This window comes from Pseudophryne corroboree, chromosome 10, assembly GCF_028390025.1.
Source record: "Pseudophryne corroboree isolate aPseCor3 chromosome 10, aPseCor3.hap2, whole genome shotgun sequence".
In the NCBI taxonomy this organism is placed as follows: Eukaryota; Metazoa; Chordata; class Amphibia; order Anura; family Myobatrachidae; genus Pseudophryne; species Pseudophryne corroboree.
The window spans coordinates 321,135,806-321,207,894 of record NC_086453.1 but is presented as its reverse complement, the minus strand read 5'-3'; the positions used below and the strand labels follow the sequence as shown (position 1 = coordinate 321,207,894).

General features: G+C 42.2%; 1 protein-coding gene across 1 annotated transcript; it reads right to left on the bottom strand.

Annotated features, from left to right (window-relative positions):
- Window positions 1-30,921: 30,921 nt before the first annotated feature.
- On the bottom strand, window positions 30,922-69,566 carry LOC134965586 (indolethylamine N-methyltransferase-like). Its single transcript, XM_063941941.1, has 3 exons — window positions 69,366-69,566; window positions 50,270-50,308; window positions 30,922-31,433 (listed from the first exon to the last, which is right to left on the bottom strand). Exons 1-3 carry the CDS (start codon window positions 69,452-69,454, stop codon window positions 30,923-30,925), a joined length of 639 nt encoding a protein of 212 aa, XP_063798011.1. The 5' UTR covers window positions 69,455-69,566; the 3' UTR covers window position 30,922.
- Between the last annotated feature and the right edge of the window lie 2,523 nt (window positions 69,567-72,089).

The following is a 72,089-nucleotide window of genomic DNA, read 5'->3' as shown; positions in this document are numbered from 1 at the left end:
TTTGAAATTTTCATTTTTGACCAAAATCAATGGGTCTGGAGCTTATGGATTTTGTCATATGCCACAAAACGGTTGAAGCTCCTGTAAAAAAATCATGCTCCGAAATCAACTTCTGTCACCTCAGTGATAAATTTTGGGATGGTACCTAAAGTTTAAAGCAGAAATTGGGGCACTTTTGAAATTTTCATCTTTGACCAAAATAGATGGGTCTGGGGCTTTTGGTATTTGTCATATGCCATAAAACGGTTGAAGCTCCTGTTCAAAAATTGTGCTCTGAAGTCAACTTCTGTTACCTCAATGATATATTTTGGGATGGTACCTAAAGTTTAAAGCAGAAATTGTGGAACTTTCGGAATTTAAATTTTTGAGCAATACGATGGGTTTGGGGCTTAGGGATTTTCTCATATGCCTAAAAACTGTTGAAGTTCCTGTTCAAAAATCATGCTCTGAAATCAACTTTTGTCACCTCATTGAGACATTTTGAGATGGTACCTAAAGTTTAAAGCAGAAACTATGGCAGTTTTTTGAATTTTAATTTATGATCAAATTGATGTGTCCAGGACTTTCTCATATGCTACAAAATCTTTGAAGCTCCTGTTAAAAAATCATGCTCAGAAATCAACTTCTGTCACCTCAGTGATACATTTTGGGATGGTACCTAAAGTTTAAAGCAAAAATTGGGGCACTTTTGAAATGTTCATTTTTGACTAAAAATTGATGGGTCCGGGGCTTAGGGAATTTGTAATATGCCACAAAATGGTTGAAGCTCCAGTTCAAAAATCATGCTCCGAAATTAACTTCTGTCACTTCAGTGATACATTTTGGGATGGTACCTAAAGTTTAAAGCTGAAATTGGGGCACATTTGGAATTTTACTTTTTGATTAAAATCGATGGGTCCAAGTTTTATAGATCTTCTCATATTCATCAAAATGGTTGAAGCTCCTGTTCAAAAATTGTGCTCTGAAGTCAACTTCTGTTACATAAGTTATATATTTTGGGATGGTACTTAAACTTTAAAGCAGAAATTGTGGCACTTTTGGAATTTTAATTTTTAACCAAAATTGATGGGTCTGGGTCTTATGGATCATATGCAACAATACCGTTGAAGCTCCTGTTCAAAAATCTTGCCACGAAAACAACTTCTGTCACCTCAGTGATACATTTTGGGATGGTACCTCTAGTTTAAAGCAGATATTTGGGCACTTTTGAAATTTAAATTTTTTACCAAATCGATGGGTCCAGGGCTTAGTGAATTTGCCATAAAACGGTTGAAGCTCCTGTTCAAAAATCATTCTCCGAAATCAACTTCTGTCACCTCAGTGATACATTTTGTGATGGTACCTAAAGTTTAAAGCAGAAATTGGGGCACTTTTGAAATTTTCATTTTTGACCAAAATCGATGGGTCCGGGGCCTAGTGAATTTGACATAAAACGGTTGAAGCTCCTGTTCAAAAATCATGCTCCGAAATCAACTTCTGTCACCTCAGTGATACATTTTGTGATGGTACCTAAAGTTTAAAGCAGAAATTGGGGCACTTTTGAAATTTTCATTTTTGATTAAAATCGATGGGTCCGAGGTTTATAAATCTTCTCATTCGCCTCAAAATGGTTGAAGTTCCTGTTCAAAAATTGTGCTCTGAAGTCAACTTCTGTCACCTCAGTGATACATTTTGGAATGGTGCCTAAAGTTTAAAGCAGAAATTGGAGCACTATTTGAATTTTCACTTTTTACCAAAATCAATGGGTCCAGTGCTAAGGGATTTATCAAAGGCCACAAAATAGTTTAAGCTCCTGTTTAATAATTATGCACCGAAATCAACTACTATCACCTCAGTGATGCATATTGCAATGGTGCCTAAAGTTTAAAGCACAAAATAAGATACTAATGTAATTTTTATTTTTGCCGAAAATCAATGGGTCTGGTGCTTAGGAAATTTCTCAAAGGTCATAAAAAGGTTTAATCTACTGTTTAAAAATCATGCACCGAATCAACATCAATCACCACAGTGATACTTTTTTAAATGGTACCTAAAGTTTAAAGCAGAAATTGGGGTACTTTTGGAATTTTCGTTTTGACCAAAATCAATGGATCCAGGGTTAAGGTAATTTCTCAGAGGACACAAAATGGTTTAAGCTCCGTTTTAAAAATCATGCACCAAAATTAACTTCTAACACGTCAGTAATACATTTTGGAATGGTGTCTAAAGTTTAAAACAGACATTGGGGCACTTTTTGAATTTTCATTATTGACCAAAATCTATGGGTCCAGGGTTTAGGTAATTTCTCAAAGGCCATAAAATGGTTTAAGCTACTGTTTACAAATCAAGCACCGAAATCAACTTCTAACACCTCAGTGATACATTTTGGAATGGTACCTAAAGTTTAAAGCAGAAATTTGGGTACTTTTGGAATTTTCATTTTTGACCAAAATCATTGGGTCCGGGGCTTAGGTAATTTCTCAAAGGTCATAAAAAGGTTTAATCTACTGTTTAAAAATCATGTACCGAAATCAACATCTATCACCACAGTGATACGTTTTTAAATGGTACCTAAAGTTTAAAGTGGAAATTGGGGTACTTTTGGAATTTTAATTTTGACCAAAATCTATAGGTCCAGGGCATAGGGAATTTCTCAAAGGCCATAAAATAGTTTAAGCTCCTGTTTAAAAATCATGCACCGAAATCAACTTCTAACATCTTAGTGATACATTTTGTAATGGTGCCTAAAGTTTAAATCAGAAATTGGGGTACTTTTGGAGTTTTTACTTTTTCCAAAATCAATGGGTCCAGTGCAATTGGATTTCTCAAAGGCCGCAAAATGGTTTCTACTCCTGTTTTAAAATTATGCACCAAAATCAATGTCTATCACCTCAGTGATACATTTTGGAATGGTGCCTATAGTTTAAAGCAGAAAATAGGGTACTTTTGGAATTTTAATTTTTTACCAAAATCTATGGGTCCGGGGCTTAGGTAATTTCTCAAAGGCCACAAAATGGGTTAAGCTACTGTTTAATAATCATGCAACAAAATGAAATTCTAACACCTCAGTGATACATTTTGGAATGGTGCATAAAGTTTAAAGCAAAAATTAAGGCACTTTTGGAATTTTAATTATTGACCAAAATCAATGGGTCAGGGGCTTAGGGAATTTCTCAAAGTGCTCAACATGGATTAAGCTTCTGTTTAAATATCAAGCACCGAAATCAACGTCTATCACCTCAGTGATACTTTATTAAATGGTACCTAAAGTTTAAAGCAGAAATTGGGGCACTTTTGAAATTTTCATTTTTGACCAAAATCGTTGGGTCTGGGTCTTAGGGAATTTGTCATATGCCACAAAATGTTTGAAGCTCCTGTTCAAAAATCATGCTCCGAAATCAACTTCTGTCACTTTAGTGATACATTTTGGGATGGTACAGTACCTAAAGTTTAAGGCAGAAATTGGGGCACTTTTGAAATTTTCATCTTTGACCATGATCGATGGGTCCAGGGCTTTTGGAATTTGTAATATGCCACAAAACGGTTGAAGCTCCTGTGCCAAAATCATGCTCCGAAATCAACTTCTGTCACCTCCGTGATACATTTTGGGATGGTACCTAAAGTTTAAAGCAGAAATTGGAGTACTTTTGAAATTTTCATTTTTGACCAAAATCGATGGGCCCGGGGCCTAGTGAATTTGCCATAAAATGGTTGAAGCTCCTGTTCAAAAATCATTCTCCGAAATCAACTTCTATCACCTCAGTGATACATTTTGGGATGGTACCTAAAGTTTAAAGCAGAAATTGGGGCACTTTTGAAATTGTAATTTTTGATTAAAATCGATGGGTCCGAGGTTTACAAATCTTCTCAAACTGGTTGAAGCTCCTGTTCAAAAGTTGTGCTCTGAAGTCAACTTCTGTCACCTCAGTGATACATTTTGGAATGGTGCCTAAAGTTTAAAACAGAAATTGGAGCACTTTTTGAATTTTCACTTTTTACCAAAATCAATTGGTCCAGTGCTAAGGGATTTATCAAAGGCCACAAAATAGTTTAAGCTCCTGTTTAATAATTATGCACCGAAATCAACTACTATCACCTCAGTGATGCATATTGCAATGGTGCCTAAAGTTTAAAGCACAAAATAAGATACTAATGTAATTTTTATTTTTGCCGAAAATCAATGGGTCTGGTGCTTAGGAAATTTCTCAAAGGTCATAAAAAGGTTTAATCTACTGTTTAAAAATCATGCACCGAATCAACTTCAATCACCACAGTGATACTTTTTTAAATGGTACCTAAAGTTTAAAGCAGAAATTGGGGTACTTTTGGAATTTTCGTTTTGACCAAAATCAATGGATCCAGGGTTAAGGTAATTTCTCAGAGGACACAAAATGGTTTAAGCTCCGTTTTAAAAATCATGCACCAAAATTAACTTCTAACACGTCAGTAATACATTTTGGAATGGTGTCTAAAGTTTAAAACAGACATTGGGGCACTTTTTGAATTTTCATTATTGACCAAAATCTATGGGTCCAGGGTTTAGGTAATTTCTCAAAGGCCATAAAATGGTTTAAGCTACTGTTTACAAATCAAGCACCGAAATCAACTTCTAACACCTCAGTGATACATTTTGGAATGGTACCTAAAGTTTAAAGCAGAAATTTGGGTACTTTTGGAATTTTCATTTTTGACCAAAATCATTGGGTCCGGGGCTTAGGTAATTTCTCAAAGGTCATAAAAAGGTTTAATCTACTGTTTAAAAATCATGTACCGAAATCAACATCTATCACCACAGTGATACGTTTTTAAATGGTACCTAAAGTTTAAAGTGGAAATTGGGGTACTTTTGGAATTTTAATTTTGACCAAAATCTATAGGTCCAGGGCATAGGGAATTTCTCAAAGGCCATAAAATAGTTTAAGCTCCTGTTTAAAAATCATGCACCGAAATCAACTTCTAACATCTTAGTGATACATTTTGTAATGGTGCCTAAAGTTTAAATCAGAAATTGGGGAACTTTTGGAGTTTTCACTTTTTCCAAAATCAATGGGTCCAGTGCAAATGGATTTCTCAAAGGCAGCAAAATGGTTTCTACTCCTGTTTTAAAATTATGCACCAAAATCAATGTCTATCACCTCAGTGATAACTTTTGGAATGGTGCCTACAGTTTAAAGCAGAAATTGGTTGAATTTTAGGAACAAAGGACATTTCAGTGTTAAGGAGAACACCTAGACAGTGAGATTATGTGGTAGGATCGATTGTCCAGTTCTCAGCAGTGATAGAGACATAAGGTTGGTATCTACTTCTGGTAGGTGGAAATATAATTATTTCTGTTTTCATGCACCGAAATCAACTTCTATCACCTCAGTGAACATTCTGGAATGATAACTAAAGTGTAAAGCAGAAATTATTGTTCAAATTGGTTTAAGCTCATGTTTAAAAATCATGCACCGAAATCAACTTCTAACAACTCAGTGATACATTTTGGAATGGTACCTTAAGTTTAAAACAGAAATTGGGTTACTTTTGGAATTAACCAAAATCAATAGGTCCAGTGCTTAGTTATTTCTCAAATGCCATAAAATGGTTTAAGCTCCTGTTTAAAAATCATGCAGCAAAATAAACGTCTATCACCTCAGTGATACTTTTTGGAATGGTACCTTAAGTTTAAAACAGAAATTGGGGTACTTTTGGAATTTGGAAAGGTCATAAAAAGGTTTAATCTACTGTTTAAAAATCATGCACCAAAATTAACATCTATCACCACAGTGATACTTTTTTAAATGGTACCTAAAGTTTAAAGTGGAAATTGGGGTACTTTTGGAATTTTCATTTTGACCAAAATCTATAGGTCCAGGGCATAGGGAATTTCTCAAAGGCCATAAAATAGTTTAAGCTCCTGTTTAAAAAATCATGCACCGAAATCAACTTCTAACATCTTAGTGATACATTTTGTAATGGTGCCTAAAGTTTAAATCAGAAATTGGGGTACTTTTGGAGTTTTTACTTTTTCCAAAATCAATGGGTCCAGTGCAATTGGATTTCTCAAAGGCCGCAAAATGGTTTCTACTCCTGTTTTAAAATTATGCACCAAAATCAATGTCTATCACCTCAGTGATACATTTTGGAATGGTGCCTATAGTTTAAAGCAGAAAATAGGGTACTTTTGGAATTTTAATTTTTTACCAAAATCTATGGGTCCGGGGCTTAGGTAATTTCTCAAAGGCCACAAAATGGGTTAAGCTACTGTTTAATAATCATGCAACAAAATGAAATTCTAACACCTCAGTGATACATTTTGGAATGGTGCATAAAGTTTAAAGCAAAAATTAAGGCACTTTTGGAATTTTAATTATTGACCAAAATCAATGGGTCAGGGGCTTAGGGAATTTCTCAAAGTGCTCAACATGGATTAAGCTTCTGTTTAAATATCAAGCACCGAAATCAACGTTTATCACCTCAGTGATACTTTATTAAATGGTACCTAAAGTTTAAAGCAGAAATTGGGGCACTTTTGAAATTTTCATTTTTGACCAAAATCGTTGGGTCCGGGTCTTAGGGAATTTGTCATATGCCACAAAATGTTTGAAGCTCCTGTTCAAAAATCATGCTCCGAAATCAACTTCTGTCACTTTAGTGATACATTTTGGGATGGTACAGTACCTAAAGTTTAAGGCAGAAATTGGGGCACTTTTGAAATTTTCATCTTTGACCATGATCGATGGGTCCAGGGCTTTTGGAATTTGTAATATGCCACAAAACGGTTGAAGCTCCTGTGCCAAAATCATGCTCCGAAATCAACTTCTGTCACCTCCGTGATACATTTTGGGATGGTACCTAAAGTTTAAAGCAGAAATTGGAGTACTTTTGAAATTTTCATTTTTGACCAAAATCGATGGGCCCGGGGCCTAGTGAATTTGCCATAAAATGGTTGAAGCTCCTGTTCAAAAATCATTCTCCGAAATCAACTTCTGTCACCTCAGTGATACATTTTGGGATGGTACCTAAAGTTTAAAGCAGAAATTGGGGCACTTTTGAAATTGTAATTTTTGATTAAAATCGATGGGTCCGAGGTTTACAAATCTTCTCAAACTGGTTGAAGCTCCTGTTCAAAAGTTGTGCTCTGAAGTCAACTTCTGTCACCTCAGTGATACATTTTGGAATGGTGCCTAAAGTTTAAAACAGAAATTGGAGCACTTTTTGAATTTTCACTTTTTACCAAAATCAATGGGTCCAGTGCTAAGGGATTTATCAAAGGCCACAAAATAGTTTAAGCTCCTGTTTAATAATCATGCACCGAAATCAACTACTATCACCTCAGTGATGCATATTGCAATGGTGCCTAAAGTTTAAAGCACAAAATAAGATACTTTTGGAATTTTTATTTTTGCCAATTTTATGTTTGTAAGACAAACATCGAAAAGAATAAAGATATGGATCTATTATTCATCACAAACTTTTCATGACAGAGAAGATTGCTAGAAGCAAGTGTGAAAAGACATTGGCATATACTTATGAATGATGAAGAACTGAAGAAACTACTGCCCTTACAACCAAGAATGGTATATAGACGAGCACCCACAATCCAGAAGAGCCTAGTGAAAAGCTATCCCAGAACAGAAGATAAGAAGAATAAGTCTACATCTAATAACAAGGAATCAGGCTTTTATAAATGCAATAACTGCACAGCGTGTAAGAAAACAAAGAACAAAACTACCAAACCTATTAGGAGCATCATATCAAGTACTACAAATAAAGAATTCAGAATAAAAGAAAACATCATGTGCAATTCAGTAGGAGTCATCTATCTCCTATCTTGTCCCCGTGACTTACAATATATAGGGAAAACCATATGCAAACTTGGTATAAGGATAAATGAACATCTACTCAATATTAAAAACAAGAAAGAGAACCACAGTGTTCCCAGACACTTCAATCTCGTCCACAAAAGTGATCCATCTGTTGTGGAATTTGTAGGCCTGAAACACATTAAAAAACCATGGAGAGGAGGAGATTGGGATTCAGATCTCCTGAGGGAAGAAACGAGGCTCATATATGAATTGGGTACCCTTACCCCAAAGGGCCTCAATGTAGATTTTGAACTGCATCCATTCCTCAAGAAATAGTTGGAATATACAATTAAAAAACCTCAGATCCACTCCGTATTGAAATATCCATTCCTTATTAAAAAACTTCTAACCCACTCCCCCCCCCCCCTTTTTCCCCCAACTCCTCTCCTTTCCCATTGCATCTGATACCCCTCCCTGTTCTTCTCCCTTTTTTTCCTTTTTCTTTCTTCTTTTTCTTTCTTTTTTCTTCTTTCTTCTCTTCTCTTTCTTCTTTTTTTCCTTTCTTCTTTTCTTCTTCTTTTCTTTTTCTTTTAGATTAAGTTACAATCATCATCTTTTACCAGATATATATATATGGGGGAAAACACCTAGAATTTATGAAGTGGGAACTCCAATTAAATATCTTTATTCAAGTTTACTTTACCTAGGAATGTATGGTTATGCATATTAGAGATGCAATAATCCATCCATATATATATACTCTCTCTCACCTATAACTATCACTCTAATTTTTGAAAGACTGCGCAACCATGTTCTATGTAACCTTACCCCACGGATTTTCCACCTATCCCGACGCACATGTGTGCAACACACATGTGTATACACTTATATATGGGTGGAACAATGTACCACCTATAAAATGTATTATGGTCCCGGGATGTTTACAAATACTCCCTTGTTAAGAAAATTATACGTGAAGCTTTGATTTCTGCTTATATACAAATATGGACAGTTATGGTCCCTCTATATGAAGGGGTTCATATTTACATTTATATTTCTATATTTTAATTGTATGCATTATATGTGTTGCTCTGTGTCTTACGATTTCTTGTCTGTCTCTTCCACATATCCCTTGTTCTATATATACCTTTTTTGCATATATGTTTTTTTATATATACTGACTTGCTTAACTACTACATAAATGTCCGCATAGAGAAAATCCCTTCTCTTTTCATAATTTCTTAAAATGCAATTTAAGGCATCGCTCTATACACAAAATGCGGAGATAATAGTGCTCGCCAAGTGCATAATCTGATACAAGGAAATCCGGACATCAATTTCCATAGATACAAATAGACTAAGCTGTGAGAAACATGGCCCGCAGGGAATTTCCCTAGGATCGCTAAGACATAGCGCACAGTGAGGGTGGAAATGATGTACAGTGCTGACCACAAGTAAGGGCATGAAGAGGATTAAAAAGACGGGTCTGTGGATCATCTGGCATCCTGACGAAGCCTGTGCTATACAGGTGAAACGCGTCGATCGCCGAGTGACAGATTGGATACACGCTTCAATACGCTGACCACCGTCGCTGATCACCCTGTCTGCCGGCAGACACCCGCTCTGGTTCATTCACACACCCTTACAGGACCCCTACAGCGGCATATAAAGATACCAGTGGGATCTGCAAGTAGCGGTGAGTGTACTTTGGACTATTATTCCATATCTACTACTACTGCCTTACCACCGCCCAAAGCATCAGGCTGGAAGGACTTTAACTTTGTATCAGGAATCCGATACACACTAAGCACTTTTTGGATACAAAAATCTTCTATTACTAAGCACTTTATATGCATTCTGCTAGTAGAGTAATCCGCACAAGCGTGTCTACTACACCATAAATACCAATATCTATATTCTTTTTATTCATTCTATATGTTTTGTCCAGTGTCATTTATGTATGTATACCGGTATTAGGAATACACTTGCCTTTGTATAAAAATATCTTGTCTTTTCTCGTTATACACCTGATTATTTTATGCATTCATTATATATTCATCGTCAATCATATACTGTGAGTAAAATTGTTATTTAAGAATTCATCTTAATTTATGAATTTATCTTAACTTTTGATATTTTGTTGAATATTTTTAAACTATAGAAATTCTTATATTTTATAAAGGAATAAATACTTATATATTTTATTATTGCTATCAGTATACTGTCATTTTGTTTAAATAGCGCTGGGAGTTACCTATCTTCTCACATACACAACAGGGTTGGTGGAAACCCATACTCCATAGCTGCTTTTTAAACATAAGGTATTAGCGCAGCCCTCACTATACAATTCTAGCATTTACTTTTGGAATTTACCAAAATCAATAGGTCCAGTGCTTAGTGATTTCTCAAATGCCACAAAATGGTTTAAGCTCCTGTTTAAAAATCATGCACCAAAATAAATATCTATCACCTCAGAGATACATTTTGGAATGGTACCTTAAGTTTAAAACAGAAATTGGGATACTTTTGGAATTTACATTTTTGACCAAAATCATTTGGTCCGGGACTTAGGAAATATCTCAAAGGTCATAAAAATGTTTAATCGACTGTTTAAAAATCATGCACCAAATCAACATCTATCACCACAGTGATACTTTTTTAAATGGTACCTAAAGTTTAAAGTGGAAATTGGGGTACTTTTGGAATTTTCATTTTGACCAAAATCAATGGATCCAGGGTTAGGTAATTTCTAAGATGGGGAAAAGAAGGGAAAGGATCTGTTTTTGGTGCACAGGGTAATGAATTGATGAAATAAAATATAACCTTTATTTCAGCTCTTAAAAATTAGTGAATGTACTGACATGTTATATTTCATGTCTGAAGGTCTGACTACTGCAAAATATAAAAAAAAACCATATACAGTTACTGTGTAAACATAACAACACTGTGAGTAAAGAAAGACAAATACAATAAACATATATAAAAAAACTGCTGAGCGTCTCTTTCGTATCTGTCCTCTATAATTAATGTCTCTGTGCAAATTCCTTATGTTATATTTCTGCTTCAAAGAATATTATAAATATTCATGAATTATAATATCCTTGTGCCTTTATAGGGATTATAGTATATTGCCTGAGAAGAAAATAGGATACAATTGTATTTCTTGTGGTCATGGGTTTGTAACAAAGTATCACTTCTGTGCTCTTGTAGAAAACCTTGGCTCATTGCCCAGAAATGATGTTAGATGGAATTCTATAGCATAGTAATTATCTATATTCTGCAACTGGATGTTATATCCTTTCATATCAAATCCATTTAATAGAAGGTCATCATGATATATACATCCTCCTAATCCAAATGGAAATAGATAGGGCTAGTGTGCTAGATATTTATGTATAGAAGAATCTGTCCTGATGCACAAAAAAGTGGGAAGAGATATGATGAAATATAATTTATATCTCTCACATAAGATGTCAGATTTCAAAAATAGAGAAGTTCTTTACATATAGGTTAGGTCAAATAGTCACCTCTCACATATAGTGTCAGGTGTCGCTCACATATATTTCCACATTGAAAATTGGTGGATCATCTCTCACTTAAAGTGTCAGATGTAAAATCCCTCTACCTCTCACTCGCAATATCCAGTATTATGCATTCAAGGTAGAGAGTGCATTTTAAAATAGTTTGTATATTAATGTCACCTGTGGATCTCTCATTTAATAATGTCAGGTCCTCATTGTGACTCAAAACCATACGTGACCCCCTATCTGTTATAATTCAGTCTCCCAAGATCTCTCTGTTATGCACACCAGTGCCAGCAGGAAAGTACAGGTGTCAGAACTGTTATGCACTCCAGTGTCTGCAGGAATGTACTGGTGTTTGAACTGTTATGCAAAACAGATGGACTCACAGACAAACTGGGGGATATGACATAACGTACACAGAAGGTGATAGGGTAACAAAATACACACAAAGTGAACAGAGAAGCCCAGAGGCTAAGGAACTGGGTATCTCCCTTGTATTAGAACTGCTAAGATGGAAAAAGCAAGATGTTGTGTTTTAATACGTAGAGTACCCGAAATGCTGTTGCTAAGGGCAACAGCAAAACCCTAAAGGGTTACCAACGGGTGTGGCAGTAAACTCCTTGGTCAGAGATGGAATGATAGACACAAGGAGAATCTCCACAATCCAAATTCTCACTTGCAGTGCACAGGTTTTAGCTTACTGCCACTAAACTGACCCCTGACACCTAGCACAGTGAGACAGGATTAGACAGGCAAGTCTTAGAATACAGCCGCAAACTTGCTAAGTTCACAGAGTAGTAACAGAACCCCAGCAAGCTAAACGACTGACTCCAGTCTTACTGCTAGGTCTGGATTGGCAGAGTGTAATACCAAATTCCCAGGCCTATTTGCAGTAAGCAACAAACAAATACAAAGCTACACAGTACTGGCTAACGTTCATGAACTGACTAACCAACAAAGATTCAGCAGCATCTGCTTACCCTGAAAAGAGGCCTTATAAAGCAGGTGCTGTCCACGCCCCACTCACACCTCACAGACTGTGAGCACAAAAACCAGCACCGGATCCCCTGCCGTGCACAGAGCCTATAACCACTGCACAGCAAAAGACCCGAACCGGAGTATCAGCTGCGCTCAGGTTACTCCACTAGCACTTGTCTCCCGGTTGCCATGACGACGTGGCAGCACAGGGCAGGAGACCCTAACAGTACCCCCCCTCTGACGAGGGGTCAAAGAACCCCTACCACCGGGTTTATCGGGGAACTGCGAGAAGAAAGAGCGTATCAGTCTGGGGGCATGAAGATCACAACTGCGCACCCACGACCGCTCCTCCGGGCCATACCCCTTCCAGTGCACCAAAAATGACAGCCGACCCCGAACCACCTTGGAGTCAAGAATCCTTTCAACAACAAACTCCCTCTGGCCACGTATCAGAAGAGGGGAAGGTCTTCCACTGGTAGAAGGATTACTAATCGCCCGTTTTAAAAGGGAACAATGAAATGTTTTATTGATACCCAAAGAACGGGGCAGATCTAACTGAAATGCCACCGGATTGATAACCCTGGTGATCTTATAAGGGCCGATGAACCGGGGCCCTAACTTATGAGATGGCTGTCTCAACTTCAAATTCTTGGTAGACAACCAGACGAAGTCTCCTAATTTGAAGCTGCAGGGTCTTTTCCGCTTATCAAAAACCCTTTTGGTCACTAATGACACAGACACAAGGGCTTTCTTCACTTTCCGCCAAATACCTCTAAGGACCGAAACCACAGAGGAACCACCAGGCGTGGAGTCCACGGGGTCAAAAGAATTGGCCTTAGGATGATGCCCATACACACAAAGGAAGGGAGAGATCCCTGTAGCAGAGTGAGCCGCGTTGTTATAGGCAAACTCCGCCATGGACAGATGAGCAACCCAGTCAGTCTGACACTTGGAGACATAACACCTGAGGAACTGCTCCAAGGACTGGTTCACCCTTTCAGTCTGCCCATTAGACTGCGGATGGTAGCCTGACGACAAGCTGACAGAAATCTGGAGATCGGAACAAAATGCCCTCCAGAATTTGGCCACAAACTGGGATCCGCGGTCAGAGACCACATCAAGTGGCAACCCGTGGAGACGCACAACATGCAGCATAAATAATTCAGACAGGCGTCTGGCTGATGGCAGCCCAACCAGTGGAACGAAGTGCGCCATCTTCGAAAACCTGTCAACGACAACCCAGATGGCTGTCATCCCCGAGGATTTGGGCAAGTCCACCACAAAATCCATTGAAATGTGGGTCCATGGCTTAGATGGGATAGAGAGTGGATGTAATGGGCCAACAGGAACCCCTCTAGGAGTCTTATTTCGGGCACAGATGTCACATGCCCGAACCCACTGATCCACATCCTTAGCCACCGAGGGCCACCACACCGCCCTAGATAGCAACTCCCGAGTTCTGGCAATACCCAGGTGACCTGCCGACTTCTTGGCATGGAATTCCAGGAACACTCGCTGTCTTAACCTAGGAGGCACAAACAAAAGACCTACCGGAAGGTCTGGAGGAGCCTGCTCCTGTGCTCTAAGGACTAATGATAAGAGGTCCTGGGTAATGCCCACTTTAATACATGATGGGGAAACAATGGGCAACGGCTCCTCGGTGGTCTCCTGGATTGGAGCAAAACTCAGCGAGAGCGCATCAGCCTTGATGTTTTTTGACCCAGGGCGATATGTTATCAAAAAATTAAAGCGAGCAAAAAACAAAGCCCATCGTGCCTGCCTGGCATTGAGACGCTTCGCTGACTCTAAATATGCCAGATTCTTATGGTCAGTGAGAATTGAGACCACAAACTTAGCCCCCTCAAGCCAGTGTCTCCACTCCTCGAGTGCATCCTTAATAGCCAACAATTCCCGGTTACCCACGTCATAATTCATCTCGGCAGGCGAAAATTTACGGGAAAAGTAAGCACAGGGATGAAGGCGATTATCAGACACTCCCATCTGAGAAAGCACTGCCCCAATACCCATCTCAGAGGCATCCACCTCCACCACAAAAGGACGCTCTGGATCTGGGTGTCGCAGCACCTTGGCCGAAACAAATGCCCTTTTGAGACGGGCAAAAGCCGCTTTAGCCTCACAAGACCAGTGAGCAACATCCGCCCCTTTCTTAGTGAGTGCCACCAAGGGCGCCACTATAGACGAAAATCCAGCGATAAATCGTCTATAAAAATTCGCAAAGCCCAGGAAACGCTGAAGCGCCTTCAAACTAGTGGGCTGCACCCAATCCAGGACTGCCTGTACCTTGGAACCCTCCATTTGGAAACCTTCTGGGGAGATAATATATCCTAGAAATGCGATTTGCTGAACTTCAAATTCGCACTTCTCCAGCTTTGCCCCAAGCCGGTGGTCTCTGAGTTTCTGGAGGACTAAGCGTACATGCTTCCGATGTTCCTCCAGGGAATGGGAGAAGATTAGGATGTCATCTAAGTATACAACTAAGAATCTATCCAAATATTCCCTGAGCACATCATTCATGAAATCCTGGAAGACTGCCGGGGCATTACAGAGCCCAAAAGGCATCACCAAATATTCATAATGCCCTGAGTGGGTATTAAAGGCAGTCTTCCATTCATCCCCCTCTCTTATTCGGATTAGATTGTACGCACCGCGTAGGTCAATCTTAGAAAAAATGGTGGCAGTACGAAGCTGGTCAAACAAGACCGAAATGAGAGGCAGTGGGTATGAGTTTTTAATCGTGATACGGTTCAATTCCCTGAAGTCGATGCAGGGTCGCAACGAACCGTCCTTTTTACCCACGAAGAAGAACCCCGACCCAACTGGAGACTGTGAAGGTCTGATAAATCCCTTAGCCAAGTTCTCCTGAATGTACTCTGCCATAGCCTGAGTCTCAGGACGTGACAGGGAGTACAACCTGCTCTTGGGAAGCTTAGCATTTGGCAACAAATCAATGGCACAGTCATAGGGGCGATGGGGAGGTAGTACCTCTGCAACTTTTTTGGAGAACACGTCCGCAAAATCTGCATAACACCCTGGCAATCCTGGCAAACTCAGCTGCGAGAGCCTGACTGGAAGGCTCAAGCAACTCCTGAAACAATCAGTACCCCAACTAAGAATCTCTCCAGAGACCCAGTCAAATTGAGGATTGTGGGCCCTTAACCAGGGTAACCCCAACACCAATGGGGCAAAAGTACAGACAGTCACATAGAAGGACAATTTTTCAGAGTGTGTGGCTCCAATAAACAAAGAAATCTGGCTAGTGCAAGAGGTAATTTTACCTTGGGATAATGGTTCCCCGTTTAACCCACAAATCTCAATTTCCGATGCCAAGGGTACTAAGGGAACAGAGTGTTTCAGGGCGAATTGGCGGTCCATAAAAACCCCGTCGGCCCCACTGTCCACAAAGGCCTCAGTCTTGACAGTTTGACCGAGGATCTTCAAGGTCACCGGAATGATAAAAGTCTTCTTGGGAAATTCTGACTTCTGATATTTCCCATCACCCTCAGGCCCTGAAGTTTTCCGGCTTTTCTGGGCATGATACTACCACATGACCTTTATTCCCACAGTACAAACACAACCCCTGCTGTCTCCTCCGCGTCTTCTCACGCGAGGAGAGGCGGGTAGCCCCAATCTGCATAGGCTCCTCAGAAAATTCCTCAGAGTCTGAGGTTCCCTTGGGAAGGAAGGAAATCTCAGTCTCCCTTTCAAGCCTACGCTCTCTCAGCCGTCTATCCACCCGGATGGATAACTGCATGAGCTGATCCAAGCTATCAGGCAAGGGATATTGTACCAGTTGGTCCTTTATCTGGTTAGAAAGACCTCTTCGGTACTGGTGTCTCAGGGCTGGGTCATTCCACTGGGTATCATGGGCCAACCTCCGAAACTCCGTACAGTAAACCTCAACTGGCCTGCGCCCTTGCTTAAGGATCGAAATCTGAGCCTCGGCTGAGGCCGTCTTGTCAGGGTCATCATACAACATGCCCAGTGCCGTAAAAAAAGCATCAACACTTTTAAGCGACGGACAGTCAGGCTGCAACCCATATGCCCAGACCTGTGGGTCTCCTTGTAGCAAGGAAATCACTATGCCCACCCGCTGAATCTCCGACCCAGAAGACTGAGGCCTAAGCCGGAAGTATAGCTTGCAGCTCTCCTTGAAACAAAAGAACTGCGAGCGATCTCCAGAAAAACGATCCGGGAGATTTACTTTCGGCTCCTTAACCCCTGCAGGTGCTGCTGCTGCGGGAGCTCTGCCAGCAGCCTGGGAGGTGTGCATTTTAATGGACAAATCATTAAATTGTCGAGTCAGGACCTGCACCTGATCGACCACCTGTTGCAACGTATTTTGAGGGGTATGCTCCATATTCCCACAAAATTTCAACAGGAGTATTAGGCTGCTGAATATGTTATGCACACCAGTGCCAGCAGGAAAGTACAGGTGTCAGAACTGTTATGCACTCCAGTGTCTGCAGGAATGTACTGGTGTTTGAACTGTTATGCAAAACAGATGGACTCACAGACAAACTGGGGGATATGACATAACGTACACAGAAGGTGATAGGGTAACAAAATACACACAAAGTGAACAGAGAAGCCCAGAGGCTAAGGAACTGGGTATCTCCCTTGTATTAGAACTGCTAAGATGGAAAAAGCAAGATGTTGTGTTTTAATACGTAGAGTACCCGAAATGCTGTTGCTAAGGGCAACAGCAAAACCCTAAAGGGTTACCAACGGGTGTGGCAGTAAACTCCTTGGTCAGAGATGGAATGATAGACACAAGGAGAATCTCCACAATCCAAATTCTCACTTGCAGTGCACAGGTTTTAGCTTACTGCCACTAAACTGACCCCTGACACCTAGCACAGTGAGACAGGATTAGACAGGCAAGTCTTAGAATACAGCCGCAAACTTGCTAAGTTCACAGAGTAGTAACAGAACCCCAGCAAGCTAAACGACTGACTCCAGTCTTACTGCTAGGTCTGGATTGGCAGAGTGTAATACCAAATTCCCAGGCCTATTTGCAGTAAGCAACAAACAAATACAAAGCTACACAGTACTGGCTAACGTTCATGAACTGACTAACCAACAAAGATTCAGCAGCATCTGCTTACCCTGAAAAGAGGCCTTATAAAGCAGGTGCTGTCCACGCCCCACTCAGACCTCACAGACTGTGAGCACAAAAACCAGCACCGGATCCCCTGCCGTGCACAGAGCCTATAACCACTGCACAGCAAAAGACCCGAACCGGAGTATCAGCTGCGCTCAGGTTACTCCACTAGCACTTGTCTCCCGGTTGCCATGACGACGTGGCAGCACAGGGCAGGAGACCCTAACACTCTCACTTCTAGGTGTCAGACCTTGCTAGAGCATAACTGGAAGTAATTCACTATACGATCTCCTTTTCACTCTCATAGAATCTTCCTTTGGTGACAGGTGAAATCCCCAGTGGATATATTACATAGCTAGCTTGCGTCCTATCTATAAGAGAAATAGGATCTAATATGACCTCCTTGTTATATAAATTCTTCTATATAGTCACTGTTCAATGATAATCAAATAAGCATGCAGATATCAATATATAGTATATGGTTGCAGGTAATTAAATTGTTCCACTATAGATCTATAGAGATCCTCATGCCCATATCATACACATAAATCTTTATTATTGCACAGATATAAAAATAGCCATATATAGGTCTCCCTATTATATTTGGAGATACCCTGACTATTATATGCAATCCGGCCATTTTATTAGGGATATATCATGGATGTCATACATGGTCCCTTATCATAATGTCTAGATATGATTTGATCTCAGTATTTATAAAGGTACAGGCACTATATAGCATAGAAACAACTCATATATTACATAATTGTGTGACCAGGCATAAGTATATAATCATCTGGGCACTGAGATTAGAATGTTTAGGATGGACTATCCCTGCATATATATGTGATTTGTAGCAGGTAGTCTAGATTGAATAATAAAGTGATCACGATAGTCCGTGTTTCTATAAATCACTGCACTGTGATATATATAATTTGCAGCAGGTAGTCTGGATTAAGTAATAAAGCGATCACGATAGTCCTTGTTTCTATAAATCACTGCACTGATACATATTATTATGCTACTATATAATCTCTATTAATGTAATAAGCAGTTTGGATATAATGTGCACATTTCAAAAAGACATGGGAGACAGGTACTGTACGTAAGACGCTCAGGCCCTACGTTCGTTTCGCATTTGCTTTGTCAGGGTAACCTGAGGCAGCGGGTGAAGTGTCCTTTTATCCCGTCCGCTGCCAATCAGCGCATTTCGCGGGTAATTCAAATCCTGTGACGTGTCAAAGTCCCTTAAGGCCGCTCGTGTCCCTATGTGCTTAATTACAGCCCCAGGTCCGTTGGAGCCATTCGTATCCCTGTGTAATTAATCACAGCCCCCAGTCAGCAGTCAGTGCTTCATGTGGGTCATTCAGATCTTATGATGCATTGCGGTTCATTGAAGCCGCTGATCTCCCTATGTGTTTTAATACAGCCCCGTGGGTCGTTATGTTGTTAGAGTGAATTACTTATTTTGTCATATCCCTATTTACATAATTTGTATTAATTACAATACCACAATAATTATGTATGTTGTAACACTCGTTTTTAATGAGATTTATTTATAAATTTGAATCTTTGAGTTTTTAAGTTTTTAAATGTTTTTAATTTGTAATTTTTTAATTTTGGGGTATCTATATATCTATGTGTTGGTCTCCCAATGTAATTGAACATGTTGTTGTTATTCCAGTGTCATACCCAATATATTATTTGCAAAATTCCCAATAAAGATTCTTATTAGTAGCTTATAAATTAATGTTTATTTATTTCAAAAGGTCTCTCTTCGTCTCCATCAAAAATTATTTTCTCATTTATAACCAATGAATTGTGCCAAATATCTATATTTTATTTATATAAAACAAAATAAATAATACATATATCTACAGTATGGGAATATTAATAAAAAAATATTATACAAAAGTGTGTGTAATGATGGTGAACCATGTGCCATTGTGAGTAAATAGGTGTAAAAAATATCTAATTTAGATCACAATGTATTGTGATGTTATCTAATATTACGGTGCTGGTTGTGCACTTGGGCTGTATAAATTAATTCTACTTTGTATGTCTTGGTAGACTTCATTCATGTATGCCACCTGATTGATCATATGAGGAATCTTCACCAATAAGCAGATAGTATTTTGGAAGGTAAGTATTAGGTTTATTAATGGTATTTCTATAACTATTACTGCTTTATACATCTCAGTGGATTACATTCATGCATGCCACCTATTTGATCATATGAGAAATCTTTACCAATGGGTAGGTAGTATTTGGAAGGTAAGTATTAGATTCTTATTGGTATTTCTACATCTATTACATAATATTCCATATATTATTAGTATACACAGGTGTATATTTTATACATACGGTAAGTCCAACATATTTAGGAGAAACACATATATATCTCTTTTCAGATTAAAATTATAATATTGTGGATTTAAAAAAGATAGTAAGTAATACCCATCATGTATTCAGAAAGATGAGTAGTTTCATACTTTCAATAGACGTTCCAAACACTGGGCTCCTTTTTTCTAATGGCTTCTTCATAGAGAGATATGGGCTACATATTAAAAAAATTGCACTATACATAAAGTAGTGCATCATGCTTAGAGAATGTATATATAAGCATCTCTTAAAAAGTTGAAATATCATATTATGAACTTGGAGGCAGCAATGCATCATATATTCAAAAAAGGTAAGTAGTGAGTTGTTTCTTTAATAGGGATTCAACAAAGGGAACTCTTTCATAGAGGGATTCGGCCTTCATACTTAAAAAATATATCAGATTAGAATTACTCCAAAGGAAGATTAGAATTACTCCAAAGGAAGAAATTAGAGGGGAGAGGAAGAGTTTTACTTTTAGAATTTTTCAACATAACTTGAGCAGTATTACTGCTATATGGATGATAGGAGATGAATACAATTATGAAGAAGCTTCCCTCTTCATAATAAGAAAAATACTTAGTATGATAAATTTGAGATGTTTTGTGAGATAAGGATTCGTAAAGCATGAGTAATTTGGATTCTCTCAGATATCACAGAAAGGGTTGATAGCTATTGTGTTCATTTATTCCTTTAGGTGTCATACTGTCTAAGAGAAAAATCCATCTGGTTTCTCTCTTTAACAGTTCACCATCTAGATCTCCTCCCCTGATACCCAGAGTGACTTTCTCTAGAGCAAAGGCTTTCAGACCCTGGGGAGAGCCCTCATGGAATTTCAAAAAGTGTTTGGCAACAGGTGTCAACATTTTGAAATTTGCCCGATCTTTTCTGGCATTCCTTATAGACCACACATGTTCCAAAATTCTCTGTTTCAGAGGTCTGATGGTTTTACCAATGTAACCTATGCCACAGGGGCATACAAGACGATATATAACTCCCAGGGTTCGACAGTCTAAATAGTTCTTAATGTACCAGGTCTTTTTGAATTTATCCTGATATGACTTGGTCTCCACCATATATTGACAGGCCTTGCAATTTTTACATTTATAAGAGCCTTCTGAGTTGTATAAGCTTCTAGTAATAGGTGGTAGGTGACTTCTAACCAATGTGTCTTTGAGGCTTCTAGATCTCTTCCAACTGGCTTGGACCTTTTGAGATAGAATCCCATGAAGATCTACATCTGTCATTAGAACGTGCCAGTGTCTCTGTAGACTTTGTAAAATTAGTCTCCATTCCGTGTTGAATGTGCCTATAAATCTAAGACATTCTTTATCACGTTCAGATTTTTTACATGAGTTAGGGACCAATAAGAATTCTCTTGTCCTCTTGTGTGTCTTTTTTTCGCGGTTCTTATGACTTCTCTGCTGTATCCTCTCATTTTAAATCTATTAGAGAGTTCATTAGAACTCTTCTTGTAAGTCTGGGGATTGGAACAATTCCTTTTGGTCCTCAGGAATTCTCCTTTAGGTACTCCCCTGATGGTGGGCGGTAAGTGTGAGCTACTAGCATGCAAAATGCTGTTCATGGATGTTTCCTTACGGTATAAATCCGTAGACAGAGTACCATCCTCCTCCATTCTGATTTTTAAATCTAGGAAGTGTATTTCTTCCTGGCTTATTTCGGAGGTTAATTTGAGGTTCAATGAGTTGTTATTAAGTTTTGTGATGAAATCCAGAAGAGTGTTCTTACATCCTTCCCATACAATTAGGATATCATCTGTGTACCGGAGGTAGATGATAATGTGCTCCGTGTACATATCATTCTCTTTCGTGAACACGCATTCTTTCTTCCACCATCCCAGGTAGAGGTTTGCATAAGTGGGGGCACAAGTGGTCCCCATTGCAGTCCCTCGTACCTGGAGATAGTGGGCCTCATTGCACACAAAGTAATCCTTAGTTAGGATGAACCGCAAAAGAGTTAGAATGAACTCGTTCAAGTCATGCACTGTATTGGTACTAAGAAAGTACCTTGCTGCCTTAGTCCCTGCCTCATGGTCTATACTTGTGTACAGACTCTTGACGTCACAACTCACCAGCCAAGCATTGGCTGGTAGTGTGATGTCTTTTATCTTCATGAGTACATCTAGGGTGTTTCTAACATATGATGGCCGGGTTACCACGTAGTTTCTGAGGTGATGGTCTACAAAGATACTGGCCTTCTCTGTCAGGCCGCCTATTCCAGATACAATTGGCCTGCCAGGAGGCTTGTGTTGGTTTTTGTATATCTTTGTTAGTAAATAGAATGTGGGAGTTTTGGGATGATCTACTCTGAGAAACTCTTTATCTTGATTTGTTATAATCCCATTCTGATGGGCCTTCCTTATGATACCATCGTAAAAAGATTTTTGTAGTTGCTAGTGGGATTAAAAATCAGACATTTATAACATTCTTGATCTTGTAGCTGTCTTGATATTTCTGCCACATACATCTCTCGGGGCCATAATACAATATTGCCCCCTTTATCTGAGGGTTTTATAATTATATCTTGCCACTGTTCCATTTCCCTCAGAGCATGTCTTTCGATCCGAAATTCCCAGTTCTTTCAAATTATCAAGGTCTTTGGAGACAAGATCTAGGAATACTTTGGCAGGGGGACAAATTTAAAAATCCGGGAAGAAGGAAGATTTCTTTCTTAGTTTTAGGGTCGTTGGAGTCTGACTTATTCTTGAGTCTGTTTCTCTCTTCCATTGTAATTCTTCTAATATGGAGATTGCTGATTGTTCTTCAGAAAAGTCTGGGTCCATTTGGTTCTCCACAGAGAGCATATCATCATTGGTCCCACTCTGTTTATTAATTTTCATTTTTCTTGGAAAAAAATTTTTCAGTAGTATTTTGCGTGTGAAAAGGTTAAGATCCTTCTCGCATTCAAAACGATCAAACTTTTTGTGGGGCGAAAAAGACAGACCCTTATTGAGGAGTTTAATTTGGCCTGGAGTAAGGATCCTTGAAGATAAATTAATTATTTTCAATGAGTCGGTATATACTGTTTCTATTTCCTGTAGTGTCTCCTTTCCCGTGGTTCCTCCCTCCAGTCTCTTTCTTCCCTTTTCCTTCTTGTTCCCCTTCCCCCTCCTTGTCCTCTTGTGTTTGAATTGAACCTTGAGTACCTGGGTGTTTGTCCTAAAAAAAACCCTCTCCTTCTGGAAGTTGCTGGTACTCGTCCCTTCCCCTTCTGATGAATCCATATCAGATGTTGTATAATTCAGTGAGTTGTCTGGTTCTAATTTGGATGATCTTATTTTCCATTTCAAAACTCTATTATTAGAGTAATAATTTTTGTCCCTCTGCATTTTGTTTCTTTTTCTGTCCATGATCACTTTTTCGTATTGCTCAATTTCCTTTTTATATTTATTATAAATCTGTTGAAATTTTTCTAAACTTTCATGGTTTTTAAGTTTATCTCCTAGGGTTGAGATTTCATGATTACATTTTACTAGTGTGAGTTCATCATGTTTTACAAGAATCCCCATCAGATCCAGGGCACATTGTGTCAGAACTTTTTCCCAAGCTTCCTTTAGTGTGTCATTTGCCAGCTCATATGAGGGAAAGATTTTCGGTGTTAAACCCTTTGGGATAATATTCAATTTTAAATAGTTCTCAAAGGTGGCTTTATTCCACCATTTTTTTAAATCCACAATATTATTATTTTAATTTGAAAAGATATATATATATATATATATATATGTGTGTTTCTCCTAAATATGTTGGACTTACCGTATGTATAAAATATACACCTGTGTATACTAATAATATATGGAATATTATGTAATAGGTGTAGAAATACCAATAAGAATCTAATACTTACCTTCCAAATACTACCTACCCATTGGTAAAGATTTCTCGTATGATCAAATAGGTGGCATGCATGAATGTAATCCACTGAGACGTATAAAGCAGTAATACTTATAGAAATACCATTAAGAACCTAATACTTACCTTCCAAAATACTATCTGCTTATTGGTGAAGATTCCTCGTATGAACAATCAGGTGGCATACATGAATGAAGTCCACCGAGGCATACAAAGTAGAATTAATTGAATATATCATTTTTTACCCATTTTATTTTTCCCCTTTTTTCTTTCAACACAGTATTTTTTGACACATCACATTATGCAAGTTTAGTTTTAGGTTTAACACGGATTGAGTTTTTCACGACACAATTTCTCTCTTCATACGTTTTTTCAGTAGTATATCACTTATTATTGACATCATACACTGTTAACCACTAGTACAATTTATACAGCCCAAGTGCACAACCAGCACCATAAAATTAGATAACATCACAATACATAGTGATCTAAATTAGATGTTTTTAACACATATTTACTCACAATGGCACATGGTTTACCATCATTACACACACTTTTGTATAATAATTTTTAATTAATATTCACATACTGTAGATATATTTATTATTTATTTTGTTTTATATAAATAAAATATAGATATTTGGCACAATTCATTGGTTATAAATGAGAAAATAATTTTTGATGGAGACGAAGAGAGACCTTTTGTTATAAATAAACATTAATTTATAAGCTAATAATAAGAATCTTTATTGGGAATTTTACAAATAATATATTGGGTATGACACTGGAATAACAACAACATGTTCAATTACATTGGGAGACCAACACATAGATATATAGATACCCAAAAATAAAAAAATAAAAAAATTACAAATTAAAAACATTTAAAAACTTAAAAACTCAAAGATTTAAATTGTAATCTGTGTATTAAAACACATAGGGAGATCAGTGGCTTCAATGAACCGCAATGCATCATAAGATCTGAATGACCCACATAAAGCACTGACTGCTGACTGGGGGCTGTGATTAATTACACAGGGATACGAATGGCTCCAATGGACCTGGGGCTGTAATTAAGCACATAGGGACACGAGCGGCCTTAAGGGACTTTGACACGTCACAGGATTTGAATTACCCGCGAGATGCACTGATTGGCAGCAGACGGGATCAAAGGACACTTCACCCGCTGCCTCAGGTTACCCTGACGAAGCAAATGCGAAACGTACGTAGGGCCTGAGCGTCCTATGTACCTGTCTCTCATGTCTTATTGAAATGTGCACATTATATCCGAACTGCTTATTACATTAATGGAGATTATATAGTAGCATAATAATATGTATCAGTGCAGTGATTTATAGAAACAAGGACTATCGTGATCACTTTATTACTTAATCCAGACTACCTGCTACAAATTATATATATCACAGTGCAGTGATTTATAGAAACACAGACTATTGTGATCACTTTATTATTCAATCTAGACTACCTGCTACAAATTATATATATATGCAGGGATAGTCCATCCTAAACATTCTAATCTCAGTGCTCAGATGATTATATACTTATGCCTGGTCACACAATTATGTGATATATGAGTTGTTTCTATGCTATATAGTGCCTGTACCTTTATAAATACTGAGATCAAATAATATCTAGACATTATGATAAGGGGCCGTGTATGACATCCATGATATATCCCTAATAAAACGGCCGGATTGCATATAATAGTCCGGGTATCTCCAAATATAATAGGGAGACATATATATGGCTATTTTTATATCTGTGCAATAATAAAGATTTATGTGTATGATACGGGCATGAGGATCTCTATAGATCTATAGTGGAACAATTTAATTACCTGCAACCATATACTATATATTGATATCTGCATGCTTATTTGATTATCATTGAACAGTGACTATATAGAAGAATTTATATAACAAGGAGGTCATATTAGATCCTATTTCTCTTATAGATAGGACGCAAGCTAGCTATGTAATATATCCACTGGGGATTTCACCTGTCACCAAAGGAAGATTATATGAGAGTGAAAAGGAGATCGTATAGTGAATTAATTCCAGTTATGCTCTAGCAAGGTCTGACACCTAGAAGTGAGAGATCTTGGGAGATTGAAAAATAACAGATAGGGGGTCATGTATGGTTTTGAGTCACAATGAGGACCTGACATTATTAAATGAGAGATCCACAGGTGACATTAATATACAAACCATTTTAAAATACACTCACTACCTTGAACGCATAATACTGGATATTGCGAGTGAGACGTAGAGGGATTTTACATCTGACACTTTAAGTGAGAGATGATCCACCAATTTTCAATGTGGAAATATATGTGAGCGACACCTGACACTATATGTGAGAGGTGACTATTTGACCTACCCATTATGTAAAGAACTTCTCTATTTTTGAAATCTGACATCTTATGTGAGAGATATAAATTATATTTCATCATATCTCTTCCCACTTTTTTGTGCATCAGGACAGATTCTTCTATACATAAATATCTAGCACACTAGCCCTATCTATTTCCATTTGGATTAAGAGGATGTATATATCATGATGACCTTCTATTAAATGGATTTGATATGAAAGGATACATCCAGTAGCAGAATATAGATAATTACTATGCTATAGAATTCCATTCAACATCATTTCTGGGCAATGATCCAAGGTTTTCTACAAGAGCACAAGTGTGATACTTTGTTACAAACCCATGACCACAAGAAATACAATTGTATACTATTTTCTTCTCAGGCAATATACTATAATCCCTATATAGGCACAAGGATATTATAATTCATGAATATTTATAATATTCTTTGAAGCAGAAATATAACATAAGGAATTTGCAGAGACATTAATTATAGAGGACAGATACGAAAGAGACGCTCAGCAGTTTTTTCATTTATGTTTATTGTATTTGTCTTTCTTTACTCACAGTGTTGTTATGTTTACACAGTAACTGTATATGTGTTTTTTAAATATTTCGCAGTAGTCAGACCTTCAGACATGAAATACTGTAGAACATGTCAGTACATTCACTAATTTTTAAGAGATGAAATAAAGGTTATATTTTATTTAATCAATTCATTACCCTGTGCACCAAAAACAGATCCTTTCCCTTCTTTTCCCCATCTTTGCTATAGGTACTCTTACCTAATCTGTGGTAGCACCCCCATCACCTGTATGATTAATTAATACAGTATTTTGATTTGGGGTATCCAGCTATATATTTATATAAGAACAGATATTATATTCCTGTGCAACAGTTTCCTCCTCTCTCCCCTTTCCTGAAATTGACCTTAGTTAATTTCTCAAAGGACACAAAATTATTTAAGCTCCTGTTTAAAAATCATGCACCAAAATCAACTTCTAACACCTCAGTGATACATTTTGGAATGGTACCTAAAGTTTAAAGCAGAAATTAGTTGAATTTTAGGAACAAAGGACATTTCAGTGTTAAGGAGAACACATAGACAGTGAGATTATGTGGTAGGATCGATTGTCCAGTTCTCAGCAGTGATAGAGACATAAGGTTGGTATCTTCTTCTGGTCGGTGGAAATATAATTATTTCTGTTTTCATGCACCGAAATCAACTTCTATCATCTCAGTGAACATTCTGGAATGATAACTAAAGTGTAAAGCAGAAATTATTGTACAAATTGGTTTAAGCTCATGTTTAAAAATCATGCACCAAAATAAACGTCTATCAGCTCAGTGATACTTTTTGGAATGGTACCTTAAGTTTAAAACAGAAATTGGGGTACTTTTGGAACTTACATTTTTGACCAAAATCAATGGATCCAGGCCTTTGGTAATTTTCTCAAAGGCCACAAAAAGGTTTAATCTACTTTTTAAAAATCATGCACCGAAATCAACATCTATCACCACAGTGATACTTTTTTTAAATGGTACCTAAAGTTTAAAGCAGAAATTGGGGTACTTTTGAAATTTTCATTTTGACCAAAATCAATGGATCCAGGGCTTAGGTAATTTCTCAAAGGACACAAAATGATTTAAGCTCCTGTTTAAAAATCATGCACCGAAATCAACTTCTAACACCTCTGTGATACATTTTGGAATGGTTGCTAAAGTTTAAATTAGAAATTGGGGCACTTTTGGAATTTTAACTTTTTCCAAAATCAATGGGTCCAGTGCAAATGGATTTCTCAAAGGCCGCAAAATGTTTTAAGCTGCTGTTTAAAAATGATGCACGAAAATCAAAGTCTGTCACCTCTGCTAAATTTTGGAATGGTGCCTACAGTTTAAAGCAGAAAGTAGGGTAGTTTTGGAATTTAAAGCAGACATTGTGGCACTTTTGGAATTTTCATTATTGACCAAAATTTATGGGTGCAATTTTATGGGTGCAAATTTATGGGTGCAATTTCTCAAAGGCCACAAATTGGTTTAAGCTACTGTTTACAAATCAAGCACCAAAATCAACTTCTAACACCTCAGTGATACATTTTGGAATGGTGCCTAAAGTTTAAAGCAGAAATTAAGGCACTTTTGGAATTTTAATTAATGACCAAAATCAATGGGTCCGGGGCTTAGGGAATTTCTCAAAGGGCTCAACATGTATAAAGCTTCTGTTTAAAAATCATGCACCGAAATTAAAGTTTATCACCTCAGTGATACTTTATTAAATGGTACCTAAAGTGTAAATCAGAAATTGGGGCTGTTTTGGAATTTAAATTTTTGACCAAAATCAGTGTTTCCGGGGCTCAGGGACTTTCCCAAAGGCCACAAAATGGTTTTAGTTCTTGTTTAAAAATCATGCACCAAAATCAACTTCTAACATCTCAGTGATACATTTTGGAATAATGCATAAAGTTTAAAGCAGAAATTGGGGCACTTTTGGAATTTTCACTTTTTACCAAATCAAAGAGTATGGTGCTTAGGGATTTCTCAAAGGCCACAAAATGGTTTAAGCTCCTGTTTAAAATCATGCACCTAAATAAATGTATATCACCTCAGTGATACTTTTTGGAATGGTACTCAAGTTATTGCAGATATTAAAGTACTTTTTGGAAATTTAATATTTGACCAAAATCTAAGGGTCCAGGGCTTATGGAATTTCTATTAGGCCACAAAATGGTTTAAGCTACTGTTTACAAATCAAGCACCGAAATCAATTTCTAACACATCAGTGATACATTTTGGAAGGGTACCTAAAGTTTAAAGCAGAAATTGGTTGAATTTTAGGAACAAAGGACATTTCAATGTTAAGAACACCTAGACAGTGAGATTATGTGGTAGGATTGATTGTCCAGTTCTCAGCAGTGATAGAGACATAAGGTTGGTATCTACTTCTGGTCGGTGGAAATATAATTATTTCTGTTTTCATGCACCAAAATCAACTTCTATCACCTCAGTGAACATTCTGGAATGATAACTAAAGTTTAAAGCAGAAATTAATGTACAAATTGGTTTAAGCTCATGTTTAAAAATCATGCACCGAAATCAACTTCTAACAACTCAGTGATACATTTTGTAATGGTACCTTAAGTTTTAAACAGAAATTGGGGCACTTTTGGAATTTTCTTTCTTCACCAAAATCGATAGGTCCGGGGACTGGGGATTTTCTCATAGGCCACAAAATGGTTTAAGCTCCTGTTTAACATCCATGCACCAAAATAAAAATGTTAGTGTATGTGTGAACTGTATAGTGGGGATTTAAGTGTTTAGGAAAGTTTATGAAGTTGGGCAGTTCTGGAATTTGACTATCTTATCTTAAGAGGTGAGTTTTTAATAAATTCTTGAAGGTTTGGGGACTAGAGGAGAGTCTTTTTGTGCATGGGAGGGCATTCCACAGATTGGGTGCAGTCTGAAGAATGTCCTGCAGTCATGAATGGGAGTGTGGATGAGAGCCGTAGATCTTGTGAATAACAAAGTGGTTGGGTTGGTAGATATTTTGAGATAAGCGAAGAGATGTATGTTGGTGTAGTTTGGTTCATGGCCTGGTATGTATGTAAAAGTATTCTATATTGGATACTGTAGAATACAGGTAATCAATGGAGTGACTGATTTGTTATGTAGATAATGAACTGCATTCTGCATTCAGAATGAATTGCAGTGGTTAGAGTCTTTTTTTGTAAAACCAGTAAGAAGACTATTACAATAATTAATTGGGGAGATAAGGAGAACATGGATTACAGCTTTTGTAGTGTCCTGTGTAAGGTATGGTCATATTTTGGCTATGTTTTTTAGATGCATGCAGCATTATTTTGAGACAGATTGAACTTTAGGAACAAAGGACATTTCAGAGTTAAGGAGAACACCTAGGCAGTGAGATTATGTGGTAGGATCGATTGTCAAGTTCTCAGCAGTGATAGACATAAGGTTAGTAACTACTACTGGTTGGTGGAAATATAATTATTTCTGTTTTGGAAATGTTAAGTTTGAGTTGGCAAGATGACATCCAGGATGAAATGGCAGAAAGACATTCAGTGACATGGACCAATACAGATGGTGACAAATCTGTGGAATTGATTGAAAAAAGCAGTGGGCCTAAAACTTTTCCTTGCGGTACTCCAACTGATAGAGGAAGCAGAGAGGAGGAGGATTCAGAGAGGTGGACACTGAAAGAGTAATTAGATAGGTAGGATGAGAACCAAGAAAGGTCTGCGTCTGAAGACCTAGGGATTGTAGTGTTTGTATGAGAAGAGAGTGGTCAACAGTATCAAAAGCAGCAGAGAGATCTAGAAAAAATCTTAATGAGTAAAGGCCCTTAGACTTCGCAGAGACAAAATCATTCACTACTTTAGTCAGTATCGTCTCTGTGGAGTGTTGGGAAAGAAAGCCTGAATGAAGTAGTTAATTTAACATTATTTTTCATTTATTCAATATTTTTGAAATTGCTTTATTATGGATGTCAAGGTCTGTAATGCTTATTAGTTTTATTTACTTTTACACCTACAGTACTCATCTTTGTGAGCGGAATACATATGAAATGCTGGTGGATGGGATGATGGTTGTCATATGACTGAAACAGGCATCCTGATGCACAAAATCCCTTCCCCCTTATCCCCATAATACTAACTCTCCCCTCCTGCAGTCCAAGTCTAACCTCCTCCCTGCAGCCAAACTCTAACCCTCCCCAGTGGTGCCTAAACCTAACCCCCTATTCTACAGCCTATAACTTACCTTCCCTTCCCCACAGCCTAACACTAACCCTCCCCCTACAGCCTAAACCTATCCCTGCCCCCACAACCTAAACCCCCCTCCCTGTGACTAAAAATTTTAAAACGCTGGCATTCTTACAGTTGGGATGCCGAGGTATGGGACTCAGGCATTGGTATTCCAAGTGATACCGGAGTTCCAGACCCTGGACTTTGGCCATCTGTCAGAATTACCTTGTGAGCTGAGATGAATGAAATTGCCTTATAATCAATAAGATCACTTACTGATGTTCTGTTGAGAATATCACAGTGGTCAATAATAAACCCTTCTCCAATAAGAACATTTTTTAAAAAATTCTCATCATATGTAAGAACATACAATCTCTCCCGCCCAGCTGTATAATAAGTGGCATTTATAATCCCAATTAATATTACACTTCCTCCAGGTTTTAACAATTTAAGAAATTTCTTCAGATTGCTTTTAAATTCATCTTTGTCTTTGCTGATGATCTCAAGCAGCCAGGCAGTGATTAGACAGTCTGCTAGTGGGAGCACCACAGGGTCTGTGAGATTTTCTTTTTTAAGGTCACATTGTATGATCTCTGTTATTCCTGTCTTCACCTTCAATACTTTATCATCATATTGGCCACTAAAAAAAAAAATAGATATAAGAAGGGTCAGTTTAAAAATCGTAAGAATCTCTTACAAATGTGTACAGTTTTATAGAAATGTGTTATGTGTTTGTGAAAGTTTATGGGAGTGATTTTGGGATTCTGATCAGTCTGCCCAATGTCTTAAGGTTGCAATTATTTAAAAGGCAAAACTATAACCAAATTTCATGTCTCCTTAAGAGTCCTCTGTAAAAGTAAACTGGTGATTGAGGATCTCACTGAGTGGGGGTTTGAATAGTAAATAGTTTATTTTTTGTGGCGAAGGACTAATTAAAAAACATTTAATGGGTGAAGAGGTTTTTTAGTTTTGTTTTTTTACAACATCCTCAAAGGTTGGGATGAGTAGGCTTCTTTCTATTTTCAATGTGGCACTCGGAACAACTTCTAGGTCACATTTTTATGGACCCCCATAGGTTTTCAACCAGTGTAATAAAATCTTCTATTTGTCTTAATAAACTGTAAATTATCAACACTCCAAGTGTCCTCTCCCTCTCATGATTAATTTTAGAGATGTGCCACATACAAAGAAAAATGGGATTGGTGAGCCTCTTATGCTTATCTATAAACACCAATACAGAGGATACAACATCACAACACTAACCTTGGGCAAAAGCCCTATGTTCACACAAAGGTATCTTTTATGGATTTTTCAATGACCCCTCCAACTGTGTCAAAACATGCAGCACATCAATTATCGTGATACTGACCTTTGTATGTGTATGAATATGTGTATATGGAGAAACATTTGCTGAGAAGAAATCAAGACTACGCCCACCTCTGTGTATAAATTATGCCCTGTTGTGAAGGATTATATTTATAAGTAGCACCTTTCTCTTCAAGTTTTTCTTTTTTGCTTGGTATTTATTTGGAGTTGTGGTATAACTTAGAAACAAGGACGTAGGCTGCTGCTTTAGGCGCAAGATTTTAACCCTATCTTTTTTTGTTGTTACTAATATTAGAGATGTGCATGGAGTGTTGTGTTTTGAGCTTGATTTTCATTTCATCCTTGTGTTTTGGTTTTGTAAAACCAACCTCAAGCGTTTTGTTTTGGAATTCTAATTTCAAATCCTAATCTTGGGGTTTGGATTTCTTGAAAATGGCTACAAACTGCTAAAATTATGTTATTTGCAATTCAAAACCCAAAATTCAAGTTAAAAATCTGAATTCTGAATCGCTGGAAAATCTGAACTGGGAATCATTTCAGCTCAGATCTTCTTGGGAGATCAGAACCGGGACTCGGTTCAGTTTGGATCTGTAAAATTTAGATGGATTCAGATATCTAAAGAACTGAACTGCACATTTCTAATTAATTTGAAACATAAGTTGTGATAAACCAACCAGCACAATTTAATATTAATAATGGAGGTACTCCTGAGGTGGCAAAGTAATAAAATGACTTACACTTCCCTATTCAAATATCTTAGATTACTCCATACAATTTATAAATATGTGAAGTATTGTTGTTGTGTAAGCAAACGTTTTATTTAAAAAAAAAACATATTAGTTGTGAATTTGGCTTCTTTCAATAGTTTAAATAAACTTTCTAAACATTATGTATTAGTAAATAGCAAGAGAAGATAACTTCATTTTTCTTATGTGTCAAACTCATTCAATGTGCTCTTTTGTTTTTTCTGTAATTCTATTTTCATAACATTTTCACAAGTTTAATTGTTTTAGATACCATGGGGTTTATTTACTAAAGTCCCAATTTTGTCTGAAATTTTTTTTTTCAAGGTGTCAACACAGGAATTTACTAAGCACAAATGTCAGCAGTGTTGGGGCTATTTGTAATGGTTTTCATGGCAGAGGGTAGAAATACAAATGAGTAGACCATCGGTCAAATGCGGCTGTTTGTTCATACACATGGTGATTTAGTATTCAGTCGTATTTTGGTGTTTGTCAGTGAATGTTCAATTGTGGTCGTATTTTTTTGCAAATCATAAAAAAAAAGCAGCAAAAAAATAGACCTGCTTTTTCCTGCCGTGTTTGGATAGTCATGCACGGATCAGTTAGATCCGTGCAAGCTTATCTGTGGGAAAGGGTCTGTTTTCCTTACAAATCAAAGAAAAAAATTGAGGTAGGGTCCCCCCTCCTAAGCATAACCAGCATCTGGCTCTTTGAGACAGTCCTTGTTGTAGAAATACAGGGGGAAAAATTACTGTGGTCTCCACATATTTATACAACCAGCAGCGGGCTCTGCATCCAGTCCTGGTTCAAAAAATACGGGGAACAAAAGATGTAGGGGTCCCCTGTATTTTTTAAACCAGCACTGGGCTCCACTAGACAGAAAGATAATGCCACAGCTGGGGGACACTTTTATATAGGTCCCTGCGGCTGTGGCATTACCATCCCAACTAGTCACCCCTGGCCAGGGTTCCCTGGAGGAGTGGGGACCCCTTAAATCAAGTGTTCCCCCTCCAGCCACCCAAGGGCCAGGGGTGAAGCCCGAGGCTGTCACCCCATCCGTGGGCGGTGGATGGGAGGCTGATAGCCTTTGTGTAAAAATAAGAATATTGTTTTTTTTGTGGTAGAACTACAAGTCCCAGCAAGCCTCCCCGCAATTTGGTACTTGGAGAACCACAAGTACCAGCATGTGGGGAAATAACATGCTTGCTGGTACCTGTAGTTCTACTACAAAAAATACCCCCCCCCCTCAAAAAAAAACAACACACACACCGTGAAAGTAAAGCTTTATTTTACATACATGCACACTTACACACACACACACACACACACACACACACACACACACACACACACACACACACACATACTTACCTATTGTCCCACGTAGCCCCTCGGTCCACTTTTCCAGTAGCCCGGTGCTGGTTGTATAAATATGGGGGAACCCCAGTCATATTTTTCCTGTATTTTTACAACCAGGAACGGCTCAAAGAGGCCGAGGCTGGTTATGCTTAGGAGGGGGGACCCTACCTCAATTTTTTTCTTTGATTTGTAAGGAAAACAACCTTTTTTTTTTAAAGATTTCTAACTCTTTTAACACCTCATCGTGTACACAATGAAGCCCTGCACGGATCTCACTGATGCTGACGGGCTTCATTGTGTTATGTCCGGCAGTGTTTTACTAATTACTCCTGTAAAACACTGCCCGACAATACGAATCACATCGATATCGGAAAATACTGTATGAAAATAGAAAACTCGGCAGCTTAGTAAATTTGTGTACATGAATTCAAAAAGTTGCAGTAAAATATGTCCGATAAAAATTGAGATTAAACACGCACCAAATCGCCTGAAACACGAGTCTTATTAAATAAACCCCCATGTTTCAATGAATTGTATTGAGAAGTCTAGACTAATTAAAAAGGACACAGTGTAATTATGTGATTCAGCAATGTTACTGTTTCTACAATTTATTGAAACAAATTTATATATTTGTCCCAATGTTTCTTTTTATTTTATTTATTTATTTATTATATTTTTATTCATATTTGGTCAATGTTTTTACAAATAAGTATTATATGCTAAAAACAGGTCTGATCACTTATGCACATGCTGTTAGTGCTGCCATCAGGGGGGGAATTCAGGGACTGGAGTACCAGGCCCTTACAGAGAGAGGGGCCTACCCCTGTCTCGTATCATCGATACCTGGAGAGCTGGACTTCTTCAAACAAGCCTACCCTGCATATCAGGTATAGTATCTGTTAATCATTCCTGCAGGTCAGCAATGCTCCACCTATATGTATCATGCATCAGAATCTTTTTTTTTTTTTTTGGGGGGGGGGAGGGCTGTCTATTTTGTCAGTCCCGGGCCCCACAATTTCTGATGGCAGCCCTGCATGTTGTAACTAGTTGCAAATCATTTATACAGATTAACAGAATGATCCTATTATTACTGGATATAAATACATCAAAAGCACCTAGTGTCTCTAATATCCCGGACCAGGTGCTATTTTATATGCTCTGGCCACAGGAAACTTTTATCACAACAGTTTACCACCTCGTTAGATGATCATCTCTCTGCCTGTTTACAATGCAGTGGGTGTGACACTCGTCAGTCTGTTACCTGCAGATAGTCACCGGTCTGTGTGGGTGTGGTTCATCGGGTCGACAACAATTAGGTCAATAGGTGAACAGGGTCAAAGGTTTAACAGGGTCAATTGGACAACATGTAAAAGGTAGACTTTTGAAACGGTTGGCAGGTACAAAAGGTTGACACAGTCAAAAGTTCAACATTGAAATGGTCGACACACAGAAGTTGGCACAATATTAATTTGTGTTTTTGGGTGCCATTTTCTATATTAAACCACGTGACCTCAATTAATGCACTACTTCGCTCACCACAGTTTGGGCAAGGTGTCTCCCTCTGCTACCATTGTGCTTGGCACAGATTAGTATTCTCAGTTGTAGCCCATGTAGATGGTAAAGTATGAAAAGTTTTAAAAAAAATCCTTGTGTAGACCATTTGTGTGTTGACCATTTTCATGTAGATCATTTGAACTTTTTGATCTTTTGTACCTGACGACTTAATGGGTGTCAACCATATGTGGGTGATCTACCGACTATCACCCAGAAATCGGTCTGCACAACTGCAGGGATTTCCCAATAACAAGGTGGTAGGACCCAGGATCTCAACTCAAAAGGACAAGCTCCCAACAAGAAAGTGGTACTGTTTAACAGATAGCAATTGTATGTTTTTGATATTAAAGTTAAGAAAATCAAATTAAATTAAATATTTCTAAAGGTTACAGCACAGGCCCCTGCACCAGGTTAAAAAAAAGTGTCCCTTTGGCTTGATTCAGAGTGACATGCATTGTCGACGCTGCACTCAATTTGCAGATGTTATACGTCTGCGCAGGTGTCCCGATTGTTAGCACTCAGATACGCAGTACAGAAGCGAATGACCGATCTGTGGAATCCAGTGCACGTGCCTGGAAAGCAACAGGTGGTGGCTTAGTAAATGCAGGCAAGTCATGGGCTTGTTATTATAAACACCTGCATCGAAAGATGCACAGCCGCTCACAGAGGATGCCATACTTGGATGGAGAAACTGCACATGCCATAGGGCTAGTGAAAGTTTTGATGGTGCATCCGATGATTTGCACCACTGCAAGTCTCTGTAAATTGGTGACATACGTATTAATTAAATAATCCGCGGCATTAGCATAAGGACGCAAGCGTGTCTGGGCAAAAGACTCAGCTGCACATGGGTGTAACTCAGAATTATACCCTTTATGTTCAAGAATATAACTAATATTAATCAATATATCAATTTATGGGATTGGTGCACTGAATGGGAATAACTTGAATACTAATCCCTATGACCTCATTACACGCCAAATATTTATTTTTAGATTTACTGTAGCAAAGCATCCTTTTAAAAAGGCAAAAAATTCCTATGGTAATTAAACAAATGATGGTGCTGTTTTATAAGACACAGGGGCTAATTCAGATCTGATCGCAGCAGCAAATTTGTTAGCTAATGGGCAAAAACATGTGAACTGCAGGGGAGGCAGATATAACATGTGCTGAGTGCGTTACATTTGGGTGGGTTATTTTGTGCAGGGTAAATACTGGCTGCTTTATTTTTAGACTGCAATTTAGATTTCAGTTTGAACACACCACACCCAAATCTAACTTTCTCTGCACGTTACATCTGCCCCACACCCTGCAGTGCACATGATTTTGCTCATTAGCCAAGAAATTTGCTGCTGCGATCAGATGTGAAATAGGCTGACGGTGCAGTGTATATTTTGCACGCTTACTTTTGAAGCAAGCTTGCCTACCCTCCCGCATTTAGCAGGAGGCTCACGATTTTTAATTGAGCCTCCCGATACCCCGCAAACCTTGCTTTGCCTCCCAGTTTGTAGGGTCCATCAGGGAAAATCTGTACTGCGCATGTGCGAGTCCAGAAATGCTCGGGGCGGGGCTTACATGGGAGACATCACTGCCATTGTTGTGTGTGTAGCGGTGGCTGTACTGCAGACTGTGCAGAGGCAGGCTGAGCGGAGACTCTTCAGTGTGTTCTCTGCAGCCGGCCTCAGTGCTGCTGGACAAGAGCTGCAGGCCAAGACTGGATTCTGCCACAAGTGAATTACGGAGCAGATGTGCACTGTGAGAGGCTAGAGGAGAGTGGGTGGCTTAACAATACAGGGACATGCCGTATTGGAAAGGCGTTCTTCCACTCCAAAATATCAGCTGCTGCAGGACAGCAGTGTCAAGGCCCTTTACTGCCGATCCCCCTGGCCGGGTCTATCTTCTCCCCACCCCACCCACAGAGACAAGAAACGTTTTTCCCTGGTACAGGCACAGCAGCGGCAGCCATTCTACAGCTGAGGGCCCACCCCTCACACAAGCCCCGCCCCTCTGTGTCCCGCCATTCCCCACCGTCCATGTCGACCCCACACACCACACTGAGGATCCAGCAGTGCACAGGGCTCCTACGGTTAAGAACTTATAATATTGTTTGTACTCATCATTTTCATTGTATGTTATTTATTTATTTTTGATGTGAGTTAGGAAGGTGATCTTTTAGTGTGGGTGCTGTAGGTGGGAAGGATGGCATTATGGAGTAGTACATTTAGATGGCTACTTTCATTGGTTTTTAGGACTTTTATGTTCCTCTATCCCCCCTACTCCCTCCCAATCTCTGAGCTAGCAGGTAGCCATGTTTTTAATATATACAGTATGCTCTTATCTGGCTGCCCTTACGGGTTTTTAAAAAAAATACAAACAAATTGGTATTAGTAGCTGAGGCTTGTGCTGATTTGATGCCTTGTGTCCAGTGGCGGAACTCCGGGAGGCAGTGGAGTCGGCTGCCGCCGGGCTCCTGGCCTCAAGGGGGCACCTGTCTCCAGACCTGTGCCTGCCGCAATGACTCAGACTCACTCATGCCTGTAATTCCTCCAGCGCTCACCTATTGTGCGTTGTAGGTGTCAGGAAGAGGGGAGGCTGCTGCAGGGGACACACTCACGTGCGAGGAGACATGCGCGCATACGACGACAGGGGGGGGGGCTCTGACTACCGAGAAACCCCCCCTGCCCGCCGGCCTCCTGACGCTCCCTCGATTCCACCAGCCTTTTCTCTGCTCCGGCCCAGCGCCGCCGCAGCCTGTCCTCCCTTCCCCTGTAGTCCGAGGAGCCGTCCCCAACCGTCGGCTCTTCCCGGCCGTGTCCCGCCTCCCCTCTTGCAGCCGCTTTGTTCGGTCTCCACCCCGAGCAGGCTTCCTCCTTGCCCGCGTCGCCCCTCCAGCCTCGGGACCACCTACTTGCTTCACCCGGGCCGGTGGTATGCGCTCCTGTTTCTCCCCCCTTCCTGTCCGCTGTCAGAACTAAAAACCACTGTGCTGCCAGCAGCTGACATAAGAAGCGGGTAGAAGCAGAACAGAGGTTTTTAGTTTGCGGCGGACATTTCTATAGTTTTTTCCTAACTCGTCTCTTCCTTACCCCCTTATAGTAGAAAGTGCAGCGCCGGGTTATGCATTAATCGTAACCTTGGGATTGTTGGCGTGTCCTGTGCAGCAAGTGTGGGTTAATACTGGGGCTTTTATTTTATTACAACCATTGGGGGTATATTTATCGGCACTTTGTTATACTGCCCCTGCAGCATCATGCCTTCCTGCGCACCTGGTCCCCCTCCCCCCCCCCAAATTCCTTTCTATTTCATCTTTTTTTCTGATTTTGTTTCCTCCTGTCCCTTTCACCTTCTATTCCCTATCTGTCTGGTTGCTCCCCCCTTTTTTTTTACCATCCTCCTCATAATGGCCTTTTTTCCCCACCCATCTACTTTTTCCACCTACTTCCAGTCTTCCCACCCCCCGCCCAGTCCTGGTCATCTCCGTTTTCCTTACACCCATCTGTCCTCTTCGCATGTGGCTGTTTGACTGCTCACCCTCCCCTCTTTCCCCCTCCCCCCCCCCATGTCCCTGCCCTGCCTCCACCTGGCCCTCTCCTACGCTCAGGGTCTTCCTGCTGCTGAGCCTGCGGGTGCGCTGCCATCTGTGTTTCTCCGCTCTGTCTCGCCTAGCACTCTAAATGCTGCTGTCCGGCGGTGATGGCGGTTCCCTTGGTTGTGCTGTGGGGGTCCTGTTCCATCTGAAGTGGTCATTGTTCATGCTGCTGCTGCTGCTGTCTGTGCTAGATGGTAAGGTGATTCCAGGGTCATCTGGTAGTGAGTATGCGATTCCTCCTTTGTTGTTTGGCACTGTTGCTTTTGGTGGCGGGATACCTCAATCTGCCATTCCAGCTTTTGTTTGGTGGAGGTCATCCTCTTACTGGGTATCCGTCCCTGTGGACATGCTCGTAATGTCTGTTAGAAGGGGTTGTGAGTCTACGCAGCTCAGCTTACACTTGTCACGGGGTGGGAGGTGGCAGATAAGTTGCCTCCTATTTTAGTTTAGAATCATTTGGCTGGAGCTGAGTGTTTGTAGCGTTCTGCTTTGCAACCCAAAAATTCAGTAAAAGATCAGGGTGATACTTTTAATAAATCAAGTTATGACCTTTCAACCACAGCAGCCTTTGTCCATGTGGTTATTTCTAGTATAAATTGCCACATTTACCACTGACATACTCTTCAGAAAGCAAGACAATTTATTTATTTCTTGTTTGGTTTGGACTGCATTTTATTTTACAGTACCTGGTGGTCTAAGTATTATATGGCAGTCACTGATATTCTCTGTATTATGTGGTGGTCATTGACACTCTCTGTATTATATGGTGCTCACTGACGCTCTCTGTATGATATGGTGGTCACTATGATGTTCTCTGTATTATATGGCAGCCTCTGTGATGCTCTGTGTATTATATGGCAGTCACTACGATGCTCTGTATTATATGACAGTTACTGCAATTCTCTCTGTATTATTTGGCAGTCACTGCGATGTCCTCTGCATTATATTGCGGTCACTGCAATGCTCGTTGTATTTTATGACAGTCACTGCGATGTCCTCCGCATTATATTGTGGTCACTGCAATTCTCACTGTATTATATGACAGTCACTGCAATGTCCTATGCATTATATTGCGGTCACTGCGAAGCTCGCTGTATTATATGACAGTCACTGCGATGTCCTCTGCATTATATTGCGGTCACTGCGATGCTCGCTGTATTATATGACAGTCACTGCGATGTCCTCTGCATTATATTGCGGTCACTGCGATGCTCGCTGTATTATATGACAGTCACTGCAATGCTCTGTATTATATGACAGTCACTGCCATGCTCTCTGGGTCAATTCAATTTGCCAACGGTTGAATAGTGCCGGGAATTAGCTCCCGTCGCTATTCAATTCAGCTCATGTTAAGTCGGCGAATGCCTGTTCTCCCGTACTTAACAGGTTGATTTGTTGGGAGAACGGACATTCTCTGACTTAACTCCCCGGCACGATACTGATTCCCGACAGAATCACCCTTGCGCCGGCCGCGCACCAGCACTTTTGTCGGATTTCCTCTCGCATCCCCCCGGAGGTGAGAGAAGAATTCCCGACAATTAAGTGTCACTTGGTGCTGTATTGAATAGCTTTGGGAGCTAATTCCTGGCGCTGTTCAACTGTCGGCAAATTGAATTGACCCGTCTATCTTATAAAGCAGTGACTGCAATGCTCCCTGTGTTATATGGTGGTGACTGCTATGCTCTCGGTATTATATGGCATGCACTATAATGGTCTCAGTATTATATGGTAGGCACTGCAATATGCTGGGTGAGGTAGTGTAGCACAGGCAGTAATACTTACATTTGAATTTGGAGACAGTGGAATTTGCATGATCCATATTAAAGTGAAGATACTTTCAGAATAAATGCAGCAGGCATTGTCACCTTAATGTAATATACTGTACTAAAATCAGGTTTTGGCTTACCCATCAAACTATTAAAGTCGGATTGGCTCCGCTGTATGCCTAATTCAATTTAAGCCTCTGACTTCAGGGCTCAAGTACCCTCCAGCCACTGGCAGCCAACATAGCATGGTCCCCTGCAGAGTGACGGCAGTACTCCTATATAACAGCGATCCTAGGCTGTTTTCTTTCCATCTTACTGTTTACAACCATTGCTCTGCTGGACACCTGCATTGCCATGCTACCTCTCTAGCCATCTATATCGTCAACATTGCAGACTCCAGTGTCACTGCTTATATGTATCTAGCCAAACAGTTAATACAAATAATCCAACAGTGGGGTGTCAGACATCCAGAACATAGCGGGATGTAACATCAGGTCTAGAGTGAGGCTGATCTAGTAATGGAAGATATAGTAACAACAGTAATGGGTCCCTTCCTACATATCCATACAAAAGTAACACTCAGGAAGTATACGTAACATAATACTGTAGCAATGGCCCTCATTCCGAGTTGATCGCTCGCAAGCTGCTTTTAGCAGATTTACTCACGCTAAGCCGCCGCCTACTGGGAGTGAATCTTAGCTTCTTAAAATTGCGAACGAAAGATTCTCAAAATTGCGATTACACACCTCTTAGCAGTTTCTGAGTAGCTCCAGACTTACTCGGCATCTGCGATCAATTCAGTGCTTGTCGTTCCTGGTTTGACGTCACAAACACACCCAGCGTTCGCCCAGACACTCCCCCGTTTCTCCAGCCACTCCCACGTTTTTCCCAGAAACGGTAGCGTTTTTCCGCACGCACCCATAAAACGGCCAGTTTCCGCCCAGTAACACCCACTTCCTGTCAATCACATTACGATCACCAGCACGATGAAAAAGCCGTGGGTAAAATACCTAACTGCATAGCAAATTTACTTGGCGCAGTCACAGTGTGAACATTGCGCATGCGCGTTAGCGATTGATCGCTCCGTTGCGAAAAAAAAACAACGAGCGATCAACTCGGAATGACCCCCAATGTACAAAAAATTGTTGTAAGCAATAAAATATATATATGCACTATGTGAAATAGATACGCCCTTGATCTTGCTATGCAAATACTGTGATGGATGGTCTTTTAATATATATAACATCAGGTATTCAGATCCTGCTCATAATGAGCCGTGTTATACCTTAACTATAGATATCAAGCTTTTGTAAGCCTTCTTAGTTATGGGACGTCTTCTATCCCATCTGGAATATGCGTGCTGGTTCCCCTCAATGTACTGTTTTTTTATGATGCAATAAAATGACAAAGTCGTCATAGTGTATTATCCCAGTATTGCAAACAAAGGGGTCTATTCAATTCACTGACAGTTGAATAGCACCGGGAGTTGAGAGAAGAAACACAACAAAAGTGCTGCCGCAAGGCTGATTCTTTCGGGAATAAGCCTCGCGCCGGGGAGTTAAGTAGGAGGAATCCCGTTCTCCTGACAAAACAACCTGTTTAGTCGGTGAGAACGGGCCATCGCCTACTTAACTGGAGCTGAATTGCATAGCGTTGGGAGCTAATTCCCAGCGCTATTCAACTGTCGCTGAATAGAATTGACCCCAAAATGGAAAGTAAAATGTGTGGATTTTCTGAATTGAATGATGATAGGATTGGGAGATAGCTGCACTGAAAAGCTTTTCAATTAATAGGATACCAGAGTTTATTCAGATACTAGCTGGGCTGTCAATCAGCATCAGCTTTATTGATGGTCTGTTCTTCCATTCAAATGAGCAGATCCATGTTTCCTCAGATCGTGGCTACAAAACCATTTCTCAGGAGTAATTATAGAGGAATTTTGATAAGAGTCAAAAGGGAGGTACTCAATAGTGATAAACCTTTATTAAATGGAATAAAAACACAGGCATTGGATGGAATGCCATTTGATGAAATATTATAATAAGTATGCCCATATTAGATAATCGCTTACTGGTCAGGAGTTAAATATCCTGGGATACACCTGGACTTACCAGGGGTATTTCACTTTAATTTGCAGACTCTTACATTACACTATTGGTAGAAGTGACGAATGGAGGGAGATTGAGCTGGTTGAAGGAAGGCGCTAGCTATGCCCTCAATTGTGCTAGTAATAAGCCATGGCACAGGCCACACACCCTTTGCAGACCACTCTCCCACAGCACTGGTCATGCCCCCACACCAGTGGTCACATCCTCTGCGGTGGCACACAATAAGCCCTTCATAAATTTCAGCTCCAGGCCTATGTAGACCTTAATCTGGCACTGGGTGGGTAAGTATGTATATGGAGGGGTGGGGTTTACAGTTGATGACTACAACAGCCAATGTTTGCTGGGAAGGCTATGATTGCAGCAGCCTATATTTTCTGAGGTGCGTATGTGTGTGTATGGGGGGGGGCATATGCATGTGTGCTATATATGTGTGTGTTTATATATATATATATATATACTGTATACATATGCGCACACACATAAAAATCACGCGTTTACCCCTGCGAGGCAGTGTTGTTATTAGAAGAAGCAGAACCGCGCTCGCCTCAGATTCCACTCCCTACTGTATTTGCTCTCTGTCTCTGGTAATTGGGGAGAGGAGGAGTAGAAGGGGCACCAGGAGGTGAGGGAACAAGGTGTCATTACAGATTCTAATAATTACATTGTGATATACCGTGATATATATATATATATATATATATATATATATATATATATATATATATATATATATAATTCAAAAGTCATACCGGCACTTCCAATATAAGAGAACGAATTCCTTTGCTGCGGTGCCCTCCAGGTCAGCAGGTGATAAAATTTCCTTTATTTGCCTACATGTTTCGGGGAAAATTTCCCCGAAACATGTAGGCAAATAAAGGAAATTTTATCTTCACACTGATTAAGCCTGCTTGAGTGCCACCAACTTCTACTTTCTATATATATATATATATATATAAATATATTACACATTAGTCACCAACAAACCCCATCCTACCTTATCCCTTGCTCCATCTGCCCCCCCCCCCCTTTGCTAGGTCCTGCTGCCCAATTGGATCCCTTCCAGCAACCCCCAGCGGCGTGCGTCAGCCCGCACATGCGCAGATAGGATTCCGGGTCATTAACCTAGAAGACCTATCACCGCAAAGAACAGCTCTTACCGCAAGAACTGTCCTTTGGAATTTTCTTCAAGCATACACCGTTATGCTTTGAAGAATGGCGGAATAAAAATATAGTCGGCAGGATAACTATTGGTGCTCCCCACCCCTATGATGCATTGTATGCATTTAAAAAATACTGAATTATCCAACCTCCTGGGTGCTGCCTATAACCTTCTCTCTCTCTCTCTCTCTCTCTCTCTCTCTCTCTCTCTCACTGTTATATATATTTGTCTAAACATAGAGGTGGGGGGGGGGCACCAATATTTATCTTGCCTCCGGGCGTCTGTGACGAACTTACGCCACTGCTTGTGTCCAGCCTTGCAGACATCATGCTGATCATTTGGAGGGTATACAGTGCACATTTCTCTGGTTTGCAGTACATGGTGTTGAGTTACGAAAGATGCCCCCTTATACCATGCCGCATTTTGCTATGAGTAGATTGTTCCTTCCTGCATACAGAAGCTAACTGAGCTATGGGAGCCTAAGTTAGAACTCTGGGTGGGAAGATGACTACATTGTGGCCAGTCAGAATCATTCTATTCACCTCCGGTGTCTGTGCCAGTCAGCACTGGTGCCCCCAAGCCACCACGGGATCTGCGGCGGCTATTACTACGGTGCTGCCAGTGCTTAAATTGCAGATACAATAAGTAATGGCGTCACCATTATCCACACAGTACTAACTGAGCACAATGTGGGTGCATCACTTGTCCTATTAGATAACAGTTGCCTACACTCCCGTATACTGTGGGAGACTCCCAATTCAATGTGGAGTCTCTTGTTGCCCCCGCATAGTTAAACAAAGCGTCCATGTTCTCCACTGTCCGGTTGTGAACCCAAGAAACACGTCTGCAAGTTCCGATGTGATGGGAGGCAAGGCATGAACAAGTGGACCTCATTGTGCTACGGGACCCGGACACTTGCAGTAAGCCCCCGAGCTCGCAGTTTTCCCCACACACCACCTGACTGGGAAGCAGCTCAGAGGAGTCGGCAACCACTATCAGCGCTGTTGTGGATCCAATGCCCAATGAGAACAGAAGGTCACAGCCAGCATTGACCAGCAGGAGTTGCGCAACAATAACTGTGCTGCAGGAATTCAACCTGCAGTGCAGTTATTCGCAGTATGATTGACAGCGGTGGGCATGGGGGGACGTTCCATCAAAAACGCAGGAGGCTCTAATTAAAAAAATGATGGGTCCGCCTGCCTTCGCAGCTAGGCTGCGGAGGCAGGGGGCATCCACAATTCAGTGATGCGATCGCAATTTAATTGTGGTCGCATTGCTGCCGGGCATTAGCATGCTGGGTGACTTTGCCCTGTGCTGGGCAGCACCCAGCATGAAATCGCAGCCAGTTGAAGTTCTAATAAAATAGCAAAACTGCAACTGAAGCTGAATAAGGTCCAATGCTTGCTACTGAATGTGCATCAAAATATACATTTATAAAAGGTGTTGTTGTATACAGGTATATACATTTAGAAAATGTGTTGTTGTTTTATATTCCTAACTCCTACACACCAAACAGTGGAGATTTTAAAAATATTGAATCAACCAGTATCACATACTTGAGGTTATTCTGACTCAGACACAGTGCCAATAATGACTTAATTATTTTCGCATCTGTACATGACACCTATACACTAACTCTTTCTGGCTGCATGCTGTGCTTAATACTTTAGTTTTCACCTGCCACTGCAGGACACACCCCTCAGTGGCAATAGATACGCCCATAGGTGGAGATAGATACACCCTTTGGGTGGAGCATAACATGTCCCCTTAACGGTGCAAATCTCCCTGAAACTAGTTTTCAAAAGTAGGCAAGTATGTTTTGAAGTGGTTGATTGGGAACAAAGCAAAAATAGCAAGTTACTTTGCACACTGGTAAAACCAAGTTGCACTTTAAATGGAGATGTAAAATATGCAGAGAGATTTAGAAGTCTATTTATGAAGGTCGGGTTGTAAGATTTACAGTAGCACATCTGATAGTGTTTTTTCTCCAAAATTTAAAAGGGCAATGATTGTACAAGCCATGTCTTACTTTTAAAAGCATTGCCCTTTTAAATTTCAGGCACAAACATGATCAGAAGTGTTGGGTTTTACAGCTCGACACTTTGTATATAAGCTTCATAGATTTGAAAAGGTCATGTCCAAACTTAAATCTAGATTGCAGTGTAAAAATAAAAGCTGTCTAGCATTTGTGAGCTACTTGCAAAATCAGTTAGTACTATTTACCCTGTATCACATACCCTCCAACATGACCCGCCCCACTAGGTACAAAATACTCTGTTTCTGGACTTCCCTCTTAATTTATTATTGCCATCACCTGTGAAGAAACAGCTTTCTTATCATTTAACTAGTTCAACACAGGTGATGGAAATCATAAATTAAGAGGGAAGTCCAGAAACAGAGCATTTTGTACCTAGTGGGGCGGGTCATGTTGGAGGGTCTGGTATCATACCTCCCAACATGACCCCCTCCACGAGGGACAGAATGCTCTGCTCCTGGACTTCCCACTTAATTTATGATTGCCATCACCTGTGCTGAAACGCCTTTCTTATCCATAACAGGTGCCGGCAATCATAATTTAAAAAAAAAAGTCCAGGAGCAGAGCATTTTGTCCCCCCTGGAGAGGGTCATGTTGGGAGTTATGCTGTATGCAAAAACAATAAATGTAGTTGCTCCCCCAACATTTTTGGGCTACAGGCAAATGCAGCAAGTGTTTAGCATCCATGCAAAAATAAAAATAATATTTGCATGCCTTGCAGTGCAACATGACTTGTTCCTGATACAAAGTTACTTGCTTTCTATTATTTGCTCTGAAATAAGAATTAGCCCCATAGTGAGCCTAATTCATGTGTGTGTGCAATGCCGATGGTCACGTAACGGGGCGATTATCGTCAGACTACGCATGTGACACGGTCGCACTGTTTATGCACCAAGGTACCTTTGCCCTCACATTGAGATTTTTAACACAGAGCGATTGACAGGAAGCGACCTTTGGGGAAGGTAACTGGGAATGACAAAAACACTAGTGCATCATGGCCATTTTTGGAGAGAGTATCGGCTATCATCTGCGATCTTGTACACAGAGAAACATGGCTCTTACATCGCTACTGCTACATCCAGTCTACATAGTCACGGACTTACCCTAGCAGTCAATTTTCCCCATTATTGCACATAAGCTGCCTATGGCCCTCATTCCGAGTTGTTCGCTCGCAAGCTGCTTTTAGCAGCATTGCACACGCTAGGCCGCCGCCTACTGGGAGTGAATCGTAGCTTAGCAGAATAGCGAACGATAGATTCGCAATATTGCAAAAACATTTTTCTGTGCAGTTTCTGAGTAGCTCGAGACTTATAGGCCCTACACACATGCCGATATTCTGAAAGATATGAACGATCTCGTTCATAAATGAACGAGAACTCATTCATATCTTTCAGTGTGGAGACTCCAGCGATGAACGATGCGCGGCCCCACGCTCGTTCATCGCTGATCTCCCGTCGGCTGTGCATGCAGGCCAATATGGACGATCTCGTCCATATTTGCCTGCACTTCAATGCAGCCGGGTGACGGGGGGAGTGAAGAAACTTCACTTCCCCCGTCACTGCCCCCTCGCCGCCGGGTTGCTTGTCGGCCGTATCGGCCGTCGGGCACCTCGGCGGCGCATCGCCGAGTGAGTAGGGCCCTTTACTCTTCCAGTGCGTTCAGTTCAGTGCTTGTCGTTCCTGGTTTGACGTCACAAACACACCCAGCGTTCGCCCAGACACTCCTCCGTTTCTCCAGCCACTACCGCGTTTTTCCCAGAAACTGTAGCGTTTTTTCACACACTCCCATAAAACGGCGAATTTCCGCCCAGAAACACCCACTTCCTGTCAATCACACCACGATCACCAGAACAAAGAAAAAAACTCGTAATGCCGTGAGTAAAATACAAATCTTCATAGCAAATTTACTTGGCGCAGCTGCAGTGCAAACATTGAGCATGCGCAGTTAGCAGAAAATCGCTGCGAAGAAAATTACCGAGCGAACAACTCGGAATGACCCCCTATATGCACACACAGTTGTGAATGGCTTTCTGATGGCTCTGGTGGGCATCTATCTTCTATTCTGGGTGGCAATGATTAGCAATTTCATAGCCTATAAATTCAAAGCTGCGTATGCATGTGCTTACAGACATAAATTAGGTCCAATGTGCAAATTGCGATACTTCACAGGCAAATATGCCAATTCAGGAATCCATAGTGTAACCCTGTGTATAAAATGCATGCTACTGTATATATAAATGTGAAAGTATTTTGGTATAATATATTGTATATTCATATTTCTTGATAGGAATGTGTATATTAATTGCGGGTTATTGAAGTCCCTGTCTTGGTGCCTTTTGCAAGGCTGATTACTGTGAATATATACAGCCGTTATCAGTGGCTGAGGGGGACAGAGGAGAACGTGCTGCCCTGAGGAGAGGGGAGCGCGAGACCGCACGAGGAAAGGAATGGTTGGTGGCGCAGAGAAAATTGAGATACGGAGAGAGGACCGGGGAAGAGACGGAGCTGCTAAACGGAGAGGAGCAGAGAGACAAACCCGAGCGGCTGGGAGGAGAGTACTGAGCGGCTGGTAAGAGCCGTCTGAAATGCTGGCGATAGTGGACGGAGCGGAGGGTGAGATGGCTGACGGAGCGGCAGGTGAGAGCGGCTGACGGAGCTGCCAAGAGAAAGAGAACGGAGGAGGCCATATATACTTACCAGATACTGGCTCCTCTGTGGACGGTCCCTTCACTGTAGATCCGTGATTACTGGAGGTAGCTGGGGACATAGAAGGATTCCCCTTACTCATGGCAATGTGAGCTCCATTAAGGGCCGCCTTGGGGGAGGATCTGACTATAGGAGGACTCCAATCTAATTCAAGGAGGTGTGAGTACCCTCTGGGGAGACGCCCAGCAGGGGGAGGATTGAGTCCCATACGTATTCACTCTCTGCAGCATGGATATAATAAGGGAGAATTGGTGCACGGCCAAAAGGAGGTAGAAATATAACATCAGCAGAGTGCACCATTAACCATTATATAGTGTCCCTATTCCCTGCCAAGTTAACCACACAGATTCATTGACTTTATATCATAATCACTAACATTGAGAGCGAGTGTTTCCACTAACCGCTCAGGAACTATACAGGGAGAATAATTACTATTATAGAGTGTGTACCCTTTATAACAGTGGTGAAGAGATGATCTCGATATCCTCGTGAGAGTATCTGGATTTATAATTATAATTGCCAGTAACGGGTACTCTATTCATATATTGCCCCAGTCCCAAATCTCCCATACCTTGTACCGAACTACCTATGACATAGCATCACTCCCCAGTGCAGTAATTACATTGTAGCACCAGGTGGATACAGAGATAGATAATTTCTCCGGTTGAGGATTGGTGTCGTAAAGTCGGGACTTTACACGGAGCAGCTATTACTTCCACGGAGACCCTTATGACTATATTAAGTTACCAATGAAATTAGGGTAATTTACCTATGAGAAGAGAAACCGAACTATCTGATAAATAATATTAACAACTCTACAACTGAGATTTCACATATCGTCGAGGGGCCCCAACGTGAACTTAAATCCTCCATAGGATTTCATTAAAGGGATACAAACTATTGAGGACCTTGATTATACTTTCACACTATTGGTAATCTGGTTAACCAGCGCTGTTTTTTTTTCCGGTTTAAAATAATTTTTGTGTACTTGCATGCATAAATTTGTGTATAGACCTAGGGTAGATGGTTATGGATAGGTCGATCTATATAGATATATGTTAAAATAAATACACCTGGTAATAAGTGGTATCTATAAAAGTTGTGGTGTTTTAATATTACTGAAAACCCTTACCTGAGTATTCGATGGTTGCCGAAGAAGTCGGGACCAGCACTGGAAGACAATAACAAGATCATAGGTAAAGGTAATTTACATCTAGAGATTATATAATTGTTATAACTGTTACTGTATTACCATCCATTATACGTAAATACTATGGGCTTTCCCAAGCAAGCCCAACACTAAAATTGCTTGGGTGGAGGCACGCCTTATACTTAACTAGTATTAACCCGGGTCCCCGGATATTAGTACGTTGGGAGGGGTTACAATAGCATGTTTATTACCCTGACCGTCACAAACCACAGCATTTCAGAACTTGACTGGTAGCCTCTGGGAAGGGCATCCAGTTTTTTGCCTGACAATACTTAGGTTGATTTTCATTATGGCTGGAGGGCTCCATGTTTGTGGTCACACAGTGGAAATAAGTCTAGGATATCTACTATACCACAGGGATCGTGTGAGGGGTTTTTTTGTTGTTGTTTTTTTTTGGGGGGTGACCTTGCCCTTTTTCAATATTTATGTATTTTGTACAAAAGTATATAGTGCACACAGAACACCACATGTGTCTTTCTTTCTATACACCCAGAAAGACTTTGCATCCACCTCTCTCGGTATATAGATTAATAGACCGTAGCAGAACCCCCACCCCTGACAGCAGTATATACAAATGCTCATGAATGGGTAGGCCCAATGAGTGCTCATCATCTGTTGTTGTATCCAGACTCCAGAGCTCTGAATCTATCTCTGACAGACAGCTGGGCTGTTGGCTACAATCTCTCCTATGTTCACTATAACACATTATGCAGCATCCGTGCCCCAAGAGCGATAATCTGATAATAGCTTGGCACAGTTACTCTGAGCTATCTGACTCAAGGGCAGAATTAACAATGAGTGATATTATTGTTATTACTCATTACAAAACAGTTCAATGGTGCTCCAGCAAATTAGCTACAAACTTTCATGTGTTTGAAAATTGACAGTTAGGAGCTGATTGGCTGGAGCTCCATTTAACATTCGTAACGAGTGATAACAACAGTATCACCCGTTGGTAAATCTGCCCTTTAGTCTACTTTTCCACAGCCATGGAGCTTATTATGTGAACAGTTTTCAAAGAAGTCCAAACATCAGATCGTAGAACAAACCAGGAGTCCGATGTGCCCTCCTACACACTGAGTGACAGTAGGTGCGGGCGTAACTCAGCTGGGTACTGTGTACCAATAGGCGTGTGCACAGGGTGTGCCTGGTGTGCACAGGCACCACCTAATGTTCGGCACCCCCCGCACACAGATACATATGTCGGGAGTCGGACTTAACAAGAGTGCTAGGGTGGCAGCGCTGGAATACATGGGCAGGCACTAGCGAGAGTGACAGGCTTGCCAGCGGCACAGCCAATCAGGAGTGGCGGCTCTTGATTGGCTGCATGGTTCCTGACTGGCTAGAGACCGGCGCCACATTTGAATTGCCGCCGAAGAGCCTGTCACCAGTCACCAGTCACTCTCACTACTGCGTTGCCCGGCTGAGAAGCAAAGTCAGAAAGGGGGGGCATGCTGAGAGGTGAAGGGGGGGCATGCTGAGAGGTGAAAGGTGGGAGAATTCTGAGTGGTGAAAGGGGTAGCATGCTGAGAGGTGAAAGAGGTAGCATGCTGAGAGGTGAAGGGGGGGGCATGCTGAGGGGCAAAGAGTGAAGAAGGAGCATGCTGAGGGGCAAAGAGTGATAGGGGGTGCATGCTGAGAGGTGAAGGAGGGAGCGTACTGAGGGGCAAAGAGTGAAAAAGTAGCATGCTGAGGGGCAAAGAGTGAAAGGGGGGCATGCTGAGAGGTGAAAGGGGGGCATGCTGAGAGGTGAAAGGGGGGGCATGCTGAGAGGTGAAGGGGGGTGCATGCTGAGAGGTGAAAGGGGGGCATTCTGAGAGGTGAAAGGGGGGGCATGCTGAGAGGTGAAAGGGGGAGCTGTTAGGTTCCTGGTGCTCAGAACAAGGTAGATGTTATGAAGTGAGTCCAGAGCACCAGGACGTAATGCTGGGAAAGGGGAATGGAAAGGGAATAGCCCCTGGCACCCTATCTCCGTTGTCTCGCCCGTGCTGTCAGTACACTCTTGCGAGACTATGGTTGCTTGAGCCCATGGCAGCCGCGTTTGAAGGGCGGATTACGTCTGCCCAACTTCGATGCCCCCTCAGGTCTTAATGAGAGACAAAGAGTGAACCGAGACAGGGTGATAACAAGGGGCCCTCTAACTAAACAACAAGGCCAGGGGCTTCTAACAAACCTAAAACCAAATTATGTGCAGCTTGCCGCCAAAGGAAAAGAACAACAAAGGAAATGCTGACCACCCGCCGACACAATACTTTTGTGTACCGGCGGTGACAGGATAAGCAGAACCCTCTGCAAAACACCAGTGACAGAAATAATAACGGAATACAGCGGCCTAGGCCGACGGACGCGGCAGAGCCGCTACTCACGGAACCGGTATGAATACTAGCAAACGGACAGGAACCCCCAATGCTGCCGACACAAACTCTCAGAACTGGAGGACAGGCAGAATCCCAAACGACAGACCGGTGGACACCAAGAAGCCAGAAACTTGACCAGGCACAGGCAAAGCCACTGGACTTCAGGACAGGAACGCTTCACAGCAGGACACGGGATCAGACACAGAAATCGACACAGGGACTGACACAGGAATCGACACAGGAAGCAGCTCGACAGACACTGCTACACAGGAGCTCAGGAACTGGCAGGAACAAGCTCAGAACTCAAGCAGACTGGAAACCTAGAAATATCACCAGCGTCTGTGAATAGCACTGAGCCAGCATATAACAGAGAGGCCTAATTAATAATGTCATGCAGCTGCCCTGTTGCATGACTCCAAACTGACAAGATGCAATTAGCAGCCAGGTGAAGCTGAACACATGGGAACAAGCTGCAATTACACAGACTCACCAGCGGCAGCAAACAAGAGTATTCTTAAACAGAGCAACGGGAAATCCAGGCCTGCAAGACAACTTATAAACATAAAATAGGAATGAACCACTACCTGTGGTTCATAACAGTATCCCCTCCTTAAGGGTGAGCTCTGAGCACCCCATGACACCCACGGGGAACATAAACAGAAGAATAACATAAAATACATTACCAAAATGCAAAAATGGAAATGAGCCACAGCCGTGGCTCATAACATTACCCCCCCCCTTGAGGAGGGGTCAAAGGACCCCAAAATTCAGACTATCCAACAAGGGATACAAAAAAAAAAACCTGACACACTGGTCTAACAGACAAGAAAACAGAAACAAGCTGTAACAACAGCTTGTAACAGTGCCCTCCCCTAGACGGTGGCCACTGGACACAAGACTAGGAAAAAAAATATATATATTTTTTTTTTATCATGGCAAGAGTCAAAAATTATTTCTTTTTCTTCTTCTTTTAACAAAGCTCTTTAGGTCAGACCAAGGTAATTCCCCAAACATTCTCTGAACTGATGGTACCACCCAGCAAGGCTGCGTTCAAATCAGAGATAGGTTTCTTACCCTTGGGAGCTGAACTTTCAGGCAAAGTACTCCTATTAGAAGAAGAAGTCAGAAAAGCACATCCTGCAGTCAAAACAACGGGCTGAGACTCTTGTGCCGAGTTTACAGTATTTGGTGGACTCTCAGCAGACAAGACGGGTGACTTAGAGGAACCTGAACCAATTTCTTTGGAACCATATCTTTTAATAATTGCATCACTGAATGCTGGGGGATCCTGAAGAATGGGATCTTCAGCTTTCATTAGGCTGGTCGCCCACTCAAAAGGCTCTCCTCTAAAAGAATAAATAAGATGAAGAAGTGATGCCCAGAAATGGTCTAGACAACATAATAATGTAATAGTGTTTGTAAAGCGCCTGAAATTGGGCTAAGTCCCCATCAAAGATTATGGATGTTGAGATATCAACAGAGTCAGGATCTGTTTCCTTCCCATCTGACTGACTGGAGTGCTTTGCTAGGACCTGGTCACTATTGACCTTACTCGAGGCTGAGACTCTCTGAACCCCACCCGGGGCAGTGACTTTCTGAACCCCACCCGGGGCAGTGACTTTCTGAACCCCACCCGGGGCAGTGACTTTCTGAACCCCACCCGGGGCAGTGGCCTTCGGGAACCCCGCTGGGGCAGTGGCCTCCGGGAACCCCGCTGGAGTCAGCACCTCGGATTCTTTTACTGGGACCGAGCCGTCGGCCTCCCCCACTGGGACCGAGCCATCGGCCTCCCTAACTGGGACCGAGCCATCGACTTCCTTCACTGGGACTGAGCCATTGGCCTCCCTCTCTGAGTCGATAATTATCGAAACTTCTCCCGGAACTATGACTTCCGGGACTTTTGCTGAAGCTATAACCTTCAGCACCTCCACTAATGCTACGCCTCTTAAGTTCTTTCCTGGGGAAGCGACCTCTAGACCCTTCTTAGAGGCTGCGTCTCTCGAGACCCCACTTGGGGATATTACTTCAAATATCCCTTCTGGGGTTTTGCTTCTCGAGTTCCCTTCTAGAACTATGGTTTTAGATACCCTTTCTGGGGTTGCGCTTTTCAAGTCCCTACCTGGGGTAACAGCTTCTGAGACCCCTTCTGGTATGGACACCTGAACTATAATATTTGATGTCCCTCTATAAGCTAGGGCATCGGGTACCGCTCCAGCACTCTGGGCATCGGGTACCGCTCCAGCACTCTGGGCATCGGGTACCGCTCCAGCACTCTGGACATTGGGTACCGCTCCAGCACTCTGGGCATCGGGTACCGCTCCAGCACTCTGGGCATCGGGTACCACTCCAGCACTCTGGGCATCGGGTACCACTCCAGCACTCTGGGCATCGGGTACCGCACCAAGATCCTGGGCAACGGGCACCACTCCAGGACCCTGGGCAACGGGCACCACTCCAGGACCCTGGGCAATGGGCACCACTCCAGGACCCTGGGCAACGGGCACCACTCCAGGACCCTGGGCAACGGGCACCACTCCAGGACCCTGGGCAACGGGCACCACTCCAGGACTCTGGGCAACGGGCACCACTCCAGGACCCTGGGCATCGGGCACCACTCCAGGGGCTTGCAACTCTGCTTCAACAGGAACCTCAAGAGAGGAGAGAAACATTCTCTTTTGATTCCTGAATCTATAATGGGGCTCCCTTGCCCAAGGACCCCAATTATAGGACAGAGAGCTTTTTAGTGTGGGTTGTGTGACAAGTACCTCTGCCACAGTAGAGACAGGAGTAGGTCTTGTATCCTGACTCAACTTGGCCAGAGGGCAAGACTCGTCACTACACTTTGGCTTGCGCAACTCACAGGTCTGCAGATAGTGGCCTAAACCCCCACAATATAGGCATAAGTTTAAGTTTCTGCGACGCAGACGCTCCTCTTCTGAGAGCCTGGGCCGCAGAAAACTTTTAAACCTTTTCTCTTCTCTTAAACCAGAGGATTCTCTTGTCACCATACTGTGAAAAAGAGTCTCTTTAGAGATAGATGTACTCTCAACGACTTCTGGCAAGATGAGCAAGATTTTAGTCAGAAGGTTTTGCAGTTGCTTTAGGGATTGCTGCAAAACTTCTAGTCGCTCTGGTCTCAAAGCACTGAAAGCAGAGTTCAGGGCTGCGAGAGATGCCTGCAGGGCTTGCATAGTAGACATAGGAGGATTTAAAACTAGACAAGACAAGGTAAGACTAGACAAGTCAAGACTAGACAAGGCTAGAAGAAGGCAAGACTAGACAAGGCAAGACTAGACAAGGCAAGACTGTTTTTTTTTTTTTTTTAATACCGGACTGGATTCTGCACACTGAGTTCTAGACAGGACTGGATTCACAACCCCGATTGGATTCTGCACACTGAATTCTAGACAGGACTGGATTCTAAACACCGGATTGGATTCTGCACACGGAATTCTAACAGGACTGGATTCTAAACACCGGATTGGATTCTGCACACTGAATTCTAGACAAGACTGGATTCTAAACACCGGATTGGATTCTGCACACTGAATTCTAGACAGGACTGGATTCTAGACTAGACACTGGACTGGGCCAAAAAAGAAAAAAAGTTTTATTTCTTTTTTGTGATATGGCTGGTGATAATGTTAGGTTCCTGGTGCTCAGAACAAGGGAGATGTTATGAAGTGAGTCCAGAGCACCAGGACGTAATGCTGGGAAAGGGGAATGGAAAGGGAATAGCCCCTGGCGCCCTATCTCCGTTGTCTCGCCCGTGCTGTCAGTACACTCTTGCGGGACTATGGTTGCTTGAGCCCATGGCAGCCGCGTTTGAAGGGCGGATTACGTCTGCCCAACTTCAATGCCCCCTCAGGTCTTAATGAGAGACAAAGAGTGAACCGAGACAGGGTGATAACAAGGGGCCCTCTAACTAAACAACAAGGCCAGGGGCTACTAACAAGCCTAAAACCAAATTATGTGCGGCTTGCCGCCAAAGGAAAAGAACAACAAAGGAAATGCTGACCACCCGCCGACACAATACTTTTGTGTACTGGCGGTGACAGCATAAGCAGAACCCTCTGCAAAACACCAGTGACAGAAATAATAATGGAATACAGCGGCCTAGGCCGACGGACGCGGCAGAGCCGCTACTCACGGAACCGGTACGAATACTGGCAAACGGACAGGAACCCCCAATGCTGCCGACACAGACTCTTAGAACTGGAGGACAGGCAGAATCCCAAACGACAGACCGGTGGACACCAAGAAGCCAGAAACTTGACCAGGCACAGGCAAAGCCACTGGACTTCAGGACAGGAACGCTTCACGGCAGGACACGGGATCAGACACAGGAATTGACACAGGGACTGACACAGGAATTGACACAGGAAGCAGCTCGACAGACACTGCTACACAGGAGCTCAGGAACTGGCAGGAACAAGCTCAGAACTCAAGCAGACTGGAAACCTAGAAATATCACCAGCGTCTGTGAATAGCACTGAGCCAGCATATAACAGAGAGGCCTAATTAATAATGTCATGCAGCTGCCCTGTTGCATGACTCCAAACTGACAAGATGCAATTAGCAGCCAGGTGAAGCTGAACACATGGGAACAAGCTGCAATTACACAGACTCACCAGCGGCAGCAAACAAGAGTATTCTTAAACAGAGCAACGGGAAATCCTGGCCTGCAAGACAACTTATAAACATAAAATAGGAATGAACCACTACCTGTGGTTCATAACAGGAGCATGCTGAGAGGTGAAGGGGGGTGCATGCTGAGAGGTGAAAGGGGGGCATGCTAAGAGGTGAAAGGGGGGACATGTTGAGAGGTGAAGGGGGAGCATGCTGAGGGGCAAAGAGTGAAGAAGGAGCATGCTGAGAGGAAAAGAGTGAAAGGGGAGGCATGCTGATGGGCAAAGAGTGAAGAGGGAGCATGCTGAGAGGAAAAGAGTGAAAGGGGAGGCATGCTGAGGGGCAAAGAGTGAAGAGGGAGCATGCTGAGGGGCAAAGAGTGAAGGGAAGGGAAGCTGAGAGACACAGAGTGAAGAGGGGGCTGGCTGAGAGACACAGAGTGAAGAGGGAGTAGGCTGAGAGGTACAGAGTGAAGGGTGGAAGGCTGCGAGGCACAGAGTGATGTCCGGGAGGCTGAGAGGCACAAAGTGAAGGCTGGGAGGCATAGGGGTATATTTACTAAGATTCGTAATTTCCGAAAATAGGTCAAAGTTCAATCACGAATGACATCGACAGTGTAAAACTGCAACTTTTTGAATTGATTACGATGGATTTACTAAGCTGTCGTATTCGTATTTTTCTTTGCTTCCGATGTCGATGTCATTCGTTTTTTTTTACCTATTTTTACGGCAGTGATTAGCAAAACACTGCCGTTTTTTTTTACAATCAATCTCGGCCGGATCTGTGTGATCCGTGCTGGGGTTCTTATATTTTTTTTTTTTAATTAAACAATGTAAAATCACAAAAAAAAATGCGTGGGGTCCCCCCTCCTAAGCATAACCAGCCTCGGGCTCTTTGAGCCGATCCTGGTTGCAGAAATATGGGGAAAAAAATGACAGGGGTTCCCCCATATTTAAGCAACCAGCATCGGGCTCTGCGCCTGGTCCTGGTTCCAAAAATACGGGGGACAAAAAGAGTAGGGGTCCCCCGTATTTTTAAAACCAGCACCGGGCTCCACTAGCTGGACAGATAATGCCACAGCCGGGGGTCACTTTTATATAGTGCCCTGCGGCCGTGGCATCAAAAATCCAACTAGTCACCCCTGGCCGGGGTACCCTGGGGGAGTGGGGACCCCTTCAATCAAGGGGTCCCCCCCCCCAGCCACCCAAGGGCCAGGGGTGAAGCCCGAGGCTGTCCCCCCCCATCCAATGGGCTGCGGATGGGGAGGCTGATAGCCATTTGTGATAATGAAAAGATATTGTTTTTAGTAGCAGTACTACAAGTCCCAGCAAGCCTCCCCCGCATGCTGGTACTTGGAGAACCACAAGTACCAGCATGCGGCGGAAAAACGGGCCCGCTGGTACCTGTAGTACTACCACTAAAAAAATACCCAAAAAAACACAAGACACACACACCGTGAAAGTATAATTTTATTACATACATACACACATACATACATACTTACCTTATGTTCTCACGCAGGTCGGTCCTCTTCTCCAGTAGAATCCAAGGGCTACCTGTTGAAGAAATTCTACTCACCAGATCCATGGGTCCAGGCTCCTCGGCAAATCCAGGGTTAATCCACGTACTTGAATAAATAAAAAAAAACGGTGTCCCGACCACGAACTGAAAGGGGACCCATGTTTGCACATGGGTCACCTTCCCACGAATGCCAGAAACCCACTTTGACTTCTGTCTAAGTGGGTTTCTTCAGCCAATCAGGGAGTGCCACGTTGTAGCACTCTCCTGATCAGCTGTGTGCTGCTGTCCTCACTGGCAGGCAGCACACGGCAGTGTTACAATGTAGCGCCTATGCGCTACATTGTAACCAATGATGGGAACTTTCTGCCCTGCGGTTGACCTAAAGTGACGTCACCGCTGAGCAGAAAGTTCCCAGCATTGGTTACAATGGAGCGCATAGGCGCTACATTGTAACACTGCCGTGTGCCGCCTGTCAGTGAGGACAGCAGCACACAGCTGATCAGGAGAGTGCTACAACGTGGCACTCCCTGATTGGCTGAAGAATCCCACTTAGACAGAAGTCAAAGTGGGTTTCTGGCATTCGTGGGAAGGTGACCCATGTGCAAACATGGGTCCCCTTTCAGTTCGTGGTCGGGACACCGTTTTTTTTTTTAATTCAAGTACGTGGATTAACCCTGGATTTGCCGAGGAGCCTGGACCCATGGATCTGGTGAGTAGAATTTCTTCAACAGGTAGCCCTTGGATTCTACTGGAGAAGAGGACCGACCTGCGTGAGAACATAAGGTAAGTATGTATGTATGTGTGTATGTATGTAATAAAATTATACTTTCACGGTGTGTGTGTCTTGTGTTTTTTTGGGTATTTTTTTAGTGGTAGTACTACAGGTACCAGCGGGCCCGTTTTTCCGCCGCATGCTGGTACTTGTGGTTCTCCAAGTACCAGCATGCGGGGGAGGCTTGCTGGGACTTGTAGTACTGCTACTAAAAACAATATCTTTTATTTTACAACAAAGGCTATCAGCCCTCCCATCCGCAGCCCATTGGATGGGGGGGGGGGACAGCCTCGGGCTTCACCCCTGGCCCTTGGGTGGCTGGGGGGGGGGACCCCTTGATTGAAGGGGTTCCCACTCCCCCAGGGTACCCCGGCCAGGGGTGACTAGTTGGATTTTTGATGCCACGGCCGCAGGGCGCTGTATAAAAGTGACCCCCGGCTGTGGCATTATCTGTCCAGCTAGTGGAGCCCGGTGCTGGTTTTAAAAATACGGGGGACCCCTACTCTTTTTGTCCCCCGTATTTTTGGGACCAGGACCAGGCGCAGAGCCCGATGCTGGTTGCTTAAATATGGGGGAACCCCTGTCATTTTTTCCCCCATATTTCTGCAACCAGGATCGGCTCAAAGAGCCCGAGGCTGGTTATGCTTAGGAGGGGGGACCCCACGCAATTTTTTTGGCAAAAATAAGCACTTTCCCACCCCTTCCCACTGATATACATGCACGGATCTCATGGATCCCTGCATGCATCTCAAATCACGGAAAAAAAAAGCAGGTCTGTTTTTTTTTAGGACTTTTTTACGAGTTGTAATTTTTCACGGCAGTGTTTTGTGTTTTTTTGCTTTGCACTTCTTAGTAAATGACCGAGATTCATATCTAAACAGGCGTAATTTGACCGATGGTGTATTCATTCGTAATTTTTTACCTGAACTAGCAAAAAATTACGAATGCCCTCATCACTGCCGTGATTAGTGTTTAGTAAATGACCGAGATTAACCGAGATGACACTTTGAAGAAAAAACGGCATCTCGGTCAAAATCGGGAGCTTAGTAAATATACCCCATAGAGTGAAACGGGAAGGCTGACAGACACAAAGTGAGGTGAACGGTGAGAGATGCAGATGGGAGAAAAGGGATAGAGAGACACAGGCAGGAGATAATGGCGTGGCTGAAAAATGCGAAGGGAATGATGATGTGGCTGAGAGACAAGAAGAGGAGATGATGGTGTGGCTGAGAGACAAGAAGAGGAGATGATGGTGTGGCTGAGAGACAAGAAGAGTGTTACGCACACCAGTGCTAACAGGAGTATACCGGTGTATGAACAAAGAGGGATGCGAAACTAACGAACTCACAGACAGTATAACACAACATACACAGGAGGTGATGGAATAACTAATAAACACAAAGTGAACGGAGAAGCCCAAAGGCTCAGGAATTGGGTGTCTCCCTAGTGTCAGGAATGCTCAGATGGAATAGAGCGGACAATGAAGCGAGATGTAGTGATTTAACATGTGGAGCACCCGAAATGATGTTGCTAAGAGCAACAGAAAAAACCCCAAAGGGTTACCAACGGGTGTGGGAATAAACTTCTTGGTCAGAGATAGAAATATAGACACAAGGAGAGTATCCACAATCCTAACCCCCACTTGCAGGGCACAGGTTCAGCTTACTGCCACTAAACTGACACCTGGACGCCCTGCACAGTGATGGAGGATTAAGCAAGCAGGTCTGAGAGTACAGCCGCAAACCTGCTGGGTTCACTGAATAGCAAAAGAACCCCAGCAGGTTAAACAACTGACATCCAGTCTTACTGCTAGGTCCGGATTGGCAGAATGAAGTACCGAATCCCAAGGCCTATTCGCAGTAAGCAACAAGTAAATACAAAGTCACACAGTACTAGCTAACTCTCTGGAACTGACTAACAAACAAAGATTCAGCAGCCTTTGCCTAACCTGAGAGGATGGTTTATATAGCAGGTGCTGTCCACGCCCCACTCAGACCTCACAGACTGTGAGCACAAAACCAGCGCCGGATTCCCTGCCGTGCACAGAGCCTGTAACCACTACACAGTAAAAACCTGGACCGGAGTATCAGCTGCGCTCAGGTTACTTCGCTAACACTTGCCTCCCGGTTGCCATGGCGACGTGGCAGCACAGAACAGGAGATCCTAACAGTACCCCCCCTCTGACGAGGGGTCAAAGAACCCCTACTACCGGGTTTATCGGGGAACTGCGAGAAGAAAGAGCGTATCAGTCTGGGGGCATGAAGATCACAACTGCGCACCCACGACCGCTCCTCCGGGCCATACCCCTTTCAGTGCACCAAAAATGACAGCCGACCCCGAACCATCTTGGAGTCAAGAACCATTTCAACCACAAACTCCCTCTGACCCCGTATCAGAAGAGGAGAAGGTCTTCCACTGGAAGAAGGATTACTAACCGCCAGTTTTAAAAGGGAACAATGAAATGTTTTATTGATACCCAATGAACGGGGCAGATCTAACTGAAATGCCACCGGATTGATAACCCTGGTGATCTTATAAGGGCCGATGAACCGGGGGCCTAACTTATGAGATGGCTGTCTCAACTTCAAATTCTTGGTGGACAACCAGACGAAGTCTCCTAATTTGAAGCTGCAGGGTTTTCTCCGCTTATCAAAAACCCTTTTGGTCACTAATGACACAGACACAAGGGCTTTCTTCACTTTCCTCCAAATACCCCTAAGGGCCGAAACCACAGAGGAACCACCAGGTGTGGAATCCAGGGGGTCAAAAGAATTGGCTTTTTTTTTATGCCCATACACACAAAGGAAGGGAGAGATCCCTGTAGCAGAGTGAGCAGCGTTGTTATAGGCAAACTCCGCCATGGACAGATGAGCAACCCAGTCAGTATGACACTTGGAGACATAACACCTGAGGAACTGCTCCAAGGACTGGTTCACCCTCTCAGTCTGCCCATTAGACTGTGGATGGTAGCCTGACGACAAGCTCACAGAAATCTGGAGATCAGAACAAAATGCCCTCCAGAATTTGGCCACAAACTGGGATCCACGGTCAGAGACCACATCAAGTGGCAACCCGTGGAGGCGCACAACATGCTGCATAAATAACTCAGACAGGCGTCTGGCCGATGGCAACCCAACCAGTGGAACAAAATGCGCCATCTTCGAAAACCTGTCAACGACAACCCAAATGGCTGTCATCCCCGAGGATTTGGGCAAGTCCACCACAAAATCCATGGAAATGTGGGTCCATGGCTTAGATAGAATAGAAAGTGGATGTAATGGGCCGACAGGAACCCCTCTAGGAGTATTATTTCGGGCACAAACGTCACATGCCCGAACCCACTGATCCACATCCCTAGCCACCGAGGGCCACCACACCGCCCTAGACAGCAACTCCCGAGTTCTGGCAATACCCGGATGCCCTGCCGACCTCTTGGCATGGAATTCAGGAACACTCGCTGTCTTAACCTAGGAGACACAAACAAGAGACCTACCGGAAGGTCTGGAGGAGCCTGCTCCTGTGCTCTAAGGACTAATGACAAGAGGTCCTGGGTAATGCCCACTTTAATACATGATGGGGACACAATGGGCAATGGCTCCTCGGTGGTCTCTTGGACTGGAGCAAAACTCCGCGAGAGCGCATCAGCCTTGATGTTTTTTGACCCAGGGCGATATGTTATCAAAAAATTAAAGCAAGCAAAACACAAAGCCCATTGTGCCTGCCTGACATTGAGCTGATTCGCTGACTCTAAATATGCCAGATTCTTATGGTCGGTGAGAATTGAGACCACAAACTTAGCCCCCTCAAGCCAGTGTCTCCACTCCCCGAGTGCATCCTTTATAGCCAACAATTCCCGGTTACCCACATCATAATTCATCTCGGCAGACGAAAATTTACGGGAAAAGTAAGCACAGGGATGAAGGCGATTATCAGACACCCCCATCTGAGAGAGCACTGCCCCAATACCTATCTCAGAGGCATCCACTTCTACCACAAAAGGACGCTCTGGATCTGGGTGTCGCAGCACCTTGGCCGAGACAAATGCCCTTTTGAGACGGGCAAAGGCCGCTTTGGCCCCACAAGACCAGTGAACAACAGCCGCCCCTTTCTTAGTGAGTGCCACCAAGGGGGCCACTATAGACGAAAATCCAGCAATAAACCGTCTATAAAAATTTGCAAAGCCCAGAAAACGCTGAAGCGCCTTCAAACTAGTGGGCTGCACCCAATCCAGGACTGCCTGTACCTTAGAACCCTCCATTTGGAAACCTTCTGAGGAGATAATATACCCTAGAAATGCGATTTGCTGGACTTCAAATTCGCACTTCTCCAGCTTCGCCCCAAGCTGGTGGTCTCTGAGTTTCTGGAGGACTAAGCGTACATGCTTCCGATGTTCCTCCAGGGAATGGGAGAAGATTAGGATGTCATCTAGATAAACAACTAAGAATCTATCCAAATATTCCCTGAGCACATCGTTCATGAATTCCTGGAAGACTGCCGGGGCATTAGAGAGCCCAAAAGGCATCACCAAATATTCATAATGCCCTGAGTGGGTATTAAAGGCAGTCTTCCATTCATCCCCCTCTCTTATTCGGATTAGATTGTAAGCACCGCGTAGGTCAATCTTAGAAAAAATGGTGGCAGTACGAAGCTGGTCAAACAAGACCGAAATGAGAGGCAGTGGGTACGAGTTTTTAATCGTGATACGGTTCAATTCCCTGAAGTCGATGCAGGGTCGCAACGAACCGTCCTTTTTACCCACGAAGAAGAACCCCGACCCAACTGGGGACTGTGAGGGTCTGATAAATCCCTTAGCCAAGTTCTCCTGAATGTACTCTGCCATAGCCTGAGTCTCAGGACGTGACAGGGAGTACAACCTGCTCTTGGGAAGCTTAGCATCTGGCAACAAATCAATGGCACAGTCATAGGGGCTATGGGGAGGTAGTACCTCCGCAACTTTTTTGGAGAACACATCCGCAAAATCTGCATAACATCCTGGCAATCCTGGCAAACTTAGCTGCGAGAGCCTGACTGGAAGGCTCAAGCAACTCCTGAAACAATCACTACCACAACTAAGAATCTCCCCAGAGACCCAGTCAAATTGAGGGTTATGGGCCCTTAACCAGGGTAACCCCAAAACCAAATCAAACAAACAAAAGGGGGGATTTGGTCTAGGCGCTGACTTAATTTGGGAAAAAAATTCCCTACTACCATCTGGGTGTATTGCTGCTCCAAATAATAGGGAGATCACCGTTTCTCCCAAAAAAGTGCAACCAAACAAAACTGAATGAAGCGCTATACAACCAGATTCTCTAATTTTTTAAAATTTATTCTCACAAATAGACAACATTTATAAACAAACAAACAACACTTAACACACGGCCGGTGTATACAAATATTTAAAAAATATATATATATACTTATAATCCTTCAAGGAATAATTTGCATTAGTTAGACCACCAGTCCGTTGGGACTATTCATTAATTAAATAACTAGTGCACATTGATAATTCAACACAGATATATTCCGTTGATTTAGTATTAATTGAACCCACAGTCCAGATATGAACCATTTAACAAACAGTCACTTGGACTTAGGTATTATGTCCACAACTTGAGATGCATGCATCAATTGAATATAGGCTTTCCTATGAAGCCAAAACAAAACTTGTGTGATGTAATATGATCAAATCCAGGTTTTAGTGCATATAGTGCAATTGGTTTTATGAATGATGTAAACGTCAGCAAGCACTATTAGAATTATTGTGTGTCCCGTCAGCACGGGTGGATAGGAACAATGGTAGCTTGGTTGGCTTACTGTGCATACGATCGTGATCGGTGTCTGCAGGCTCCACCGAGAAACGATCCCCCCTCCAGCGGCCAAAGAAGCTGTATGCCGCAAAAGCTGATCCGGGGTCTAGCCGCACCAAGTCCGTTTGTAGTATGTTCCACCGATGGTCAAACAGTCACAGCCGTGTTTAAGGTGCAACCTCTCTACGCGTTTCTCCGCCTTCACCTCGGCGGCTTCCTCAGGAGTGATGATGCCGGTGCTCCCGTCTGTTCATTTAAATAACACGTCCTTCCTCCAATTACCGGGCACTCTGACAACACCTGCGCTGATTCTATGCGCTTCACTTGCGTGTCACCGCTCATCAGTTTCTCTATTCTATTAATTAGTGTGCAAATAATACATACACGTTCTTGGTCTGATCTTAACTAATGCAACCATAATTCATTACCGCATTTGAAATACATATTAAGTCCCAATTAAATCCTCTTTACTAAGAAGAAAAGAATTTTGTTTTTATAAAATATATATAAAAATGACCGCAAATCACATGAAGCTTATCAATAATCTCTCCACATTACCTGTTAGAAAACCACTTGCATGTGGGGAGGAGGACAATTCCTCCCACCCTCACACAACGGTCCCAACATAGGGAATTCTCCCCATTATAGTACACGATGTCAGGAACCTAATCTATAATGAACATATAAATATATAATAAAAAATGATGAATAAAATCAAACTAATAATGATAATCATACTAATGATAATACTAAAAATAAATATGGCAATGACAATAAAAATAAATATAGATAGAAATAGAAATGGACATTTGGATGTATTCATTACTTGATGGACATTATCTGTATCACCCAGTAATCACCACTATTAATTATCTACTCATAATTGAGCTACAATCCCCATGATAACCCATCCCCAAGAATTTCAAAGGTGCATATCATTGTTAAATATCAATATTATTGTTAACAAAAACTTCTCTACCACATCACTACCACAACTAAGAATCTCCCCAGAGACCCAGTCAAATTGAGGGTTATGGGCCCTTAACCAGGGTAACCCCAAAACCAATGGGGCAAAAGAACAGACAGTCACATAGAAAGACAATTTTTCAGAGTGTGTGGCTCCAATAAACAAAGGAATTTGGCTGGTGCAGGAGGTAATTTTACCCTGGGACAATGGTTCCCCGTTTAACCCACAGATCTCAATCTCTGATGCCAAAGGTACTAAGGGAACAGAGTGTTCCAGGGCGAATTGACGGTCCATGAAAACCCAATCGGCCCCACTGTCAACAAAGGCCTCAGTCTTGACAGTTTGACCGAGGATCTCCAAAGTCACCGGAATGAGAAAAGTCTTTTTGGGAAATTCTGACTTCTGGCCTGACAGGATATTTCCCATCACCCTCAGGCCCTGAAGTTTTCTGGCTTTTCTGGGCATGATACTACAACATGACCTTTATTCCCACAGTACAAACACAAACCCTGCTGTCTCCTCCGCATCTTCTCACGCAAGGAGAGGCGGGTAGCCCCAATCTGCATAGGCTCCTCGGAATATTCCTCAGAGTCTGAGGTTCCCATGGGAAAAAAGGAAACTGCGGTCTCCCTTTCAAGCCTACGCTCTCTCAGCCGTCTATCCACCCGGATGGATAACTGCATGAGCTGATCTAAGCTATCAGGCGAGGGATATTGTACCAGTTGGTCCTTTATCTGGTCAGAAAGGCCCCTTCGGTACTGGTTTCTCAGGGCTGGGTCATTCCACTGGGTATCATGAGCCAACCTCCGAAACTCCATACTATAAACCTCAGCTGGCAGTCGTCCTTGCTTAAGGACCGTAATCTGAGCCTCGGCTGAAGCCATCTTGTCAGGGTCATCATACAAAATGCCCAGTGCCGTAAAAAAAGCATCAACACTTTTAAGCAACGGACAGTCAGGCTGCAACCCATATGCCCAGACCTGTGGGTCTCTTTGTAGCAAGGAAATCACCATGCCCACCCGCTGAATCTCCGACCCAGAAGACTGGGGCCTAAACCTGAAATATAGCTTACAGCTCTCCTTAAAACAAAAGAACTGCGAGCGATCTCCAGAGAAACGATCCGGGAGATTTACTTTCGGCTCCTTAACCCCTAAACTTGCCGCTGCTGCTGCGGGAGCTCCGCTAGCGGCCTGCGGGGTGTTCATTTTAATGGACATCTCATTAAATTGTCGAGTCAGGACCTGCACCTGATCGACCCCCTGTTGCAAAGTATTTTGAGGGGTATGCTCCATATTCCCACAAAATTTCAACAGGAGTAAGGCTGCTGAATATGTTACGCACACCAGTGCTAACAGGAGTATACCGGTGTATGAACAGAGAGGGATGCGAAACAAACGAACTCACAGACAGTATAACACAACATACACAGGAGGTGATGGAATAACTAATAAACACAAAGTGAACGGAGAAGCCCAAAGGCTCAGGAATTGGGTGTCTCCCTAGTGTCAGGAATGCTCAGATGGAATAGAGTGGACAATGAAGCGAGATGTAGTGATTTAACATGTGGAGCACCCGAAATGATGTTGCTAAGAGCAACAGAAAAAAACCCAAAGGGTTACCAACGGGTGTGGGAATAAACTCCTTGGTCAGAGATAGAAATATAGACACAAGGAGAGTATCCACAATCCTAACCCCCACTTGCAGGGCACAGGTTCAGCTTACTGCCACTAAACTGACACCTGGACGCCCTGCACAGTGAGGGAGGATTAAGCAAGCAGGTCTGAGAGTACAGCCGCAAACCTGCTGGGTTCACAGAATAGCAAAAGAACCCCAGCAGGTTAAATAACTGACTCCAGTCTTACTGCTAGGTCCGGATTGGCAGAATGAAGTACCGAATCCCAAGGCCTATTCGCAGTAAGCAACAAGTAAATACAAAGTCACACAGTACTAGCTAACTGTCTGGAACTGACTAACAAACAAAGATTCAGCAGCATTTGCCTCGCCTGAGAGGATGGTTTATATAGCAGGTGCTGTCCACGCCCCACTCAGACCTCACAGACTGTGAGCACAAAACCAGCGCTGGATTCCCTGCCGTGCACAGAGCCTGTAACCACTACACAGTAAAAACCTGGACCGGAGTATCAGCTGCGCTCAGGTTACTTCGCTAACACTTGCCTCCCGGTTGCCATGGCGACGTGGCAGCACAGAACAGGAGATCCTAACAAAGAGGAGATGATGGTGTGGCGTCATTCATTTGGTAACTATAAATTACTGTAAAGCTGCTTAGTGATCTGTTGCAAATTTTAAACTTAAGTTTGACAGTAAGATGTGTTTGTATTCTGCTGTGTCTCCTACCTCCACTAAGATCTGGCTTTTTCAATGCATTTTTTTTTTATGTGGTTCTGGATTTTTCAGTGTAGTGTATATTATGTGGTTCTGGCTATTTCAATGAATTTTATGTGAATCTATATATATTTGTATGTGGATATAATGCCGACCCAGTTAAAAGGCTTTATATAATGTCAACCTTGTTCACATGCCAATGCCTGCATCCCATTCAGCGCTCCTCCTTATTTTTACATTCTTATGCTCTCCAACTTGAACTAATTGTATTATAGTGCCAGCCATGCCCAATAGGTGGTGCTAGACATGCCCCTCCGGTAGTGCACCCCTAATAAAATGTGCTGCGCACGCCTATGAGCGTACCCATTCTATTGCTTTGTGTAACCTGGCAATGCTGGTGCAGTTTGTGGAGGGGAGGGATGAGACAGGCCAGAAGTGACTGCCTGGTGGGCCATGGGCCATATTTTGCCCACCTCTGGTGTATACACTGATGTTTAGACATGTTAAACTTGCATTTACATTGTGACGGCTCGATGTCTTATGTTTGGTGCATAAATAATTTGGAAAAGGGACCTTAGACTGACAGTGGGTTTACCCTTAGATGAATGGACAGATACTATACCATTTTCCTTCTAATGCTGCAGCATATGCTATTGCATGACCCCATTGAAATGCTCCAGTACGTTTATCCAGCCATCTGTTCAGCTCCATAATGCATTGTTCTTGGAACCTCAGTATATAGATGTGTGGAAAATATTCACATGCTGAATGTATAAGGTGAAGTAAGGGGCCAACACTGATGTCAATTATATGTTCTCCCGTAATTTCACCTGTAGGGAAATTTTTCATAGATTAAAAAATGCAGTGTGTTATTTGTCATCTATGATAAACATAATTCTATAATGCATGGATACACAATGACATAACAATACTTTAATACTACTTGAGTATATGAGTTGGGTTGGTTACTTTGCATCTAAGACATTAAGATCATAGTCTCCCTAATCCTATTTAGGATTGAGACTGCTAAAATGTAAGAATTACCAAGTGGCTCTAGTAGCTAACGCCATCTTTAGACAGCATGAGCTATGTTCTGCAAAATTTTCCAGGTAATCTCCACTAACACATGTGTTGAAAGCAGTCCATGTATGCACTGTAGTGCGGCCAGGGTAAGGTGATCACATTAGCATTTTACACACCGCAAGGAGGGGCTATGAACCCTGCATGTGATGATTGGTAAATGGGGGTGATACTGTACTTAAGGGTCTATGTACTAAACATTGGAGAGAGATAAAGTGGATGTAGATAATGTACCAGCCAACAAACTCCTAACTCAGAGGTTCCCAAACACGGTCCTCAAGGCACCCCAACGGTCCAGGTTTTAAATGTATCCATGCTTGGCCACAGGTGATTTAATTAGAACCTAAGTCAATTTCATTTAACTATCTGTGCTGAGCCATGGATATACCTAAATCCTGGACTGTTGGGGTGCCCTGAGGACCGCATCTGGGAACCTCTGTCCTAACTGTCATTTTTCAAAACCAGCCTGTAACATGGCAGCTAGGAGATGATTGGCTGGTACTTTATCTCTGTCCACTTTATCTGTCTCTACGGCTTTAGTACATAGACCCCTTAAGTTATTATATCTGGAATATGCAGTGATAACAAATTAACCAAAATTACACCCAAAACTAATATATACTACAAAAGGCCTCATTTATCTGTGAAGCATAACACCAGTGGCATATTTCGTTTAGTATTAATATGATTCAAGCAAAAATACAGATGGTATTCAGCATTACTTGCCTCTCTGGCGAGGTCCAGCGATGTCTCCCCACTCGCTGCCAGCGACGGGCTGCTGAGTCATGCGCATGTGCGATGACCATTCTGTACATGTGCATGACTTCCTCACCCAGCGGGATCCCGGCAATGCCTGAAAGGCTTCGCTGAATCCGGAAAGACAGCTATGGGTCCCCCTTGCCATCAATGGGGACAGTATTGCTCTCCCCATTTAAAGATGGTGAGAGCAGTACAGGTGAAGAATAATAACACCAATATAAGCGCTCTCCAAGTACACACATTTAAATTACCAAAAGAGTGTGCAGAATATTTCACCTGCCTTTTCACACTATGGAAAAACAAAAGTCCACATATTTTTGCACATCTTGTAGGTCGTTGTTTGGAATAAAATCAGTTCCCTATAGCAAAGATGAATAATAGATAACTTCTCTTTTTCATCCTTAGCTTGTGAGTTACAGTCCTTCACTCTTCCTTTAATGCTTCTAAAAAGATCATCTACCTAATGCAAAGCACCAGAGTCACGCTTTTGAACTCCCAAAAGAAATGAGACCCTATCTGGCTGATTTCATCATCTAAAGGTTGCTTTATAGTCAATGTTTTACAATATTGGGTCTAATTCAGACCTGATCGCTAGGGTGCGTTTTTTGCATCCCTGCGATAAGCTAGTCGCCGCCTACAGGGGGAGAGGGAATTCGCTGTGCAGGGGTGCGATCGCATGTGCATGAGAACTGCACCGCCCAGGACTTACTCTTCCAGTGCGATGATCGGGGCCGGAGCTGACATCAGAAACACTCCCTTCAAACGCTTGGTCCCTACAGCGTTTCTCCGGACACTCCCTGAAAATGGTCAGTTGAATCCCACAGCGGTGCTGGGGGGAAGGATGGTTAGAAGGTTGGAGGAGATTTTAAACTAGGAGCCTGGGGGGAGGGTTTAGCTAGAAACTACGGGTCATGCAGTGAGAATAGTGGGGATGGCGGTAGTAAACGAAATGGGGGAGAAGTTGGGGGGAGGGTAAGAGCAGGCGGTAAGGTTACTAACATGGGTACTAAAAGAGATTTTACCAAAGCACTAACCAATGACAATTACAGGTCATCATTGCTACATAAGGTGAAAGATGTCCCTAACGCAAGGGAAAATACTTATCTTAGTTGTATGTATGTAAACGCCAGAAGCATTACTGGTAAAAAGGGTGAACTAGAAATACTTGCAGCAAGCAAACAGTATGATATTATAGGCATTACTGAAACTTGGTGGGATGAATCTCATGATTGGACAGTCAATCTAGAGGGCTATACACTGTTTAGGAGAGACAGATTAAATAAATGGGGTGGAGGGGTGTGTCTTTACGTAAAGCCGTTTTTAAAACCTGATATACGGGAAGATATTCAGGAGGGGACTGTAGACACTGTCGAGACATTATAGGTAGAAATTGCATGCGGTGAAAAAGGAATAAAAAAGTTAGTATTGGGTGTATGCTATAGGCCGCCTGGTATCAACGCATCTGATGAGGAATTGTTACTAAAGCAAATTGAAAGAGCAGCAGGAG

What these genes read in the sequence shown, in the direction of transcription:
- LOC134965586 (XM_063941941.1), bottom strand. Translation starts at nt 69,454, where the DNA reads ATGGAGCTGAACAGATGGCTGGATAAACGTACTGGAGCATTTCAATGG. An exon ending in GCAGCATTAGAAGGAAAATG is followed by an intron (nt 50,309 to 69,365) that starts GTATAGTATCTG and finishes ATTGTCTTCCAG; the next exon opens with TGCTGGTCCCGACTTCTTCG. An exon ending in GGCAACCATCGAATACTCAG is followed by an intron (nt 31,434 to 50,269) that starts GTAAGGGTTTTC and finishes TTTTTTTTTTAG; the next exon opens with TGGCCAATATGATGATAAAG.